The following is a 72089-nucleotide window of genomic DNA, read 5'->3' as shown; positions in this document are numbered from 1 at the left end:
TGTTACATTGCCTTCTGGGGATGGCTTGGGAAGAATATCAGGCTGTACACTGGAAATAGGCACAACAGAAAACAAGTAATGCAACTGTTCCAGATTTCTATTCTGGTGGACTTGTGAAGATTTGTGCAGGGTATGTGTCCTCAAAATAGTCTATCTTCTGCATAGAAATATTGGCTGTGCTTTTCCCACAGATGAGGAAATTGATCTAAATGACTTGTAAAGGAACAACAAGCTTCTGCTTATTTTTGCAGTGTCTAGAAAGAAAATTCACCTTCAAGTTTTGTTCACTTTAGAAATTCCCATGGACTATTCTTGAATACTCCTGTGGCTGATGTAAGATTGACATCAAGTGCCAGCACTACTAATTAAAACTCGTGGAATAATGAATGAAAGCTCTCTGAGCTCAACACCTATTCTTCAGGGCTGCATGTTCCTGCACACATTTGAGATCTCTAAGAGCCCTCCACCAAGAAAGACAGACAAGACTTGACCTTCCTCATATTTCAAAGGGGAAGAAAGACACTTAGAACAATCTTTTGGGGGACACTAACAAAGTTTTATTAAGCCTACACTATCAATTATTTAATAAGCACTTGATACACAGTTATTCCTAAAAGATCTGATCCTGCATGCTGCTGAGCACCCTAAACTCTGTTGATGTCAGCGGAAGCTTGCCTCTAGGAGCTTTGTACCACTTCACAGGATTAGGCCAGGAGTGGGGCCTACAACCGTGTTACACAAGTCAAGTGCTGTAGATGTTACTGCAATATTTATAAGATTACATCTTAAACATTACTAAAGGAACTGTTTTAGCTTTAACTTGTCAGAAAAAAGGACATGCTAACAAATACTTGCTTGACTAGAAAATGCATATTTTTGTCCTTTATCTCTGTGTTCAATTAAATTTTATTTTGGCAATTTCAGAGATTATGTATCAGGAAACATTAGCAAATGCTAAATTTCTCTGTAGAAAACTCCCTTTGTTCACAAATGTGCCACTTGAATGGAATCTGATTCAGAAAACAGTGTGACAAGATTTTTTTACACATTTAGCAGTTTGACAAACAGTTTTAGTATGTGTGTTAACCAGCTCACCTGAAAGATTCTTTTATTTTAAGTCTTAGTACAACATTAATTGACATGTCACTTTGCAGGCAGTAATTTGGAATGAAATTTTTCACTTACGCATTAGAAATGCAGATCAGTTGTCTCACTCTCTCCCCTTCTTAGTGTGTGGGTGAGAGGTATCGCCCACCAGAGACTACATTAAAGAATGTTAAAGGTGACCTGTAATGGGTTTTTTAAAAAGTGTACTTTTTTTACTTTATTATATTGAAGGCTTAAATTTTTGTGGGTGTGCTCTGCTTATTTTTATTTTAGAAATATTAGAAACGTCATCTCTTGTCTTCATGACTTTTGTAGGACCTCTTGGATGTCTTAGACATGGATCCGTTATCCCACTTCAACTGAAAAATAAACACCCCTTTCAGGCTATATCAATACATCATATAATACAGAAAAAATCCTATTTATGTATTGCCTTTAAAGGTCTCCCATAAAGACATAAGTTGAGGCTGCTTTAGACTTAAACATATCAGTATTTTGAATACCTGAGGGTGTCTGGTTTTGCATTGCACTGTAAGACTGCCTTAAATATGAGTTTCCTTAGTATCCTAAGAAATTAATTTTAGTTTATGCACAAAGAGGTTAGTAGTAAAAACACAATTCTCCTTTTTTTTTAACGCAATTTGTGAACAAGAACTGTAGGCAAATGTCTTTATGTAACACCATTTGTGCCAAAACACTTTACACACTTTTATATGTACAGGAATTTATTTACAGAAAAATGGGATGGCCAGGCATCCAAGTGAACTGTACAATAGGACAGAAGGCTAGAAAAGTTTTGGACAAGGATAGCTAACTCTTACAAATTCATGAAAACTAATGTCCAGGCAGGACAGTTCCCATCCTCAATATCCTTCAGGTTCGGGCCTAAAGATGGGTAGATCCAAAATATTTCTATTTGCTATAATCCATTGCTAGGGCCCTGAATCCCTACATATTACATGAACACACAGTATTAGTACTATTCCAAAGTTCCCTTCATAGAACTAATTAGTGTCCTAGCCACAAGAATTTACTTAATGAAGGGGAAAAGAAAAAAATCTAAATGGGGATGATCTCCATCTTTTAAAAATGCTTTGACATCATTGGAATCTTTGTAAGTGAAACGTGGTAGAAGTTGTATTTCAGTGATTTTCTTTCTCTGCCACTTTTTCTGAATTCTATTTCTTTCACTCTCCTTTTCTTTTGTCAGCTCACATTCACTTCACTTAGGAAGGAAGAATCATGTACACAACTACAAGATGGGGAATAAGTGGCTAGGTGGTAATACTGGGATATGGGGCTTATATTGGATCACAAATTGAATGAGTCAATGTAATACAGCTGTGGAAAAGATAAATACTGGGTGTATTAACAGCTGTATGTAAGGAATGGGAGATAGTTGTCCTCTTCTAGTCAGCACTGGTGAGGCCACAGCTAGAGTATTTTGTCCAATTCTGGGCACCACACTTTAGGAAAGATGTGTCCAGAGGAGGGCATGTGGGGAACACGCAGGTTCACATGGAGAATTGCAAATGGAATTTTTGTTTATTTTGGTTTGCAAGTACATCTCATTGACTTTTGGTTTTGACTGATACTTGAAGAAGGGGTAATATGACCTACAGCCAGCAGGGAAGCACCAATTCAGACACTGGTGTCTAGCCATTCTGGTTCCATACTTGCTTGGCTTCTAATGTTGCTGGAATAGTCCTGCAGTGCATTCACATTGGCAAATCCAAATAATTTCAATTTGCTATGCCTTCTATTTCTGTTATCTAATATTAAAAATCCTTCCCTGCCCCCTTCACAGGAAGAAAAAAATATTATGTGTTTAAACAAGCTCCAACATTTTGCTATATTAATTAAATTGTCTCTTTGGGCAATGATAGATTCAGCATTTCTTTGAGACTACGTTAAGCCCTGGCATTTTCAATTATGCTAGTTTTTCAGCCTGCAGCAAAACAGTATCACTCAGGCCTGTGTATATATGCCCTTCCCGTACTGGCGTCTGTACCGAGCACATATATTTCTACAGCACCTCCTGCTTTCCCAAGGAAACAGTCCAAGAGAGGTACAGCTTCACATAGTGTAGGTGAAAGTAGATAGGGGTATATCAGTCTATTGTGCGTATACTTACATCTGCTTGTGTTCTTCCACCACAATTGTAGATTTTTCCAGTGTTGGGCACATGGTATATGGTTCAGTCTATAGCCCTGGTGAGATCTTCCATGGTGCACAATTCCTCCAGGAGCTGGCAGACCAACGGACTTCCATGGTTTGTGTTTCACTGCTAACATCTGTCTGGATTGTTGGAATAGCTCCACTTCTGCATATTGGCTTTTTGACCTGCCAACTGTTATTCAGAGGTGATTTAAACATCTCCAAGTCGACCAATCCCTCTCCTCACACGCAGGAAGGCATTCTGCAACATCACCGTGCATTTTAACATCCTCGCTGAGTATTTTGAGACATGTGCACTACATTTCCAGTTGTGTAGGTGTCGGTTACGTTTTAAGCAGTTCTGTTGCAGCTAGGAAGCTTTTCCGTGATTTGAGGTTGCTAATCAGGTGGATGAACAAAGGGGAAGAAGTTTAAAGAGACAAAAAATGAGTGTATTCAGTGGCTGTGGTCTGCACTAAAGGAGATAAGAGGTTTTGGTAAGTTTTCTTCTTTTCTCTGACACACATGGAATAGAAGGAATTCACCCCACGAAAAGGGGTAACTCTTTTTGGAAGCATTCAAATGTTTGTGGAATGAATCTGTTTCAAACATGGACAGCTGGATGCACATAATATTCAATAATTTGGAGGCTTAAATCCTTCAGCAAAGTTAAGGCTTTGTTTTGGCACCTCTTCAGCCATAACTTGTTAGCAAGTTTAAAGTATGGATTGGATGAATGGACTATAAGGTGGACAGAAAGCTGGTAGATTGTCGAGGTCAATGGGTAGCGATCAACAGCTCAATGTCTAGTTGGCAGCCGGTATCAAGAAGAGTGCCACAGGGGTCGGTCCTGGGGCCGGTTTTGTTCAACATCTTTATTAATGATCTGGATGATGGGATAGATTGCACCCTCAGCAAGTTCACGGATGACACAAAGATGAGGGGAGAGAGAGAGACGCTGGAGGGTAGGGATAGGGTCCAGAGTGACCTAGACAAATTGGAGGACTGGGCCAAAAGAAATCTGATGAGGTTCAACAAGGACAAGTGCAGAGTCCTGCACTTAAGATGGAGGAGTCCCATGCACCGCTACAGGCTGGGGACTAACTGGCTACGCAGTAGTTCTGCAGAAAAGGACCTGGGGATTACAGTGGATGAGAAGCTGGATATGAGTCAGCAGTGTGCCCTTGTTGCCTAGAAGGCAAACGGCATATTGAGCCTCATTAGTAGGAGCATTGCCAGCAGATCAAGGGAAGTGATTATTCCCCTCCATTCAGCACTGGTGAGGCCACATCTGGAGTATGGCGTCCAGTTTTGGGCCCCCACTACCGAAAGGATGTGGACAAATTGGAGAGAGTCCAGCAGAGGGCAATGAAAATGATCAGGGGGCTGGGGCACATGACTTACGAGGAGAGGCTGAGGGAATTGGGCTTGTTTAGTCTATAGAAGAGAAGAGTGAGGGGGGATTTGATTGCAGCCTTCAACTACCTGAAGTGGGGTTCCAAAGAGGATGGAACTAGGCTGTTCTCAGTGGTGGCAGATGACAGAAGAAAGAGCAATAGTCTCAAGTTGCAGTGGGGGAGGTCTAGGTTGGATATTAGGAAACACTATTTCACTTGGAGGGTGGTGAAGCACTGGAATGGGTTACCTAGGGAGGTATGGAATCTCCATCCTTCAAGGTTTTTAAGGCCCAGCTTGACAAAGCCCTGGAGGGGATGCTTTAGTTGGTGTTGGTCCTGCTTTGAGCAGGGAGTTGAACTAGATGACCTCGTTATGGTCTCTTCCAACCCTAATCTTCTATGATTCTATAATAGGCCTACCTTTGTGCTGTCATAGGCCTGTACACTATGGTAAAAGTAAAATTATGATCGTATGTTGCTGTTGAAACATCTACCACTGAATAAAGGAATTGAGTTCATGCTCTGTTACAGATTCATGATTCCCTCATCTCTGTCAGAGCCCTTTAGTGATAGAAAGGTCAAGTGGTTTTCCTTTTCTCTAGGTTTCAAAAATAAATATAATCATTATTGGCTTTGTGATAGCAGAACTATTGTTCTACTCTCAGCAACAACTGTTTATACACAGTTATACTGAGCCCCTTTCTACTACTTAAACTTTCTGATATTTATTATTTTTATATTACAATTGCACCAAGGGGTTCCAATCAGCAGAGAGTCCTTCATTAGCTGCTGTAGAAACACAGTGTACCAGTCCCCATCTCAAAGATGTGACAATCTAATCATAATTCCATGGTGTGCCCCCACTTGAATAGTGTATCAAGTTCTGGTCACCCCATCTCAAAAAGGATATAGTGGAATTGGAAAAAGTTCAGAGAAGGGCAACAAAGCTGATTAAAGATACAGAATGGTTTCCATATGAGGAGACACTAAAAATATTAGGGCTGTTCAGTTTAGAAAAGAGACTAAGGTGGGGATCTAATAGAGGACTATAAAATCATGACTGGTGTGGAAAAAGTGACTAGAGAAGTGTTATTTGCCCTTTCCTACAATACAATAAACAGGGGTCACCTGATGAAATTAACAGGCATTAGGTTTAATACAAACAAGAAGTAGTACTTTTTCCACACAAAGCACAATTAATCTGTGGAACTCATGCCCATGGGATGTTGTGACAGCCAAAAGTACAACTGGCTTCAAAACCAAACAAGATAAGTTCCTGAAGGATAGGCCCATCAATGCCTATTAGCCAAAATGGTCAGAGATGCAATTCCATGCTCAGGGTGACTCTAAACTGCTCACTGCCAGAAGCAAGGAGGGAAGAAAGGGGTGGATAACTCCAAATGCCCCGTTCTGTACATTCCCTCTGAAGCTCTGATACTAGCCACTGTTGGAGACAGGATACTTGGCTAGATGGACCTTTGTTCTGACCCAGTATGGCGGTTCTTAACCTTAAGATCAGATGCAGCAAGTGGGGTGTTTTAACACACAAAACTAGAGGAAGTGACAGCAATATACACACATTTGTGAACACACTAAGTGCACAATTCATAGGAATTTAAGTTGCCATGCAAGGTGGAACAGCTTCAACAGAAGATTAAGAGAGCCCCTCCCCAGAATACCTTATAGCCCCATAGTTAAGGCACTTATCTGGGTGTTAGGACACATGTATTCAAGTCCCTGCATAGAAGCATAGAGATTTGTACCTAGGTCTCCCATATCACAAACAAGTGTGCTAACCATTCAACTATTGGGTACAAGGAAAGTACCTTCTCCTCCTTGGCTGTGTTTTGTGCAGGTTAGGCATGCTCTGAGAACTCCTACCAAACCAGGCTCTGCAGGCAAATAGGCAAGATCACACCTTGTTTGCAAATCCCCCAGGAACCCAGGCATACATTAGGCCACCAAGCAAACCAGTAACGTTGGGAGTGAGGTGGCTTTGCATACGCACACCAACAGAAATGTGGGCACCTACATTTAGGGTCAGGCAGCAGCTGAACAAGGATTTTGAGGACCTATATTTTGGACTTAGGTAGCTAAAATGGCAGTTAGGTGCCTAAATCCCTTTGTGATTCCAGCTCTTGTAGAAGAAAGGGACAAATGGACCTGAAGGTTTATGAAAGGTTGGCATTATTGGTGGAGTAAAGGGGGTGGTTGACAACATGATAAGATAGAGGGGCTATGTATGGCAGGGTTAAACTGTGACGGGTCTTAACAGGGGAGTCAGTAATTTCCATCCTGCAGCCAAGGAAATCAAAATATTGTACAGTAGAACCTCAGAGTTATGAATTACCTCAGGAATGGAGGTTATTCATAACTCTGAACAAAACGTTATGGTTGTTCTTTCAAAAGTTTACAACAGAACATTGACTTAATACAGCTTTGAAACTTAACTGTGCAGAATAAAAATGCTACTTTTAAACATCTTAATGTAAATGAAACAAGCACAAAAACAGTTTCCTTAGCTTGTCAAATCTTTTTTTTAAACTTTCCCTTTTATCTAGTAGTTTACATTCAACACAGTACTGTACAGTATTTGCTTTTTTTTTGGTCTCTGCGGCTGCCTAATTGCATACTTCTAGTTCTAAATAAGGTGTATGGTTGACTGGTCACCTGGTAACTCTGGTGTTTGTAACTCTGAGGTTCTATTGTACTAATTAACTGAACTTAAGCATGGAAACGTGGGAAGACACGCAACTAAATAATAGAGGTTGCCTTCAGCTTGAACTGTCAAACTGGGGAGAGGCAATACTCTGTAGGGAGAGTAGCTTGGGCCCATTGCCCTGCACCTTGAGTAGTCATTTACACCAGTGCAAAGTTGATTGCCCACTGGCTGTACAACATTATTTTACTTTTCTGATTTGGTAGTGTTTACCAAATGATTACACAAGATACAGAGCAACGGCAAATTGGGCCCTGCCTCAAACTGCACAGAAGACCTGATTTTTATAAAGGAGAAGGCTATCCTTTAAGCAGATACTTCAAGCTCCCCTCATCCTGTGGAAATTTGTAATTCATGAGCCAGCTGAACATAGCTCCCTGGCAGGAAACCCACTATATCCAACCCCTCCATCGACAGGACAGGAGTGGGAGGCAACTCCTAAACTCATCTCCTGTCCCCAGAACTGACTGTAGTGTTTTTGGTGCCATTTTTTTGTCCTTCTCCCACATTGTAACTGATTTTAGTTCACTCTGAATACCCCACTAGGGGTATGGGTAGTATGACACATTTAGGATAAGTTAGTGAAATGTTTCTTTGGGGCAACCTCAAATTTTACTGCTTTATTGCATAGGAAAAGGTCTGTATTTCCAGGTTCCCATCCTACTGTTGCACATATGGAGCTGAGCTTCTTTTGTAGGGGTCTGTGCATAATTGCTAATATTTAAAAAAAAAATTTAAGGGACAATATTCTAAAAAAGGTAAAGATCTGGGACTGCTAGTTTTCCAGCAACTGGTAGGGTTTTATGTGGATTCTGATTACCTGAATCACCTATCCAGGGCATTGCAAATAATAATTAATCAAACACTTATGTGGTAAGTATTATTATCCCATTTTACAGAGGAGGAAGGTGAGGGAGAAAAGTCAATGTCTGGTTTTTCAGAGGTGGATCTTCAAAACGGAGTTGTGGAGCTGTGTAAGCTTCTAGGCGGATGATGTACAATGAAGTAGAGAGATAATAGATTTAGGGATGCTACTGTGTTTCCTTATTCTAACAAAGTTCCTTGTTCAGTGTTAAAAGAAAACGACTCTTGAATCTTTACTTTGTCATGTGACAGACCCCAAAGCCTGTATCTGCCTCTCCAGCAACTTGTATGCTGGCAAGTTATTAAACTGGTGGAAGAAAGGGAAGTTCTTCTTTATAGGAGAAAGCTTTAAGGTCAACACTGAAAAGAGGGTGGTGTTATATATTTGGGACAGTGTGCCTGTGGGCCTCTCAAGGGAAGGGGAGATGTTCTCGGGGGATAGAGGGCTTGGGTTGCTGGATCAGAGCAATTATAGGACTGGAAGGGACCTTGAAAGGTCTGCTAGTCCAGTCCCCTCCATTCATGGCAGGACTAAGTATTATCTAAACCAGGGGTGGCCAGCCTGAGAAGGAGCCAGAATTTACCAATGAACATTGCCAAAGAGCCACAGTAATATGCCAGCAGCGCCCCCATCCACTACCCCCCTCCAGCCCTGAGCGCCTTCCGCCCGGCAGCCCCGCCAATCAGCGCCTCCCACTCCCTCCCCACACCTCCAACCCACCACAATCAGCTGTTTTGCAGTGCGCAGGAGGCTCTGGGGTGGAGAGGGAGGAGCGAGGGCATGGCAGGCTCGGGGGAAGGGGTGGAGTGGTGGCAGGCCCTCAGGCAGAGCAGGGGGTTGAGCAGTGAGCACCCCACAGCACACTGGAAAGTTAGCATCTGTAGCTCCAGCCTCGGCGTCATCGCCTATGCAAGGAGCCGCATATTAACCTCTGAAGAGCAGCATGCAGCTCTGGAGCCACAGGTTGGCCACCCCAATCTAGACCCTAACAGGGGGTTGTCTAACCTGCTCTTAAAAATCTCCAGTGATGGAGATTCCACAACCTCCCTAGGTAATTTATTCCAGTGCTTAACCACCCTGACAGGAAGTTTTTCCTAAACCTCTCTTACTGCAATTCCAGCCTATTGCTTCTTGTCCTATCCTCAGAGGTAAAAGAGAACAATTTTTCTCCCTCCTCCTTCTAACAACCTTTTATGTATTTGAAAACTGACCTTTCAGCTTGACTGTGAACTACAGATAACTACTCTCTGGGAATGGTTTTCCAACCAGTTATGCACCCACCTTATAGTAGCTCCATCAAGGTTGTATTTCCCTGGTTTGTTTATGAGGTCATGCAAGACAATATCAAAAGCCTTACTAAAATCAAGATATACCACATCTACCACTTCCCCCAATCCACAAGGCTTGTTATCCTGTCAAAGAAAGCTATTAGGTTCATTTGACACTACTTTTTCTTTACAAATCCATGCTGTTACTTATCACCTTATTATCTCCTAGATGTCTGCAAATTGGTTACTTAATTATTTGCTTCATTATCTTTCCAGGTACTGAAGTTAAGACGACTGATCTGTAATTCCCTGGGTTGTCCTTATTCCCCTTTTCATAGATTGGCACTATATTTGCCCTTTCCCAATCCTCTGGAATCTCACCCATCTTCCATGACTTTTTGAAGATAATTGCTAACGGCTCAGATATCTCCTCAGTCAGCTCCTTGAGTATTCTAGGGTGTATTTCATCAGGCCCTGGTGACTTGAAAACATCTAACTTTGTTTAATGGCAGGTCTACACTACTGCTTATGTTGATATAACTTATGTCACTCAGAGGTGTGAAAAAGCCACCTCCCTGAGCAACGCAAGTTACAACAACCTAAGCGCTGTCCACACGAGTGCTATGTCGGCGGGAGATGCTCTCCTGCCAACATAGCTTCCAGCTCTTGCAGAGGTGCAGTAATTATGCTGACAGGAGGGCTCTCTCCCATCAGCGTAGAGCGTCATCACCAGAAGCACTACAGCGGCGCAGCTGCATCAGTGCAGCTGTGCCAATGTAGCACTTCTAGTGTATACTATCCCTAAGTAATTTTTAAAGTATTCTTTCCCTATTTTCTGGCATTCATTAAATTATATGTCCAATTGCTACTAAAATTTTTTGTTTGTTTTCACCAAAAAGTCATTTGGCACTTCTGCCATTTCCACATTTTCTGTTATTGTTTCCCCCCCTCGTTGAGTAATAGGCCTACCGTGTCCTTAGTCTTCCTCTTGCTTCTCATGTATTTGTAGAATATTTTCTTGTTACCTTTTATATCTCTAGCTAGTTTAATCCTGTTTTGTGCCTTAGTCTTTCTAATTTTGTCCTTATGTACTTATTTGTTTATATTCATCTTTTGTAATTTGACCTAGTTTCCACTTTTTGTAAGATTCTCTTTTGAGAATCATTGAAGATCTCCTGGTTAAGCCAGGGTGGTCTCTTGCCATACTTCCTATCTTTCCTATAGTTTGCTCTTGTGCCCTTTTGTCTTTGAAAAACTGTGAACTCTTGAACTGTTTTTCCCCATAGACTTGCCTCCCAAGGAATCTTACCTACCAGTTTTCTATGTCTGCCTTCTTGAAATCCATTTTCTTTATTGTGCTGTCTTCCCTCCTACCAGTCCTTAGAACAGGGGTCGGCAACCTGCGGCACGCGTGCCAAAGGTGGCATGTAAGCCGATTTTTACTGGCACGCTTCTGCCAGTTGGGGTCCCGGCCACTGCCCCCGCCCAGCCCGCTGCCGGACTGGATGAACGGAACCCCAGCCAGCAGCGGGCTGAGCGGGGCCGGCGGCTGAGACCCCAGCTGGCAGGACCGGGCGGACAGAACCCCAGATCGGTGGCAGGCTGAGCTGCTCAGTCCACTGCCGGTCTGGGGTTCTGTCCACCAGTGTAGTGTATTAAATTTCTCCCCATAGGAATGTGCTACTTGCGGAGCACCAGGACTGGCAGCCGTAAGTAGCACACCGTAAGTAGCACATTCCTACGGGGAGAAATTTAATACAGTACACCGCGGTAGGGAAGGCTGCACCTCCCCAAACAGCCGGTCCACTTCTTGCCCCCTGACTGCCCCCCTCATAACCCCGGACCCATCCAACACCCCCCCCCCCCCCGGGCTCCTTATCCCCTGACCACCCCCTCCCAGGACCCCCTGCTCCCTGCCCCCCTCAGAACCCTCCACCCATCCAACCCCACCCCTCCTTGTCTCCTGACCACCCACCCCTAACCACCCCCCAGAGCCCCCCCGCCATCCAAGCCCCCCTGCTCCCTGACTGCCCCAACCCCTATCCACACCCCCGACAGGCCCCCCGGGACTCCCACGCCTATCCAACCACCCCTGTTCCCCATCCCTTTACCATGCTGCTCAGAGCATCAGGACTGGCCGCCGTAAGTAGTACACTGTAAGTAGCACGTTCCTATGGGGAGCAATTTAATACACTACACCTGGCCCCACGCAGCCCGCTGATGGTCTAGAGTTCTCAAAATATGTTCTCTCACCCCTTAAAAAAATTACACTACAATTAGCTTAAAAACTTGAAAACTTAAAAACTTTGTATATTACAGTAGTCATTAAAAAATGTATAATGTTAATAAATACATAGGTTTGATGAAACAAAGTAGTTGTAATTATGTGCCTGTGCTTAATTTGTGTTTTCGATGATTTACCTTCTAAAAAAAATCTTGCATGTCTCGCACCCCAGGTTAAGAACCACTGCACTAAACTGATAAGATCTGCATTTTAATTTAATTTTAAATGAAGCTTCTTAAACATTTTTAAAACCTTGTTTACTTTACATACAACAATAGTTTAGTTACATAATATAGACCTATAGAGGGAGACCTTCTAAAAACGTTAAAATGTATTACTGGCACATGAAACCTTAAATTAGAGTGAATAAATGAAGACTCAGCACACCACTTCTGAAAGGTTGCCGACCCCTGCCTTAGAATAATGAACTCTATCATTTCATGATTACTTTTACCTAAGCTGCCTTCCACTTTCAAATTCTCACTTATTTGTTAAAATCAAATATAGAACAGCTTCTTCCTGAGTGGCTTTCTCTACCTTCTGAAATAAAAAATTGTCTCCAATACATTCCAAGAACTTGGTTGGATAATCTGTGCCCTGCAGTATTATTTTGCCAACAGCTGTCTACATAGTTGAAGTCCTCCATCACCGCCAAGTTCTGTGCTTTGGATGATTTTGTTAGTCACTTATAAAAAGCCTCATCCACCTCCTCTTCCTGGGTAGGTGGTCTGTAGTAGACCCCTACCATGACATCACCCTTACTTTTTACCTTTTATCCTTACCCAGAGACTTTCAACAAGTGTCTCCTATTTCCATCTCACCCTCAGTCCAAGTGTATACATTTTTTATATGTAAGGCAACACCTCCTCTCTTTTTTCCCCCGCCTATCCTTCCTGGACAAGCTGTACCCTTCTATACCAAATATTCCAGTCATGTATATTATCCCACCAACTCTCTGGGACGTCAACTATGTCATTCATGTTTATTGACTAGCATGTCTAGTTCTTTCTGCTTATTCCCCATACTTCTTGCATTAGTATACAGACATCTAAGATACTGATTTGATTTTCCCTGCGTTCTCTCTTCTCTCCCTCTTATCCCTGCTGTAACAGCCCAGGGTCACCCCAGATTCCAGTCCTTCACCCAGGTCTCCATGTTTGTCTCACAATGGAAGAAAAGGGGAGCTGCATTGTATGTGTGGGGAAAGTAAGGAGGGGGTCATTTTGGTGGAGGGGAAGCATCTCTGTGAGGAGGGCCCTGGAAGGGCTTCTTGGGGGCTTGTTGCCATGGGCAGTGGGGAAGGAGATGGGCTTTGTTTAGGAGTCAGAGGGAAGGTATCTGGGTGGGGAGACTATGGTGAAGTAGGAATAGGCTCTCTGTGGAAAGGTGGACTCTCTGGAGGGAAACACCTGGGGGAAGGGACTCTCTGTGGGAGAAGGTCTCCCTTGGGGGTGCAGACAGAGCTCTTGCTGAGAGGTGGGATATCTGTGAGGTGAGTTTCTGGGTGGGGGAGGGTTGAGAGCGTCTCTGTGGGGTGAGGGGCCTCTAAGAGAGGGTAAAGCTGGCTGTGGGAGAAGGGGGTCTCTGTGGAGGTCAGGGCTCACTGGGCAGTGGGAGGCCTGGGGTGAGAAGAGGCTGGGGTCCCTGGGAGCGAAGGAGGAGGGGAGCAGAAGGCTGCTGTGGGGGATAGATTCACTGTGTGGCAGGAACCCCTGAGAGACCCGTGAGGGATAAGGAGTCCCTGTGGGAGGCTGGGGGTTCCTCACAGTAGAGGTGGGGCCTCGGGGGGAGCATGGGGCTCTCTCATGGAAGGGGCAGGTCTCTGTGAAGGAAGGGGAGGGTGTCTGTGCGAGCGTGGGGGTCTCAGAAGGGGGTGGGGTCCCTGTGAGATCGTGGGGATTTTTCTCACAAGGGGCAGGGTCTCTCAGCGGTGGGGGGGGGGGGGGGAATCCCCGTAGGAGCGTTGAGGGTACTCACGAAAGGCGGCTGGGTCTCTATGGGGGGGGAGCTGAGGTCACTCACGGAAGTGGGGTGGGTCCCTGGAGGAGCGTAGGGTTCTGTCAGGGAAGGCCCCTGGGGGCGCGGCGCGCTCCCTGTGGGAACGTGGGGTCACGGAAGGGAGCGAAAAGGCCCTATGGGCGCGTGGGGGTGCCTGGGGGGAAAGCGCTGCGCACTGGGACGGGAGCTCTCCGTGTGGAGACGAGGGAGGAGGGGCCTCACTTCATTCCACCAGCTTTTCGCTCGCGAGGGAGGGGGAGGGGGAGCCGCTCGCCGCAACCGCGGCGCTACCCCAGACAGTAGGCGGGGCTGGAGGCGAGGGCGCGCGCCCGCCGGGTTGGTGCCCGCGCGCCGCCGTCTCCGCAGTGAGGTCACGAGTGGGCGGTGCGTGCGCGGCTTCTGCTCCACTGTTGGGGTGTCGGGGACCCCACGATGCAGGGTGAGCAGCCGGGCGGCGGGGTGAGGGGACCTGCCACAGACGCGGAGGGCAGAGCGCCCCGGGGGTGGCGGGAGGAGGCTGGGGGGCGCAGCCGGGGGTAGGAGGAGTGTGCGCGGCGGAGGGGGGGAGGGGAGGCTATTCGTGAGGGGTCGGAGTGTCTGGGGGGAAGGGGGCAAGCCCAGGGGAGGGGAGGGTATTCGTGAGAGGGGTTGGAGTGTCTGGGGGAAGGGGGCGAACCCAGGGGATTGTGTGGAGAGGGGCTGATTATGCCTGCGGTGGAGGAGGGTCTGTGGAGGGTGGGGGTTTAGTCCATAGGCGTCGGTGGGGGTGGGAGCATTATCCCTAAACTGGGAGAGTGTCTGTGGGGGAAGGGGCTTAGTGGGGGAGGGAGGGGTGTTATTTCGTGGTTGGGTGTGCGTTCGGGGAAGGGGGGACCCCATGAGGAGCGGGGGTCATAATGTGGGGAGTCACTGAATGAAGGGAATTGTTCCTAGTTGGGAGGTGTGTGTGTGTGTGTGTCCTGGGGGTGGGGTGGTGAAGAGTTGCGTGGTGGGGTTTGTGTGAGGTGGGTTTGTATGTGTGTGGATGGGGCCGGGGAGAAGTTGTGTGTGAGGTGTGCCGTTGAGAGGTGGGACTTCGGGGGGCTACACGAGAATTGGCAGGGGGTTGGGAGAGTCAGTGGTAGGTTTGAATGCGGGATCACTTCAGTATTTGGGGTGTCTGTGGAAAGGAGGAGAAAAGGGTAAGTCCTGTGTTTGATGGAGTCCAGTCAGAGGAGAGCGTGGGTAATGGTTGAGTGAGTGATATAGACTGAGGTGGAGGTGAGTCATGGGCGGGAGGGGGAGGCGAGTCTGGGTGGAGTGTGAGAGAGACGGGATGGTGGTGAGTGTTGGGGTTATTCCAGGAAGGGTCAGTATGTCAGAGGAAAGTATGGGGGAGGGGATGTTAATCTAAGGGAGAATACAGGGCATGTGAGCTGTGGAAAAACACATAAGTACAGTTTGGCTCAGAGGAAGCAGTAGTGGTGAGTGTTGCATGGCGTCTGGTGTGGGAAAGGGTCTAGGCTGTTTCAGTTTAGTTATGTTGGATTTGTTTGGATGGCACTGAATGTAAAAAGTGTGAAGGTTGAGGTTAGGAGAAAATACTTTCATTTCATATACATATTCAAAGAAAGAGGGGCTAGTTGTCCCCTTTCCCTGTGTTAATCTTCTCCTACTTTGCAGTGCATGGAAGAGAGATGTGGTAATCCCTTTTTTTTTTTTTTTTTTTTTTGGATTCTGTCCCTGGGGTTTACAGAGCATTGAATAAGGTGAGGGAATAGGTGATTCCCCTCTGTGTCCCCTTTGCCACATGTTTGCAGCACTCTGAATGAGTTACATTGCAGCTGCCATAATAGGGTTTATGATCTTAAATCAAAGTTCTCTGCAAATTAGAGTTATTTAGGGAACATATCCCTACCTTGGTATATTGAATCTATTTCAAGATTGAGAGACTGTTTTAGATAAAGACTGTATTCTTCAAATAAATTTGAATGATGATTACTGATCTTTTCCTCTTTTTACAGGTTATATAAAAGGATTGACAGAGATTTGTATTATTAGCCCAAACAATGAATCTTGCAGATGGCCTGGATCTTATTTTCATTGTCAGTAATTTAGGGTAGGAAAACTGACACATGCTAGGATAATTTTTACTGATGCCGACCTTATAGGGATGTTTAGTTTCCATCAGCAAACCTGGATCAGCCTTTAATTCGTGGATTTATCACTGAATTACCATAATACATTTCTCCAACACTAGAGGTGTGATTTAAACTTGGCTGCACAATAAATAAAGTGACTAAGCTCTGTGTTGGATCCTGTGAGTTGAAAGGGATGTGCTGCGTAAAGTGTACACGCAACTGAAATTATCTTTTGGAAGATTTGCATTAAGACCAGCACTGCTCAGTGAGAACAAGTGAGCATTTTTGTATTTTAATACTTAAATGCAAACATATATGAAAAATCAATATGTTTTTTAAAAGAAAAACTTGCAAAAAAAGTCTGGTTTTGATCACCAAACCCCAATTTTTCTACTAGATTAATTTATTAGAATGATCTATATATAGTGGTGTAGGGGTAGGAAATTATACTCTTTTGTATGTACATTGTGCTGTCCATTTAATAAAAGAGAACTCAACAAATATTTTTAAACCCCCCAAAAAACCTCTTGTTAACCCTTCCACCCTTTAATTTTATGCTGTTACATGCAAAGTGGGTTACGTTTGTAGCTCTTGCAAGGATTTAATCTTTTAACCTCTATAAGGAGGTGGCACAACATTTGCTGGGCATGATATAATTAAAATAGTTGGAAATTGGTGTGTCTTTAAGAAAAACAAAACAAACACAACTAGGAAGATGCACATTTCAAATTTATTTATTTAAAATTCTGCAGTTCAGTGATGGAAAGTCCACAAACGGATTTCTCTGTAAGTCCAGGTTCTGACCAAAAAGAAAGTGAAGTCCAAGAAGATGGCAGTCCACCAGTAAAAAAAGTAATGACAGAAAAGCATGTAAATAGCAAAGTACAAGCTGTAGTAAATAAGATGCCAACAATAAAGAAGGAAAACGTGGATGAATATGAAGACACTCCCATGGAGTCTGATGGAGAAAATGCCAAACCAAACAGTACTACACTATCTGAGTCTTTGAATTTAAATCCTGGTTTGAAACACACATTGGCACAGTTTCATTTAAGCAGCCAGAGTTCACTGGGTGGACCAGCAGCTTTTTCAGCTCGTTATTCCCAGGAAAGCATGTCACCCACTGTCTTCGTGCCTCTTCCATCACCACAGATACTTCCTAGTCCACTGCTCATTCCTTCAGACAGTTCCACAGAGCTCACTCAGAGTATATTGGAGGGAGAATCTATTTCTTGTTTTAAAGTTGGAGGGGAAAAAAGACTCTGTTTGCCTCAAGTGTTGAATTCAGTGCTCCGAGACTTTTCACTACAGCAAATTAATACAGTGTGCGATGAACTGTATATATACTGCTCGAGGTGCACTTCCGACCAGCTTCATATCCTGAAGGTTTTGGGGATCCTTCCATTTAATGCCCCATCCTGTGGGTTGATAACACTGACTGATGCTCAAAGACTATGCAATGCTTTACTACGTCCTCGCACTTTTCCTCAAAATGGCACTCTGCTTCCTGCAAAAAACACATTGGTCCAATTGAAAGAGAGTGGCAGTGCCTTTGAAGTAGAGCATGAATGCTTGGGCAAGTGCCAGGGTTTGTTTGCACCTCAATTTTATCTTCAGCCGGATGCTCCGTGTATCCAGTGTTTGGAGTGCTACGGAATGTTTTCACCCCAGACATTTGTGATGCATTCGCATAGATCTCCTGACAAGAGGACCTGCCACTGGGGCTTTGAATCAGCCAAATGGCATTGTTATCTTCATGTTAACCAAAAATATTTAGGCACTTCAGAGGAGAGAGAACTGAAACATCTTTTGGAGGAAATGAAGGAGAAGTTTAGCATGAAAAATCAGAAAAGAATTCACTCCAAAGTAAGTTCAACTACTCTTGAAAAACTTCTGGATCAAAGATGAAATATTTATTTTTAGAAGTATGTTCATTTTTATCAATATGAGTAGGTATCAAGCCAAGTATAAGTTAAGGCCACTATAGATCTTCAGCATAGATAATACAAAGCAGTAATGAATATTCCTTTTGTGTTGGGGTTTTTTTGGTGGTAGGAAACTTGCCAAAAAACTTTTAATCTAAAAGGTAGGTTTCTTTTTCTTTAAACTGGCAAAAGCTAGGAACTTTAGAGCCATCATGGAAACACTGCACTACTTTTCTCATTTCAGTTACCGATTTTGTGTGATGTTCTATGTAGTGTGTGTTGCCATGGCTAAGCAAAGCAGGAGGGAGCCTCAGAATGGAGCATCAGCTTTAATTCTGTTTGTGTCAGTTAAAGCGAGTTTGTTAGCTTGTCAAGCACCCACTAGCATGCCATGATTTTTCAATTAATGTAATGATGCATTGATAAGATACTATTTAAAAACAGAAGGCTTTGGTAATTTTTTTTTCTTCATTAAACAGGTTATATATAATATAGATATGCCGTAAATGGTTTTTTAAGCAATCTAACAATTCTTTATGCCAGCACCTTGAGATACTATGGAGGGACTTGTAACAAAAATATGCAAATAGTATTGCTATAAGTCTATACATTGCTTCACAAACATAAAGCTAGTCTGTGCCACAAAGAGCTCATAATCTGAATAATACAAATATTAGCCAAAACATTAAACAGTCCTAGTGAAGGAATTATTAGTGCTTGAAGAAGTGGGTTGTAAGAGATTTGGAGGAGAAGTGAGGGTAAGTAATGGGTGAAGACAGGAGATTGTTTGAGGCACTGGTTTTATTGATGTTTGTGTGCAACTATTAATTTTGCTGTAGAGAGAGTTTAAACTTTGAGGTTTTGAAATGCTTCCCTCTTCCTGTTGGGATATATTGTGTTCTTTGAAGCATTTACTTGTCCATTTGCAAGCTACAGGACTAATCACGCACCCATTAAAGTGGGTGCAAGTTTTGCCATCCAATTCAAGGGAGCAGCAGCTGATCATGAACGTTACAGGTAGTTGGCACCGCTTGGAAACAAGTTCTGAGAAACCTTCAGTGTAGGGACCCAGAGGCTGCCCACTTTACAACAGTAATGTGACAGTTATTAATAAGCCAATAGAGAATTTTGACATTTTAACATTATAACATGCCTGTAACAAATCCTCCTTCCGCACATACAGTTATTACTAAGCATGCACAGATGTTCATAGTACGGTTGGTGGTGTGCTTGCTCCTAGAATGATTAACCACTGCATCACTCTATCATTGCAGTGCCACACACTGGTATAACACCTGCAAAAGTACAAATATGCTTTCTGTGCAATCCCTCTATGCCTTCTACCTCTCGGTGACGGTTTTGACAGCCTAAAGCACTGGCTCTGTCACTTCTCAAGCTGGTTATACGCAGGCCCAAAAGTAAAAAGAGCGATCTTCAGGTGGCTTCTGCTGTGTCCAGTCCATGAAACCCACCAGTTAAGAGCAGATCTGAGGGCAGCAGAGGCAGTATTCAGTTTGTGTTGTCTTTTCTTGTTCACCCCAGCAGAATTCTTCTCAGAACTCCTATTTCTTACTGCTAAAGGGGAACAAAAGAGAATGAAGCATAGTGCACCTGCAGAACAGGAAAACAATAACACAAACTCAATTTTAAAAATTAGTGAATAAAGAATTGAAAGTAATAAAATCAAGCTCCTTGAGCACTGCCACTTCCAGACCCTGAGTTGCCTCACTTCTGAACTTTTCACTCTCCAGTTTCACTCCCCTCACAATACAAGTATGCTTTGATCTCACCTATCTTAAAAAATAAAACACCCTTGATCCGACCTGTTTCACCAGTATTATTTCCCTTTTCCCCTTCACCTCCAAGCTAACTGAATTGACTGTCTACAGCTGATGTATTGACTTTCATTCAGCTCAGTTCTTGACTCTCCACAATCCAATTTCCACTCTCCATTCCACTGAAAGTGCTCTCACTAAACTCTCTAATGATCTCTTCAAGGGCACGTGTTCACTACAAGTGCTACAGTAGCACAGCCGCAGTACAGCAGGTGTGCTGCTGTAGCATAGATACTTGCTATAGCAATGGAAGGGGTAAATAAAAGGACCCTCCAAAATACATATTGGGACCAGTGCTGTTCAGCATAAATAATCTGGAAAAGGGGATGAACAATGAGGTGGCAAAATTTGCAGATAATACAAAATTATTCAAGATCGTTAAGTCAAAAGCTGACTGTGAAGAGTTACAAAGAGATCTCACTAAACTGGGTGACAAAATGGCAGATGAAATTCAATGTTGATAAATGCAAAGTAATACACTTTGGAAAAAATAATCCTAGCTATACATACAAAATGTTGAGCTCTAAATTAGCTGTTACCACTCATCAAAGAAATCTTGCAGTCATTGTTGATAGGTCCCTGAAAAGATCTGCTAAATGTGCAGTGGCAGTCAAAAAAGCTAACAATGTTAGGAAAGGGATAGATACTAAGACAGAAAATATCATAATGCTACTACATAAATCCATGGTACACCTTCACCTTATATGTTGCATGTGGTTCTGGTCCCCCATCTCAAAAAAGATATATTAGAAGTGAAAAAGTTTCAGAGACAAGCAATGAAAATTATTAGGGTGTGGAACAGTTTCAGTTTGAGGCGATAGTAAAAAGACTGGGACTGTTCATCACAGAAAAGAGACAACTAAGGGGAGATATGATAGAGGTCTATAAAATTATGAATGGTATGGAGAAAGTGATTAGGGAAGTGTTATTTACCCTTTCACATAACACAAGAATTAGTGGTCGTCCAATGAAATTAATACAATTTAAAACAAGGAAATATTTTTTCACACAGTGTACAGTCAACCTGTGGAACTCATTGACATGGGATGTTGTGAAGTCCAAAAGTATAATGGTTCAAAAAAGAATTAGATAAGTTAATGGAGGATAGGTCCATCAGTGGCTATTAACCAGGATGGTCAGAAATGCAACCCCATGCTCCGGGTGTCCTTAAACCTCCAACTACCAGAAGCATCTGGCACTGACCACTGTCAGAGACAGGACACTGGGCTAGATGGACCATTGGTCTGACCCAGTATGCTTGTTCTTCTGTTCATATGTAACTTAAACTCATCATAGCCAAAACCAAGCTGGCATCTCCCCCAAGCCATTGCCTTCCTTTCCTTTCATGAAGGCCCAAGTAGCCTAAGTGTCATCACAGCCCTATTTCTGGACCCACATATATAGGCAGTGTCTAAATCTTGCCACTTCTTATGTATCAGTTCAAAGATCTAACCCCTGTCTATCCAGGCTGCTTAAACTCTTGCTTGGTCACTGTAATCTCCTCCTCTCTGGCCTTGACTGCTGCAGTTGTCTTCTCACCCATCCCCACTTTGGTCTCCCTTTAGTTCATTCAGAATGCTGGTAGGCTCATTTCAGTAGCTCATTGCTCTGACCACCTGACCCCTACCTCTTTGCATCCCTCCATTGACTATGCTTCTGATGAAGGATTTTAAAGGTAATGACTATTTAACCCCACCTTACCAAGATCTTATGTTGCTGACCTTCACCTTTGCTCTGTCCATGATCTCTGTTTTGATTGCCTGCTAGTCTGCTTTTCCCACAAGTGCCGCCACACTGCTCATTAGGTATGGGGAAAACTCCCAGTCACAATCTGCAGAGTCAACAGTTTTTCTTCTGAATCTCTCCTTAAATCCTACCTCTGCAGTAGTACTTAAAAACAAACCAACAAAAACCAACCAACCAAAAACAAAAAACAAACCAAAAAAACCCCATACAAACCGCTGCCAGCTGATAATGGCTAAGCAGGTTATGAGCTGAAACCACTACCTATTATGCTCATTTAACAGATACCTTGTCTTCCCATACCATTACATCACCATTTGTCTTTCATTCACATGTTATGTCTTGTCTTACCTTGTGAGCTTTTTTGGGACAGAAAGGGTCTGAGTTACTTGTTTGTACAGTACCTACCACAGTGGTCTTCAGATCCCTGGCTGAGGCCCTAGATGCTACCATAATACAAATATAAATACATTTCTTCATTTTATATGCATACTTTTATTAAGTTAAGTTATTAAGGCAACGACTTTATTTGTTTTGGGTTTTTTAGAAAAGAGCCTGGAAGCATTTGTTTTATATAAAATCATTTTTATATAGCTTTTACAAACATGAGTAAAATGAGGTCAAATTTTAGGCTTACCAGCTTTGATAATGTCTTTTTATGTACAGTATATTTAAATATTCATTAACTACTTAAAATCTGTGATTTGGTTGGATGTGCTTATATGTGCATATACAGTCTATATTTAAATGGACACTTCCCTCAGTGGCTGAAAATGTTATTAATAGTTTGGTTTAGAATGGCTGGACCTGGACAGTGAGTGAGAGAAAAGGAAAATATTTTAATTATATATTTAAATGTATCTGGCAGAGGCTTTACCAAGTAGCATTTTCATTGTATTTCGAATAATTCAGTTGTGAAATAGACACCGAAGGAGAACATGTACATTAAAAAAAACTGGTCTGATAGCATAGTAATGTATAACATAATTGTATAAAAGGTCATCTATAAGTTAAAACATCTGATATAAAAGGTGGAGATAATGTAATCCAGAAATGGTAAAAGTAAAAATCATACTGTACAATAGCTACTACATAAGTAGAAAAATGAATATAAAGTATTTAAATTATCAGAATGACCTGACTAATAGACTGGAATCCAGCCTCTCGGGCCATTTGTGTGGAAGTTATGTGTTCTCTGTATTTCAAATCCTTTACATTTAAGGCAGTATTTATTGTTTTAAAAGTTTTTACCATTCTGGGACCTAGCTCCTTTGGGGCCTACATCTCCCCAGTGTCCTGTCCTGAGATCAGAAGGGGGCATTCTTGATTTTAGTTCCTAAGATTGAACTTGGTGGACTGGAGATTCTGATTGGAGGGTTGTTGGCTACGGAGCTTGCTCTCTGTCATGGTCTGCTAGAGTTCAAGTTTGACTCTACGTGGTGAAGTGCAAGGTACGCTTATCCAATCAGGTATTCTCTCAACAGCTAAGGATGTAGTTATGAGAACTTATTTTTGGGATTCCTACTGTAAAGTTGTTATATATTGGTAGATGATATGTGTGCACACTTTTTAAAAAAATTTTCTTAGGTGTTAAAATATGTGTTGCTCATGTGTGTATCAGACTCTTCTCTAGTAATATTACTGCTTTTTGCACAGTGGAGCATTGAATATTGCCAGAAATTGATAAGGAATGTTTCCCAGGCTCTATATTCTTGAAACAAAATGAACAAAAATTTCTCTTCAAATATGAAATGAGGAAGGCTTTTACAATGTCACTCCTTGGTAATATCTAAAGTATGTCAGTATTTCAAGATAACATTGTGTAGTCATTTTATTGTGGTGAATCTTTCCCTCCTCTATAAACAGAAATCTATGACTAGTAAAATCCCCTAGTGTGTGATTGGAGTAATTTGCTCTTGCTTTTTCTTTGTAGACTTCATTTTGCAATAAAGTATGTGACAACTGTGTAAAGTGAGATGAACATTTCATTGCAGCATAGGCCCTGTCCTTGCCCTCATTAGCAATCCTGGGTTCTACTTCCCTTTACTACATATAATTATAGTATGCTTCTGGCAGAAATTTGGAAAGCCAATGAAATCTTTGTATGGATTTTTAGGAGTTTTTCCATGCAGTTCAGTATGTAGACTTGGCTCGGGGATGAAGTGCACATTACTACTTTTTCCCTCTTGCTTTCTATATATAGCTAATATAGATATTGTTAAAGTTGAATTATGTGTAATACAGTACATTTCTAAAATAAATAAGCAGCATCTTTTTAATAAAGAAGTTAATATCTGTAGCTTTAAGGTATATATTTTCAGTGTAGACACCCATTCTGTCTTTTTGCATGCCATATTTCAGTCTAAGAGTTATCAGTTACTGAAATGCCATATGTGAAAAATAATCCATTTGTGTTGTGTCTCTGAGCCAATTTTAAACAAGCATTAGTGAATGTTCTATGTTTATATTTAATGCAGTTTCATCTTTACCCATAGTTGGATGGGACAAATTAGAGGTCATGCAGCTTTCCTTGCCCCGCATTGCTGCTCTTCATTGGCCTATATTTCCTTTCTCCTCTCTCTGTTCCCCTATCTGCCTTATGCTGCCCAGCTTGAAATAAAATGAGTTTATTGTATGAATGCCATTAATAATTGAATAACATTTTTACTAACTCTTTAGCAAAGCTGACTTCTTAGAAGTTGAAAGATGAGTGAAAACAATCCTAAATTGGTTTTATTTATTTATTTATTTATTTTCAGGCAGATCCTCAGCAAAGCCTAGAATTGCAGCAATGGTATCCAGTTATAAAGCATGAAGCAGACCCTGTTACTCAGTCACATTCTTTCATCCATCCCAGGTAACTGAACATCTTCTACAGAAATGTGTATGTTAAGTCTAATAGTTTTTAATGATTCAAAGATTATTTTAGTTTTAAAATGTAATTATAACTTTACTTGTTAACTGAAATTTTATGGGAATATTGCAGCATATTACACAAGGATAAGTTAAGTCTACTGGATTTTTTTAGTGTAAGGTAGTGAAGTTGTCATGCGTAGTGCTAATAAACAAATGATACATCACTTAATAGTAACTTTGTTTTGCTTAATAGAGATGTTTGAGCATTGTTGAACTGGAAAAAATTGGAAAGTGCAATCACACTGAGTCACTTTTCAAAGTAAAAATGGCTTTGTGATGGATGCTAAATTCTAACCTCTCTGTAACTTAATGTGTGTGTAGAAAGCCACACACCTCATTAATGCCATAATTGAAATATAATTTTCATGTGTAACTAGGACTAAATCTTTCCATAGTTTGTATTCTACACTGAAGCAAGGTGAAACCTCACCCTTCTGATGACATGTCTGTAAATGCTGACTACTGCAGTTGTTTAGTCGGTTCCCTGATTTCACAAACCAAGCACATTTCTTCAGTATAGCACTCACTTCGTCCCTATAGCAGCCAGAAAAACAGTGTTTTTTCTTTGAGTATGTGTTAATGTGTGCACTGTAGGTGCACATGTGCCTCATGTGTGAGATAAGATTCCTTTGAATAGTCATATTTATGGGGGCCACTCATGCACCCTGTGCCTCCTTGTGTTTCTGAGTGAGGGACATAAAGGATGGAGTGGCCATGAACCTTCCTTGGTTTCCTCTTACTGCCTGTGGTAGCGAAACGGATTTTAACAAGTGTTCAAACCGGTACTCTTGAGAGCTTCAAAACCTCTGTTTTTCACAAAAATGGGTGAAGAACTTCATCTTCTTTATCTTTTCATATTGGACATTTCCAAAAGAAAAGAAAAGAACTCCAACATCAATGCTCTTCCCCCCTGCCAGACACACCGTGTTATGGCTAGGTGAGGAGTTTTGCAGCTGCTGCCTCTTTTCATGGTAGACTAAGCTATCAGGGTTCAAACCCTGCTTGTCCTTTGATGGCCTCATCCCACTTATGGATGGACTCAGTCTATGCCTTTCCCCCTTGGAAGAGAGCCACATCCCAGACAGGTGCTCTATGTGCTGGTCTTTCCCCTCAAGGATTCACAAGTCCAGTAATACTCGGCTCAGGTTACATCTGCTAGAGCAGTCCATGCAGGTCACTTATGACCCAGAAGAGATGCTAACAGCTTCACCTGAGCCAAAGAAATAATTTGCTATCACTCCTCAAGCAGACACCATACTCTGGGGTTTCGAAGAGAAGGATACATTGAAGAAGGAGCCAACAACATTGGTACTGATAACTTCAATGATGGTGACTTGGCACCAATTACCTTGGCACCAACTCTGACAAGGCCAGAATGTGTGCCACTAACACCAAAGGGAAACTCTGAGGGGGAAAGCGGTTTGGAGTGCAAACACTGTGCCAAGCACCACATCGGATCCCCTCATAAAAAGGACTCAAAACCCTACTTCTCCAAAGGTAAAGCTTCCAAATTCCTGATGGTTCCCAAATTGGACAAGAAAAGCCAGTCAGCTGATGTAGCAAGTGGTAAAGAAGTCCTGGTGCTGGCCTCACTATTGACCTCAGCACTGGTAGCCAAACCTGTCAAGGGTTTGAGCTATACCTAAATAGAGGAACTGGAGACATCCACTGCTCCAAACAGCGACCAATGCAGGCTCTCCTAGCACTTGAATCATGCCACTCTACAGCCCCACTGTTTGAGGAAGTATACTCCATTGCCAAATCATTCTTGCTGATGTTGAATAGAGATCTCTCTCCCCTACTATTGGAGAGTGACCCTAGGGAGAGTTCTGGAGGCCACTAATTCTGGGTCCCACCTCTGGCAAGCCATGAATGGCACTGGGACAACCATCCTCAACCTGGCCAGCAACTTTATAGCATGTCACCGTGGCCATTCTGGCCATACTGGGGACCAGTGTCAGATATGTTCCGGAGCAGATGCCTCTCTCATACATTGGTGCAAAGGACATCTTACTTCCAAGTAGTATCATTAGACAGGCAATTCACTCCAGAACCAGAGGTCTGCATCCAGGAGCAGGTGACAACTGAGGGACAGCAACAATCTCACTCGCTACCTAAGGAATCATTCCTGTCGTCAGATAAAGCAGTAGCACCAGCAGTCAATTTTGAGGCTTTCTGGGACCTTTGTCCCAGATCACGGAGATCCTAGACATTGAAACCACAGTCATCCAGGGGAAGTCCCACAAACTTTTTCATATACTGAGCTCTACAACTCCATCCAGGATCGCTTACCTTTCAAAGAGGGTATAGCTGAGCTGGCAAAGGGACTTTGGCAAACACTGTCTATTTTTCGTCCCACATCTAAATGAATGGAAAAGAGATACAGGGTACCCCTGAAGGGCTTTGAATCTTTCTATGCCCACCCAAACACGGGGTACAGAGGATACACCTAAAGGTAAAGACCCTGAGAAACTGGAATGCTTCGGGTTCAAAGTATACTCTTTTGCCGCCTCACCGCAGTTCCAGGTTGCGAACTACCAGGCCCTGTTTGCAAAATAACTTCCTCACCTGGGAAAGGGTCATTCCCTTCCTAAGATCCCCCAGGAGAATAGGGAGGAACTAAAAAAAATCAGTAAACTGTCAAATGGTTGCTAGAATGTCATTGCAAGTGGCCTTGGACACAGCTGCTATCAGCATGGGGTGGGGGATCGATGGCCATGGCCATTATGATCAGGCGGTCCTCATGGCTTCTAGCATCTGGTGTACCAAAAGAGGAATAAACTACCATAGGGGACATGCCCTTTAAAGGGTTGGAGCTCTTTAGCCACAGAACTGAGAAAGTGCTCCCTTTATCTGCGGTCATTAGGGACTTAAACACTGACTCCCTCCTGAAAAACATAAATACCAGCCCCAGAAGTAGAGGACGGTCATATTCTCAATAGGTGTCCTATTCTCAAGCTTGACAGCCTGAGTACCTGCCAAGAGATGCCCATTGTCAACCTCTTTAGTCACACATCTGGCAGTCGTAGAGACAGCAGGTTTGATAGGAGTGTCGAGAATGACACTGGAGCCAATCCAGAGCTTATTGCTACCTTTGGGAACCCCTTGCCACTGGGCGTGGTATGCTATAACAGCCTAAAAATGGGTGCTAGATATCATTGCCGAAGGCTATTATATCCATTTCTATTCCTTGCCTCCACCCACCTTTCTTCCCCATCCCTCTGCAGGGACCATTCTTGTGTCCTCATTGTTTCGTCTAGGAGCCACAAAGCTAAGTTTCCTGTAACTGTGCGGCCGCACAGCAGGCTATAAAGGGCTGTGCCGGGGGGAGAGGCACCCCTCACCCAGCCCAGGCCCATTGGAACTGCTGCAGCTGGGGAGAGGAACCCCTCCCCCAGCCAGGCCCAGGCCCGCTGGAGCTGCCGGGGAGAGGAGCCCGTCCCCCAGCCCGGCCCAGGCCCTCCAGAACTGCCACAGCTGGGGAGAGGAGCCCCTCGCTTGGCCCAGCCCCGTCGGAGCGCCTCCCCTGGCCTAGCCCAGCCCAAGTCTGCCAGAGCTGCCACGGAGAGGAGCCCCTCCCCTCGTCCAGCCCAGGCCCACTGGAGCTGCCGCAGCCAGGGAGAGGAGCCCCTCCCCTAGAGCCCTCATCCTCCCACACACCAACCCCCTGCCCTAGCTCTGAGCCCCCTCCCGCACTCCAGTCCCCTCATCCCCAGCCCTACCCCAGAGCCTGCACCCCCCAGCCAGAGCCCTCACCCCCCTGCACCCCACCCTCTGCCCCAGCACTGAGCCCCCTCCCACACTCTGAACCCCCCAGCCCCACCACACATCACCTCCATATTGGTGCACATAACAAAATTTATTCCACACATAGACTGAAAAAATTAGAAGGAGCACTGCCACAGAGGTACCACTTCTAGGATATAGAAGAAGAGGTCTCTACTCCCAATATTTCCATATCCCAAAGAAGAAAAGGGGTTGATCGTTCAGGATCCAAAGTTGTAGGATTGAACAAATACATACACGGCCTCATATGCAAGATGGTAACACTTACCTCCATCATTCCATCTCTTCAGGCACAAGACTGGTTCATGGCTTTTGACTTACAGGATATGTACTTTCACATAGCCATCAACCTGGCCCACAGAAACTACTTGAGGTTCACAGTAGGGCCAGATCTCTACTAATACAACTACTGCCATTCAGACTCTCCACAGCACCAAGAATCTTCACAAAATGCCTAGCGGTGGTAGTGGCGCACCAAGAAGACAGGGCATCCATGTCTGTCCTTACCTGGACTATTAGCAGATCAGAGACAGGTCCCAGCAGGGGATGATGATAAACCTTGAATATGCACTCTGTTTGCTCAGATGAGCCTCATAGTGAAGTATTGAAAAATCATCTCTCATTCCATCACAGATGATAGAGTTCATGGGAATTATGATCAATTACAGGTAAGAGAGAATGCACCTTCTCGAGGACAGATTCCTGTTATTGCAATTACTACTACTCAAGATAAAAATCAAGCTTGGCTACAATGATACTGGCCCGCCATGGAGGGTTGGGCCATATGTCAACATGCACATACATGACGCTGCTTATTTGACTTCCTCTGTGGCTTTTGTAACTCTGGCTTATGTCAGTCTACTCTCTGGTGATATGCTGGATGGACAGGAAGATGTTGTTGCCACCTCATGTTGTTGCAGAACTAGGATACTGGCTAGAACTCAACAGTGTATGAGGAGAAGTACAATTCTCAGTCCCCTCTCTGACAAGGACTTAATCACTGATGCGTCAGGAATAGAATGGGGAGCCCACCGGAACCACGTACAAATGCAAGGGACATCGTCCCTAGCAGACATGGCATACTATGTAAATGTCTTAGACCTCTGAGCCATCAGGCTAGCCTCTGTGGTTCTTCACTTCCTGAGTGTCAGCAATAACCTGGTGGACAATAACCTGGTGGACTTGCTGAGAAGACAGTTTGTGACTAGTCATGAGTGGTTGCTGTAGAGGTCTGTCATAGAGACTAGTCCCTGGGCACTTCCCATGATAGACCTGTTCACCACCAAGGACAATGCCAAATTCTTGAGGTTTTGTTCCAGAGGTGGCATGAGTCTGGGATTGTTACCACATGCCTTCCTTTTTCATCTGGTCTTTCAATTAATCCCCTGATCCCCAGGATCTTTTCCAGAGTCAAATGAGAGAGAGCTACAATCATTCTTTTAGCTCCCTATGGGCGGAGGTAGTTGTGTCTGACAGACCTGCTACAGATGTCTGTTCAGCTACCAGGCTTCCCAGACCTAGTTTCACAACATTACAGTGAGATAATATATCCAGACATGAAGTCCCTGCATCTAACAGCCAGTTTCTGAAATCTGCAAGGCGGTCATGTGGAGTTAACGTACTGACTTTTGTCAAGCATTATGCATTGGATTAAAATGCCAAGTTCAGGAGAGAGAGACTACAAACTCTGTTGGACTGATGTAGGTGATATTCCTCATCCCACTATCCAGAGGGGTACTGTTTGCCAGTCACCTACAATGGGGTTCACACTGACACAAATTCACAGAAGAAAGAATAATTTCTTGCCCTGCATTAACTGTGGTTCTTAGAGATGATGTAGTTAGTGGGGATCCTATGGCCCTGCCCTCCATCCCCACTTTCAGAATCCCCTATTGTCACAGTCTTTGAATTTCAAGGGAACTCAGGGATGGTTGTGGCCACAACACCCCTTTTGTCCTCCTGTGGGAGCACAAGGAGGCACTTGTGCAGCCTCAGTAGATGCATTTATTTAAAAAAAAAAATCAGTCTTGCACACGTGAGGCACATGCACTTCTGCAGTGGGATCCACGCTGACTACAATATCTCAAAGAACCACAGTTGCTGTAGAGTATGTGTCCTTCTATTCCCCTGTAATTTCCCCCTTTCCCTCCCATGTGTCATTTTCCTTCAAATCTGTTGTGATGAGCCCTGCACTTACACAATAAAATCAGTCAGAGTTAGAGATGTATGTCAGTAGTATTGCCAACCCCAAATCTTCAAAAATTTAAAGTCAAGCTCCAGAAGATCATGCAATTGGCTTAAAAATCATTATTGAAAAAAAAAAGTCATGAATTTGGGGTTCTTACTTGTCTTCTGGTTTCTTAGCTTTAGGGTATGCTTGGTTCACATTTCCAGGCTTACTTTTTAAAATGAAAGCTGAGATACTCACATAATCACTTGACTCCAGGAGCTTGAGCTTTAAGACAAACATCAAGTATTGTGAGACTTGTGATAAATAGAGTCCAGCACCGATATAAAATTTGTATCTGCATCCGAGTCATGATCTGCAAAAATGGTCCGGAGATATAAGGCAGATATCTGTGGATTTGCAGGGCTCTAGCGATAAAATCACATAGTGGGCAAAACTGGTGATGCCGAACAGGACTTTAAAAAATCAAATTCATGGAAGTGCAGGTACCTTTCTCAGTGATTTTACACATTTTCTTTCAAATTATTTCTTCTGTTCCCCACCTTCTTTATTAGAGTTTCATTTATATTTTTAAGAAAAGAATACTGAAACACTGTATGACTAGTGTGTTAGCTTGCATTATTATCTAATTAAACTTTTTATTTCTGAGCGAGGCTGATTGATTTGCAGTTTTTACATTGCATGCTTTCTCTAAAATATGCAACTATGAGAAACAGTAAGGAAAATAGGTGGAAACAGAAAATATACTGTGTGGCATTGTTTTCCTTTCAAATGGCCACAGCTCCAATAGCATAGCAACATTCTGTGTGTCATAGCAGGCGGTATTTTAGTGCTTAGTACAGATTCATACTTGAATATTTTTAACAGATAATATCAATGCAGACCAGTGGCTTTCCTACTGTCTCCTGTTTAGAAACCTGTCAGAACATAAGTTCCAGTGGGAGAGTAGAATTATTAGCATCTTGTCTGTTCAGTAATCCTAAATATAAACAAAAATTTAAAAACTTCTACATTGGTTTGTCTGAGGCACAATGTTTTGAAAAACATGACCTTTAATAGTAAAAGCTTCTCTTTTGGTATCCTCCCTGACTACTATTCTGTATCGTGATGCACTGATACACCAGACCTAAGTTCCCTCTAAGCTGCACGGCCACGCAGCAGGCTATCAAGGGCCATGCAGGCACGCAGCCACAGGGGCCTGGACTGGAGAAGAGAGAGGTAGGGGGTGTGCAGGGCTGCGGTGGGGAGAGGTGTCTCTCTCCCAGCCCTGGAGCTGTCGCAACTGGGGAGAGGCACTTTTTCCCAGCCCTGGGCCGCTGCAGTAAGAGAGAACTGGGTGGAGTCCTCTCTCCCCACTACAGCCCCAGGGTAGCCTTCACCCCCCCGTACTCCAACCCTTTGCTCTAGCCCTGAGCCCCCTTCCGCACCCCAAACCCCTCATCCTCAGCCCCACCTCAGCGCCTCCACCCCCAGCCAGAGCCCTCCCCGCACCCAACTATCCAACCCAGCCCCGAGCCCCCTCCCACACTCCAAACCCCTTGGCCCCACCCCTGCCACACATCACCTCCATATTGGTGCACATAACAAAATTCATTCCACACATGGATGTAAAAAATTAGAGGGAACATTGCACAAGACCTAATCATTAAGATTGATGGGAAGAAGTTTTCTTCTGAACTGAAAATGTGAATTCTTTCTGTGAAAGAATATATTTGCTGTGTGACTGATGTACTGGTGATTAAATATAAATTTCTTTTTGGTACTGAATGAAGTAGTTTGGGAGATTCCAGCAGTGCATTGTAAATAAATCTGGCTCTCAAAAATAATGTTCAGAGAGGAAACAACCCTTTTAACATCCCACTTAGTTAACTGAGTAAGGAATATGATTAATCTCTGAGTGCAACTGCTGATTTCACCTTGGTAATCTTCTTTAACAACTTATTACAGTGACATACTGTTAATGTAAGAGTTCTAAGGTGTCTTGTAACAGTCTAGAGACTGTGAACCCAGTTTTTAAAAGAAGAATCTTTAATGGAATGTCCATATCGAACATTTGAATCCTCAGATTAATACTTGAGAAATTAAAATGGTCATTTAACATGCATAAGTGCCTTTATATTTTTAATTTTATCTTTTGTATCCAATGAGTAATTTGTACATCATGTTAAAGTAATCAACTGAAAATTGGATTCCTCCACTTGATTTGGTTCGGAAGATCCTAGATTATGTAATCACTGCATAAAGATTCAGTAGATAGCTATGCTTTCTATTATACAAGAACACTTTAAAAGGGAACATAAGAACGGCCATGCTGGGTCAGACCAAGGGTCCATCTAGCCCAGTATCCCATCTTCCAACAGTGACCAATGCCAGGCGCCCCAGAGGGACTGAACAGAACAAGTGATCTATTCCTTGTCGCCCATTCCCAACTTCTGGCAAACAGAGGCTAGGGACACCATCCCTGCTGATCCTGGCTAATAGCCAGTGATGGACCTATCCTCCATTAATTTATTTAGTTCTTTTTTGAATCCTTTTTATAGTCTTGACCTTCACAACATCCTCTGGCATTCATTTATTTTCTCTTGCAAATTTTTTATACTTATGAAACATTTAATATTTGAAATCATCTTAAATATAACTTACTGCTGCTTTAATTCACATTTGTTAAATCTTAGGTTTTTTTGTTAATTTTGCTATTCTACTCTTTCAGCCATTACCTTTACATGTGTGATAAAGTGGTTGCTCCAAATGTATCCCTTACATTGCAATGTAAAGAAGCTACAAAAACAGCAGTCAAGATTTCAGAAGTAATTAAATCTTTACCTGGACAGTCACAGAAACCATTCAATAGTGTCAAACACAAAAAAGCTGCCTCCTATCCAGAGCTCTCTCTTGAAGAGCAGGAAAAAATCGACTTAAAAACTAGCACAGAACTGCATAAAAGTGTGGGTGAGTAGATAATGAAATTTGAAACATGCTTTCATGTTCTTTCAGTTTTTATACCCAATAATATCTACTTTAGTAAAGATCAAAGGCAAGCCAATTTTGTAATTTTCATATATTACTGCATTCTTTTTCTACATTCTTATGCATTTTACATAATCTTATAGGTTGCTTTGTATTTTTGCAATCTGGAATTTCAACAAACAAATTTCCACAAGTGTTCTGCTACCTTTTTGTCTTCTAAAGATCCACCTATGTCAACTAATTGTACAAGAAGAGGGAAATCTGAACATGCCACTTCCAAAGCCGCTGCAGAATCTAACCAGGTTGAAGTAGGCAATGGTGCACAAACCTCATCCCCAACTCCTATCAAGGACATCAGTTGTGAAGATGACAAGGGAAGAATCATGGAGGAAGTAATGAAAACCTACCTTAAACAGCAAGAAAAACTGAATACTATTTTGCAAAAGAAGCAGCAGCTTCAAATGGTATGGTACCAACCTTTGATTTTATCACCAGAAAACTGTTGTTCCTTTTAACTTGTTGGTCCTAGAATCAGTGCTACTGTTACAAATAAAGCACAAGTGATACTTCATATTAGGAACCTGACATTCACTATATTGTCTTTCTAATGTACGTTATGTTAACATTTGCAGGATAAACTATAAAACCATTTTTTAATGGATTTTACCGAGTTTCAGATCTTGGTACATGTGTATTGCCAAGATCGCCACTTGGGAGAAAAAAATCCACGTGCTTCACTTTCTAATTAATTTTTGGTGCTTAGATATTTCTTTCAATGTGCATTGCATATTTTAATAGAATTCTTTAAGTATAATTGTCAAAATCCTCTTTTTAACCAAAATAATCCATAGGTACTCTATGGTGTTAATTTGTAGGTTTGGAGGTTAAATACTCAACCAGTATATGACCTTAATAATTACAGTCAGCTATTAAGCTATTCTTTATTCAAACCTTATGTTTTTTCTATCACATGCCAGGTAGTTTAAGATCTTGCTGCTGTCTAAACCATTACCGGAATAGAAACTTCCTTTGTCTAATATTGTTTCACTAGCAGTTGACATAATTTACTCTACATTTAACCATTTCAAATGAGCTGCAAGTTGCTAGCTACTTGAACAACAATTATTTGACTCAGTTTTGAATAAAATTTAAGATCACCTCTCACATACTGTCAGATCATGTCTTAGGCTTTTGACCTATTAAGTAAAATTAACAAAAGGGAAGAATTCTTAATGAATAAAACTATGCTTTGAGTTTATATCTGTGGTAGAAAAATTGAGGTGGTTTGGTCAATAGAAAAATCTCAGCCTTCTTCGAGCTATCATTGGCATTTAGGATTGACAGATAACAAAAGCTTTGACTTTTATCTTTGTGTGAGGTACAATATGGTACACTTACTTTTGAAATAATGTATCAATGCTGTATTCATTGATAGCTAAGATTTAATTCAGCAATAATAAAATGTCATTTCCAGAGTAGTGTAATATATTTTTAAAAACAGTTCAGGTACTGTACTTAAATTTCTTTTTTTTTACAGGATATTTCTGTTGTTAACTAAAATTAAACAGCATTGGCATTACAAAAATAGTTACCTAATATTCTTGCTAAAGTTGTATTCACACAATTTTTATGCTTGCACACTACATTTGTATACCAAATTTTACACTAGGCCTTACATACCTGAAAATATAATTTAATAATAAATGAGACTGAAATTCAGCCCATTGCAAAAGTTAAGGGCTTGCATGGTGCCCAAGGCTTTGTGCAGGCCCTCTGCAGTGGGGTGAATTTCATGCTTATTTAGTTTAGTATGAAATAAAGTTTTGTGTTTGTTTATACCTGAAGTTTGCATCTACATTTGCACAAGGACCTTTGCTCTACTTGAGTCCCTCTTAAACCTTGTGATAAAGTTTAGCACTGTCACTGGTGTATAGGTCCTGTTGACACTGTGGTAATCTTTACTCTGAATGAATAAATATTAGCACTGATCCTGCAACTGGTTCAGAGTGGGCAGATCCTTGTTCCTACGCAGAGTAAATTGCAAGATCTGGGCTTCAGTAATTTCACTGTGTTAACTCTCTAGTTCAGTTAGCAGGTAAATACATTCTCCCCAGCCATACTCACATCTTCATAGAATTACAGATTAAGGCCACAAAGGACCTTTATGATCACTTAGTCTGACAGAACATTGAACTTCACCCAGTAATTCCTGCCTTAAACCCAATAATTTATGACTGAACTAGACAATATCTTTTAAGAAAACATCAAATCTTGATTTAAAGTCTTTATGCAATGGAGAAAGCACACATTTGATAAGATGTTCCAGTGGTTAAGTGCTTTCATTGTTTTTTTTTTCTTAAAAGTGCATTATTTCCAGTTTTAATTTTTCTAGTTTGAACTTCTGGACACTGGATCTTGTTATGCCTTTGCCTGCTAGATTAAAGAGCCCACTAGTACCAGGAGTCTTCTCCCTTTGTGTAGGAACTTACAGACTGTGATCAAGTAGCCTCTTAACCCTTACTTCAGTAAAATAGATTGAGCTCTTTAAGAGATTGAGTCTCCATCTGTAAAGCATGTCCTCCAAACCTTAAATTATTCTTCTAGCAATTCTCTGAACTTTTTCCAGTTTTCAACGTCATCTTAAGGTGTGAACATCAAAACTGAACACACTGTTCAGCAGTAGTCCCACCCAGTCCATATAAAGAGATGACATCTTTTTATTTCTATTTGATATTCCTCTTTATACAGCCAAAAGGATTTTGTTAGACTTTTGCGAATGCATAACAATCGAAGCTCATGTCAGTTAGTTATCTACCCTGACCCCTAAGTCCTTTTCAATGTCGCTGCTTTCCAGGATTCAGTCCCCCCATCCCGTAAATATGGCCTACAGTCTTCCATCCTGGATGTAAGATCTTGCATTTGGCTGTATTAAAACTCAAGTTGTCTGTTGTGCCTAGAATACCAAGAGATCTAGAGTGTTCTGTATAAATGACGTCATTATTTCCACTCCACCAATCTTTGTGCCATTTGCAAACTTTATCAACAGTGATTTTATCTTTCTTCCAGATCTTTAACAAAAATATATACTGAATAGCGCAGTGCTAAGAATTGATCCCTGTAGAACCCTAGTAAAAACATGCCACTCATTGATGACTTCCTACTAACAATTGTGTTTTGACATCTGTCAGCCAGTTTTTAATCCATTTAATATGTGCTATATTGATTTTTATAATGCTTGTTTTTTAATTAGAATGTGTGTTAATTTTAATCTTAATTTTTTTCTTCAGCACCAAGAGTTAAAAAATAAACATTTGTCAAAAACTATTAAATAGTGTTTCAAACTCCAGTAGGGTTCAGTCACTTCTCATTAGGCAAGTCTGTCTTTTCAGGTGGATTGAACATGGGATTCAGCAAAGGATTGAGTTGCTCTAGGTCATTGTTCATCTGTTATGATTTTGTTCTAGATTTTTGTGAAATTTATTCCAGGGTTATTCATCTGTGGCTAAAAACACTGCACTTGATTGTCCTGGGCCTCTCTTTGGCCCATATACTTTCTGTTCCTTTGTGCTCCAAACCATCAACTTTTCTGTTTAGTTGGTTGTGGTTTGGCTGATCCCACAAAGGTTTTTACCACCATATGATGGCTTTTGAAATTTTGACTCTGATCCCATGCACCACAATATAGTTTTTCACTAGTCCTTCCCTCTAGTGCCACAGTTTGGTAAATGTTTGATTTTTATAATGGGCACTAGTACCAGGTACGAGACTTATTTCAGAGGTTCAGGGAAGTTTTATGGTTCAATGTCTAGGGCATCAGACTTGGAGTCAGGAGGTTTGGGTTCTGTCATCAGCTCTTTCACTGTCTCACTGTGACCTTGTGCAAGTCAGTTTACTTTTCCATATTTCAGATTTTACAGCTGTAAAATGGAGAAAAATGATAGTTATCTACCTTTGTAAAGTGCGTTGAGATCTGTGGATGAAAGATGCTATGTATTGGTATTTAAACAAAAATAAACTTTTGTGAAAGTATAAATATTATCTTCCTCTCTGGTTCCATGTAGTACTTTAGTTTTAAGTTAACCACTTCTGCCAGCTTGAAATATGATTATATTTACTGTTTAGGCTGCTTACAAGGGTTTCCCTTTTGTAGTAGCTTTTTAACTAAATATTCCAGCAAAGTTTGTCTGTTTTTCCCTTTGCAGCAGAAAAATATCTCTCCCCTTGAAAGTCTGTTGTCATCACCAGTTCGGCTCTGCTTCTTTGTTAAATTCAAATTAAGGCAAGATTAATTTAAATACAGAAGATTTCTTTCCCTTCTATTTGTGGTAGCAGAGACCTCCGCAGCTCTCCATAGCTAGCCTTAAAACCCTCTCTTCCATAGATACTTATCAGAGAAATAGTAGTACAGGGACTGAATTGAAGAAAAAGCTAAATGTAATTATCATAAGCTCTAATCACAAACTAAACTCTGCCCACTTCAGGCCCCAAAGCAAGATGCCACTTACATCAGGTTGTTCATATCTTCATAATGTGTTTCTCTCTCTTTCTTGCATGCTTTGCATGCATTTATGTCAGTTGATCGTTGTCTTTGTTTCATGTTCTTTGACCAGCAATAAAGTAGTTAATTTGCATTTTAACACTGGTATAATTAACTTTAGAATCAACACAACTGAGGTAAAATGGGACAGCTCACGCCTCTCAGAGCTGCTATTTCAGGCTGCTTGCAGACTCTAGTATATATCACTAGTTTGATTACACCTGGTTCAAAGACTTAGCTTTCATTTAAAAAACATATTAAAACTACAGAGGAAAAGAAGGCAATATCCAGAAAAAATACTGACTTACTAAGCTGCCACAAGCCAGCCCATTTTGATCTCTGCATTTTTATATAAAAGAACAAATGTAATGTTCTTATTATTTTAATTGGTTTATAAAATGAAATTGCTGCTCACATAGGTTCACTTTTGCGACCTGTGAATTTGTTTCTGGAAGCCCTGGGTGTTTGACAATACCACTTTGTTATATTGCATAATGACTACAGAATTCAACATTTCTATTTACACAGCAGCAAAGTGGACATTCTGTTTGTTTCTCCTCAGTATTTCCAGATACCCATTTAAATTAATAGAAACAATGATTTTGATTGTAGTGATTTTAGAATCACTCTGTGTATAATCGTCATCATTTCTTGACAGGAAGTGGAAATGTTAAGTAACTCTAAAGTTATGAAGGAACTAACTGAGGAGCAGCAGAATTTACAGAAAGAACTTGAATCTTTGCAAACTGAGCATGCTCAAAGAATGGAAGAATTCTATGTTGAGCAGAGAGACTTGGAGAAAAAACTGGAACAGGTGATGAAGCAAAAGTGTACCTGTGACTCCAATTTAGAAAAGGACAAAGAAGCTGAGTATGCAGCACAGGTAAGGAAAAAAACACTGCTTGAAATCTGTCTTGTGTTTTGTCTAGCACCACCTACTTAATTATGAAATTGCCAAATAGAGTTAATTGTACTAGGCTGTTGGCAGTTCAGCTCTTAAACTTTACTATGAAGAGTGTGTTACCTGTACCACTGCCAGCTTTCATCTTCTTTGGTCTTTCCTCTCTTGTTCACCTAATGGCAGCACACCTCACCATGCCTGCTGACCAGAGTTGAAGGGGACATAGGGTCCAGAAACTCTTTATCCTTCAGCATCTCTCCTTAGAGGTTATGCAGTTCTCTTCTTTTTGGGGATGCCTGCATTAAATTACCCATACCACAGTAATTTAATAAAAACAAGAATTTTTAAAAATGAGGAGAAAATGCAATTAAAACAAAAATGGTTTGCTTAATACATTTAGATTTGCACTTGTAAACTAAACAAAATAAAATATTCTTCTTTTAGTTGTAGAGGAAAAAAAGAATACTTATATTTTTTGGAAGCAACCACTTCTCTGGCCACACTTTGGTTAGACTGACAGCTTCCCTTGGTGTCAGAGTCCACTATAGGATTAGGTGAGGCTACCTCTACTTTTCATCGAAGCATTTGATTAAGAGTCCTATTGGAGAGGAAGGCCATAGTCTGGGTTCTTCATCCCATGATGTCTCCCGATTCGTTACCTCTGGAAGTTCCCCCAGCTTTCCTGTCTCCAACGCTGCTATGTCAAAAGCTGTGGTGACTTTCACTTCTTTAGACTAAATAACTTTTAAGCTATATCATTGTTCTTTTCTATAGGAGCTAGTGTCTGTCATCCTGCTGGATACATCAGGCAGCGTGGAGTCTGACTCTTTTAAATATTTTGTTTATTAATTTTGCTTGCCATGAAACTTTCATTATTTCAGGTCTCAGATCCTCTGTCATAGAGATCTAGTCATCCTAATTATTTAAAAACAAATTCTAAAACCCAAAGTCGATAAATTTTGTGGTCAACTTGTCAATAAAATTATATTATACTTCCCTTACTATACTAAAACTACTACAAGATGAAAAGCAGCCACTGGCTGAATGAAGAAGTATTTGATTTAGGATGGGTAATCCTTTCTGTTGAGCTTAATTTCATGACATTCTGCTCAGTAGGATTCCTAAACTCTGCTGTCAGAAATAATCTTTTCTGTGTGTAGTCCAATTACTAAACATCTGGTACAAGCCCCATTACTGCAGCGTATTCTGATTTATGAAGATAATTGTGTTCAGTGTGTTTTTTGTATAGTGTACATTCTTTGGAGGGCACAAATAGTAAATTATTCTCCAAAGGGTTTTTTAAAAAGTTAGATTTATGAGGCTAAACACATTTTTCACGTAAACTCCCAATTGTTTAGCTGTGTGGTTCAATGGGACAGTACAGCTCATTCAAGCGTTCTTGTCTAATTATTTCTATGTTACTAGCAATTGATTTTGGCCATACCCATCAGCATCAGTCACAGACACATCTGAGTGAAATATAATTCTTCTGAACAGTGATTTCTTCATAGGCTGGATGTAGCATTCCAGAGATCCTCAGTTCACTGTTTCTATCATAGAAAGCATCTGCAGGCTCTGCTCTCTACCTCTGAGAGCTTTAAATTGTGAGAAATACCCTTCTGCTGGGAAACCAAGAGAAAGCAGAATTCAGAGCTTACCTGGATCATTGTTCTTCCTTCTAGACCAGCCTGAGGGTGTTGTGGGTGGAAGTCCCTTCTTCCTGGCTCCCTCAGTGAGTATAGCAAAATGGTCTAGTCTAATCTGCCATTTTACCACACTTGCCACCAGTTCCCTACAAAGTACGGTGGAGTAGTTTAGCCAGTATCACTAGCCTGCCAGTGGATCCTTCCAAATGGCTGGAATCCTGCAAGAAAGTGAAATCAGAGGCTCTCTTCCTGGCTCCTGCACTGCATACATCACAGTGGCATTATGCATATTATTTCATTGCACCTGTTACCTGCTCTCCACAAAAGCACAGTAGTAGAGTCAAGGAGTCCATGCTAACAGCCTGCCACTTTCAAAGGACCATGTAATTGGCCTTGATCATGAAGAAAGAGGTCAGTACTAAAGGAGAAAGTGCCACAAATGGTTCTAAATGGCATGGTTCTAAATTCAAAGCAGCTGGGTCATCTGTGCCTGTCATACTTCAGAACAATTAGAAAATGCTTACGCCTGTGTCAGTGCCCAGCTCATAGACTCATAGATATTAAGGTCAGAAGGGAAAATTATGATCATCTAGTCTGACCTCCTGTGCAATGCAGGCCACTGAATCTCACCCACCCACTCCTGCAATAAACCTCTCACCTATGTCTGAGCTATTGAAGTCCTCAAATCATGGTTTAAAGACTTCACAGTGCAGAGAATCCTCCAGCAAGTGATCCATGCCCCACGCTGCAGAGGAAGGCGAAAAACCCTCAGGGCCTCTTCCAATCTGCCCTGGAGGAAAATTCCTTCCCAACCCCAAATATGGCAATCAGCTGAACCTTGAGCATGTGGGCAAGATTCACCAGCCAGATACCCATGAAAGAATTCTCTGTAGTAACTCAGATCCCACCCCATCTAACATTCCATCACAGGCCATTGGGCCTATTTACCATGAATAGTTAAAGATCAATTAATTGCCAAAATCATGTTATCCCATTGTACCATCTCCTCCATAAACTTACCGAGTTTAATCTTGAAGTTCTCCAGATTTCATAAGGCCCTTTTGTTAGAGATAAATTATTGGATTATCTATATACATGAGTCAGATAGGGAGCAGGAGTATAACTGTCATCACTGCTTAAAGTACCCTTCTGATCAAGCTGGCCGAGCTCCCTCAAAAAAAGCCAACAACATCAGCAGGCTTCTCCAGTTCCCACTTCTGTCCTAAAAAGAGTTTTGTGGAAGGAGAGGAATGGAGGGGAGGAAAAATCTAGACTAAGACACCTGAATCCATGATCATTCCTTTGGGGGGGAAAGGAGTTTGAATGTAAGAGACACTCTAAACAAAACCCAAAGCAATGTTATATTTATATTACAGTTCTATAGTAAATGGCTTCAATGTCTGATTAATTTCTCTCATTTCTGCTCTTTGTTTTTACTGCATTAGGCTTAATGTCTCTTTTCAAAAATGCGTCCATATCTGCTGTCCCCACCACCTTCTTAAAAAAAGAATGGGGAGACTCAGGGATAAATTAGTTCAGTTCAGTCTTGGGAGATATTTCTTTATCTTCTTTCACATCACCCATTGTACATGGAACACTATTCCTTAGCAGAATGGGGGTGGGGGAGGCCTTCAAAGGTCACCAATTACTAAGTCTTTGGAAAATTGAAAAGAACGCAAAAATGTCATGTTTTTGTCAAAATGTTCCAACCAGCTCTAACAGATTACCTCCTCAAGCTATCAGTTCAACAAAATCTTCATCAGTGTCATTGCCAGAAATGAACAAAGAATTCTATGAGAGAACTTGTAGCTTGGCATTACTGTATCATTTGCATAACTGGTCATCAGGTTCTTCAGTTTACCTTCAATATTAAGTAATGCAATATACTGAACATATTGAATTGACTGTTAAGGAGAGAAGTGTGTGCGTGCTCATGGCGACCAAGTTAACTGGGGGTATGAGTTTCCAGCATGGTAGACATGTGACATTGAAATGAAAGTATATAATCCCAAGAGTATAGTGTATGCACTAATCAGTTTGCCAAGAATGATTTGGTATTATTGGGGTCATTGTCTTTGCAACAATAGGTGACTTCATGTAGCAAATTAATTTAAATTCTCTATCACTCTAGTGAGTTTGAACTGTAACTATGAATGTCTTGGCTTTGGGGTATTTTACATTATATTTTTCACTTAGCATGGCTTTCTTTGTGAAGTAAGCACACTGATTTTATATTATTCAAAATATTTGTGCTATATGTATGCTCATGTTTTAACTTATACATTTTTATGTAGGTAATTTAAATAGTCATCTTCTCTTTAGTTTGCACAGTTCTCTTTGGTTTGAACTAAAGGTAATCATAGCTGACCATACCATCATGTCTTATTCTGGTGACATCCTTAGTTATAGAGGCACATTAAAATTAATGCTTACGGAATAAAGTAGCATTTTGTCAGGCAAGACAATTAAATGGAGAGAACAAAAACAATGGGATACAATATGGGATATGAAAAGCATCTGGTACTGACCACTGGCAGAGACTTAATATCTGATTACATGTACTAATGATATGATGTGGTATGACAGTTCATATACTAATATGAAAACATATCTAAATATACACAATGTGGGGATCTACTTGTATTGTACCAGGGTGGGTATGCATGTATAGTACTACATTGTTGCCAATAGTGTACTAGTACATGGCATCTTTTTGAAAAAGATTCTTTATTTTAAAAAAGTCTTTGTGACCTGATCTGAGACACATTGTTCATCTGAAATATTTTTATCTGATACTTACAACATTAATCAGCTGGTTCATTAAATGAATACCTGGCCTTTACAAATATATATGTAAAAATTGCTCTCTCCTTTCTTTTTAATTATTTGTGCAGTTGGCAGAACTGAGACAGAGACTGGATCATGCAGAGGCAGATAGACAAGAGCTCCAAGATGAACTGAGACAAGAACGAGAAGCAAGAGAAAAGTTAGAGATGATGATTAAGGAATTGAAGCTTCAGATTTTGAAATCTTCAAAGAATGGAAAAGGAAAATAGAAGTTGGTAGCGGGAAACTCAGTTGTACCCTTCAACCCCGGTTTTTTGTAGTTGAATTGTGCGCAATTTATCTGTATGATAAGACAAGGTATTTCTAGTTCCCAAACTGAAAACCAAGGTGATGATATATATCTTGATATACATTTTTAGATTTTCTTAACTAATGAAAATCTGCATTTATTTGTACTGGTGTTTTTTCTCAGACAGCTATTAACAATATGAAACCTTTTGTTTAAGAACAGTCAGTTTCTGCCTATATTTCTAATGCAGTCTTGAGGACTCTGCACCTTTTGAAAGCAGCATTGTATGTTTAAAATATACTGTGGTCATTTTTATTTTGCTATCTATTGGATATCCAGTTATAGAAATGTATTTTTTTTAATTATGATTTTTTCTAAACTTAAAATAGAAAAGCAGAATTTAGGTTACAGTAAGGAATTCAGTGACAATAAGGGCAGCTTTTCATTTGTAAATTAATGCTGCATGTTTACATGTTGATAAAAGGAGATTTGACCATCAGAAATATAATAGCCAGAGGTTTTTTTCCATAATTTCATCTGTAAGAATTTTCAAACTGTTGTTTTTAATAGTTGCTATTAAATGTCCATTATCAAGATGAAAGAATTTCAAAATCTAAGTTGTGGTATTCTGTTGGCATTTTGGAGGATGACAACATTATGCATTTCAGTGTGAAAAGGAACAACTGAAATGGAATCCTGTGTATTTTAAAGTTTAAAAATCTCCTTCCCTCTGCTCCCATCCCATCCCATCTCTCTCTCTCTCTTTCTCTCTCCCCCCCCATCCTTTTCAGGTAACAACTATTGAAGAAAGTCTTTAAAAAAAATTGGGGGCTGTATTGTAGAAACCCTGAACATTTGGATTATTAACATTGTTTTGAAAATATTAATGCTCTGGAGAATAACAATTGTTATCATTCATATATGTTAGTTACTTTGATATCCAAAAGTCTCTCTTCTCTACAGATTTCTTTTGGTATGTAGAAACAGGCCTTATTGACATTTAGGTAATTAGTAAAAAGTTTTAAAAAAAATCAAATTTTGAGCTATGACACTTTGAAAGTCATTTTGATACTTTGTGTGGTTAAATAACATGGCAAATATTACCATAATCTTCAAAAATACTGCATGTTCAACCCATAATATTTAAAAATGGATAGAAGTACAGAATCCCTATATTGGTATACTTGACATTAATGTTGAAAAATCCTGGTCACAAAGGATTGGATTTAGAATCCCTTATTATTAGAATCCTGACATATTAAATGCATTATTACAAAATTGGGTGAAAGAATACAGTCTTTTACTTCTTTCCAAAAAATTTGAAGGATCTCTAGTGACAGACTTTAGTTGTTGTTGATTAGAAATACTTTTAGTAGTTCCGTGTTCCATAATCTGAGTCCACTGTTAACTGAAATAGTTTTGCTATAGTTTTGTGTCTTTGTTGTTCTCTCCACAGTTAAATTAGTGTTAGATAAAATCATGAGTAAAAATGTCTGCTTCCATTTTTGTTCTGAATTAGCTAAAATTAAAAACTTTGCATGCATTTTAATTTTTTCACAAATGTAGCAAATATTGTACAAAGAAAGATTAAGTTGGCATATGTGCCATATACTGCTTGTTCAAGTTTGGAGAGATAAAATTAAGAATATGTGTTTTAGAATTTTAATAAATTCTTAATGTCCCATCTACACTGAGGATTAAAGCAGGTTAAATGAAGCAATTTGAAACATCGTGTCCCTTGCTATTATGGATTACAGAGCACAAAATTTTCACTCTGGCATCTTGGGATCATTCTTTTAAAAATAGGTATACCTATCTACTCTGGGCAAGCCAAACTATTTAAAGGGGACTATAGGGTGGAGACAAAAGTGCCTGATTGCTCCTTATATGCTTTTGTATTCAAAGTCATGTCTATTTGCTTTAAAGACCCCCCCCCAAAAAAAGTCTTACTACTATATACATAGTCAATACAGCTATGAGAGAGTGAGCTGTGTTCTAGTCTAGTTTACATACCAAAAAAACTGCTGACCACATTCCAACTGCAAAATCCTTATTATTAGATGTTGGAGCCTGAAAGAACACAGCTTGGCTCTCCGGTCTCAGGCTGTGAGTGCTAGTTAACAGCTGGGAAAAATACCCTGTTTTCTGGTAAACTGAAAATGTTTGATCTGAATGTCATTGAGGCAGTAAAGAATCCCATTATGCCATTTCTACTTACTTTTCAGAGTGTATCTTGCACTTCAAACCATGTTGGCTCACATAGTTTAATCATCAGTGTAGATAGGACCTAAAGGGGTTGTTTAATATTCTTATACTATCTGATTTACCACAGTATTTCATGTATTGTTGAATGGGTAGAGTCCTCACTGGATAATTACAGTAGTAGTAGTATATCAATTTTCACTTTTAGACTCTTGTCCACACTAGGTGATTTCTGCAAAATTTCCCATTGTTGTTGCCACTATTTCAACTTACCAGTCGTAACAACCGTGGGAGTCCAGTGCTACTGTAGACAGGGCTCCATGGATCTGCCAGTGTTGTAATCACATGCTATCTAACTCTGTTCAAAACCCGTCTAAATGATACAGTGTTTAAAATGCTAGTGGCTACAATCTATACTAGTATTCCCATTACTGGAACCAGAGGTGGAGCTGTGGTAAATTTTAGCAAAACAATTCCCATTGCAGATATGGCCTCTTAATTATAAAATAATTGGCTCAAAATGCCACTTAAAATTGATTAAAATCTTTTAAAAGGTAACTTTGTAAATATACCATTTAATTCTAAAATTACAATAAGTTTTAAATTACTGTAATCCTCCTACATTGAGTAAAGAAATAACCATTTTAGGTTCTTTGCATAACACAATTCCACATGTGTAGACTTAATTTTATACAGATTTTAGGTAATAAAATATATACAAATGTGCCATAGGTTTTGTGTCCATAGTAATAGAAAGATAGTTTTCTAGTAAACTGTAAATACTGTATAAGTTCTAGAATAAATAGTTTTATGTTGAGCTGTTTTACTGACTTAGAGTAGTTATGAAAAATTGCTTATTTGACAATGTATGCAGAGACTTGGAATGCCCATTTAGAGAGACTGCTGGCAAAAGTTAATCTGTCAATATGAACTTGGTTTCTTAATCTTATGATGCTCATTTTATATATTAATAGTGAAATTTGTTTTGATTCTAGTTTCTGTATGTTGGTCTTTTACACAGGAAGTTTGTTTTCCAGATTTTCCTAATATTAATTTTTTAGAAAAAGACTAAAATATTCTTAATTTTAAAAGTTTCATTAATGAACACTTAGAAGCAAAGTTGCCTAGAGCACTTTTGGAAGAAAATAATTAGTATTCAACATAAATACCTAGTTTATTAATATACATTTTAATTTAAAGGAAAACTTTCATATATTAGGTGCACTCGACTCTGCAAGAGAAATGTAATGACTTTAGAAGAGTAGTAAATCTTTTGTAATGTTGGAAGCTGTAAAATCACCCAGATTCACAAATGCAATCATTTAACACTAGATAAAGAGAGGTTAGCAAAATCTTGACATTAATTCAAAGAAGCTTTGCTTTAGTTTTTGTTATCCTTTAACTTTAGTATCTGGCTAAATATAGTAGTTGTTTTACATTCTTGAAGTAATTTTATTCTATATTTAATATATTAATAGCTTAGGTGTAAAATTATTTGTATATAGTAAAGGTAAAATGCAGTTAGTGAAGTAGGCAAAGTTAGAGGGCGTATAAAGCTACTGGTATGTTGGCCTGTCAGGCACTGCACAGGCCCACCTTTTGGAAGTCACGAACAACTTTTTATTCATACATTCTTGGTTTTAGTTTGAAAAAAGCATTAAATTAAATTTGAAAAATTAATTTTTCAATTAACTATAATGATGGGATAAGAAATTTTAGAAACATTTTTGTAGGATTAGTTGTAAAGTTGGCCTTGAAATACTTTCATAGTCAGCTTCCTAAAATTTACTTCTTGTTAGTAGGGTATATATTTTGACTAGTCAGTAAAAATATTGACTTTGTATTTTTTCCCCTGCACTTAATCCATGTAATTAATCCACATGACAGAACTTTTTATAGTATGGTAAAGTTAACAAAATACTTAAGTACACCTACCTGTAATTCTGTGCTTGCAGTGGTTAAGTAATTTTATCTAAGCTGTCAACAGTAAAATATCTTAGTACAAAAAGCTGCAGATTTCAGTAATGTTACATTTGTTTGTTGCATTTGTAGTATGAGAGGCAGTTACACATTTTCCTTACTGGAATGTTGGTTCTAGTATTTTATATTGGTTACATTTCTCCTTAAGTTCAAAAGGACAGTCAGTTTTCTGCCTAGTAGCCACTTTTGTGAAAGTAAAAGTCACCAACTTACCAACTGCATGGTACATTTAATGATATGTCTCCATTATTATTAAGGATAGAATTTTTGTTTTCTGCTGAGTTACTGTTCTAGTTGGAAAACGCTTGAAAAATTGGTGGGTTGAGACATTTCTTCATCAAGCACAGCAGATCAAAAGGTTTTAAAAAGAAAGCAAAACACTTGAAAATCAGCTAAATGTAATAAAAATCTATAAAATATTTTTCTTCAAATGTAGATACCTCACTTGAAAACAAGGAAAGCACAGTTGTACTGTATTTAAAATAATTCTAGGAAATATAAAAGTTTGTCTAAAAATGTTTTGCTGCAGTTATGTTGCCTTCCAGGGTTATAAGGTCTGTGATTGACCAAATCTATTTTTGTGTTTTCATGCTCACTATTGGAAGTATTTATTGATGCTGACATGGCAGTATAATTAATCTTTCAATTACAAAGAATAACTGATAAAACATTGTAGAATATATCTCTAATTAAGGCAACAAGTGGAATAACTATTCTGAAATTAGTAAAAAGCCTGAGATAAAATGATCAGTGCATTCAACAATTTTTAATTTTCTGCCAATGATGTACAGTTTTATGGTTAGCATTGCTGTGGTTGCATTACATGACATGCAAAGCTGTCCTCTACCTCACGTGAGATTAACCAATATTTTATATGGTTTTAGTAAAACAAGATGCATCTATCTGGTCACTTAGTTTACAAATTTTGAATTATATTTATTGAAACATGACATACTGTGCTCTTAGCTTATACCTCAATTGTATTTTGTGCTGTTTTCCATTTTCATGCCTTGTAAATATTCTGTATAGATTGTGCATTCAAATACAAATAAAGAACTGTACTGTCAAAACACTTGTTTTCATGGTATTTATTTACAATGCTGTGTGAACTTAACCTTTGTGGAAGGCCTTTCTGAGTATTACAGTTCTACACAGGACACTGGAACATTCATGGCTTGTTTTCAAAAAACACCTAACCTTCCTGCTACAAAATACGTAGGTTGGGGGGTGGGGGTGGGTAATGCTAGGGCTGAAATCCAGGTCCCCATTAAAAGAATAGCAAAATTCCCATTGACTATAGTAGGACCAGGATTCCAAAAACTTTTGCATTCCTAAAACTTGTAGGTCCACTTTTCCGTAACTGTCGCTGCCCTTAGCATCAGTACATTACTTGGGAATTATGGAACCAAGATTCTATATACCTGGAAATACTGGTATTTGTATTTATGTAAATGAAACCTCCTTTGTGTGCTTGGCAGATTCTCTCAGGAAAACAGGCCTTTCCCCTATCTAGCTACTGTAAAAATACAGTATAGTCTCTCTTTGGGAAAGTGAAAACACCAGAAAAATTGTTTTAAAAGAAAATTCCACCCCTTTCTTTGCAGCCTGAAAGTGCATAAGGTAAGCACATGTCACCATATGAAATATGTTGGTGACAATGGAATTTAAAATCACAGTTGGCATTTCTGAATCTTCTGATGCTGGGGAGCCATTATGCTGAGTAATTATTTATATCCCTGTTAATGTGGGAGTTGTAGATCAATTTTCAAAATGCTTTAAAAATAAAAATGTGTAAATCCTTTCTATTTTAAAACCACTATTAAAATTATTTTTAATTTCAAGATCATGTCTGATTATAATTGTCAAGGTTCCTCCACCACTCTGAACTTTAGGATACAGATGTGGGGACCTGCATGAAAACCTCCTAAGCTTACTTTTACCAGCTTAGGTTAAAACTTCCCCAAGGTACAAATTAATTTTATCCTTTGTCCTTGGAATAACCACTGCCACCACCAAACTCTAACTGGGTTTACTGGGAAACGTAGTTTGGACAAGTCTTACCCCCCAAAATCCTCCCAACCCTTGCACCCCACTTCCTGGGAAAGGTTTGGTAAAAATCCTCACCAATTTGCATAGGTGACCACAGACCCAAACCCTTGGATCTGAGAACAATGAAAAAGCATTCAGTTTTCTTACAAGAAGACTTTTAATAGATATAGAAGTAAAGGAATCACCCCTGTAAAATCGGGATGGTAGATACCTTACAGGGTAATTAGATTCAAACCATAGAGAATCCCTCTAGGCAAAACCTTAAGTGACAAAAAAGACACACAGACAGAAATAGTCATTCTATTCAGCACAATGCTTTTCTCAGCCATTTAAAGAAATCATAATCTAACGCATACCTAGCTAGATTACTTACTAAAAGTTCTAAAACTCCATTCCTGGTCTATCCCCAGCAAAAGCAGCATATAGACAGACCCAGACCCTTTGTTTCTCTCCCTCCTCCCAGCTTTTGAAAGTATCTTGTCTCCTCATTGGTCATTTTGGTCAGGTGCCAGCGAGCTTACCTTTAGCTTCTTAACCCTTTACAGGTGAGAGGATTTTTCCTCTGGCCAGGAGGGATTTTAAAGGGGTTTACCCTTCCCTTTATATTTATGACAATAATCTAACATGTTTTCATAAATCAGTGTCCTGAATGTCATTTTTCTGTCCCCAACCATCAGAAAGCTCAAATACCGGTAGTAAACTTTAACATGTTGGGACCTGTTCCTGCAAATCCTCTGTGCCAAGTTCTCCTATTAAAGCGGAACGTATTCCTATTGTAACATTTAGGGCCTGATTCACAGCCTGTTGAAATCAGTGGGACTCTTTCTGTTGACTTTAATGGACTTTGGGTCAGGCCTTTTTATATACTCCTGCAGTGACTAAGTTTAAAACAAAGATTCTAGTAAAATGATTTTACTTTTTTTTTTTTTAGTTTAAATAAAAATTGTGTGTTTTCAGTTGACAAACTGGAGAATTTCTAGGTGATTTTTCTCTCTTGCCGAGGAAATGTTAAAATATTTATGCTGTATATTATTTTTGTTCTTGTGAGAGGAAAAATGTCTTGTGATTATGGGACTGGACTAGATCTTGGCAGATCTTGGTTCTGCTCTTGACCATCACAAAATTTTAGTGTGGTTGTGGGCAAGTCTCTTAATTTTTGATTGTAAAACAGGGGTGCTTTCTTATCTCACAGGGATAAAATCATTAAGGTTTGTCAGGAACTCTGACATCAGAGTAGAAAAAGTGAATCAGTAGCTGTAATTAGATTAATGCAACCAACAGAGTAAACCTGCTCGCACATACAGCTTTGTGGTTTTGCATCTTGTGAGCAGTCAATATACCTGTTGCATGCTTTTTCTAGGTGTCCAGATTAATCAGCAGTCATTAATTCTGAAAAGTTTTAGGAAAATTACATGGAGAAACAATCCAGGAGTGAATCGCTTGAATGATTTAAAAATTCAGACTGCCATCAAAACTGATACAAATATGTTAAACTAATTGCAACTAGAAAAGGAGTACTTGTGGCACCTTAGAGACTAACCAATTTATTTGAGCATAAGCTTTCGTGAGCTACAGCTCACTTCATCGGATCACTTGTCAGAGCAAACACTGAATGCTGATCCAGGGAGCTCTCCTAAATAATAAGGCATAAAGTTTAGAAGCTTTAAAGCATTTACGCTATTGTTGCCTAAGTAATAAATATTGACATTAATGGCAGCTGCTTTTAAGTTGGCAAATTCATTTACTTTTTAATATTAAAATTACTTATTCACTCATGTCAGTCAAAATATTGTCCTGAAGAATATATATTAAATGCACTATGACAGATCATTCTTTGTTGTTTGTGGTTTGTTGTTTTATTGATTCTGGTGTCACAATCTTGGTACAAGAATCTGGGTGTTGCTCTGACCATGACAAGATATTGAAACTTTAAACAGATTTTTCAAAGATGCCTAAGGTATTTGAACACCTTATTCCTGTTAAAATTAATGGGAAATGGACATCTGTATTCTCTGGCAGATTTGAACATTTGTGTTATTGTTTTTGTGCTGTGTGCAAGAGGTATTTGCCCTAGCCACCATGCAAAAATGTGAATGGTTGCCCTGTTTGAGATTAAATGTATAGCCAAAATGTAGGGAAATGCTTCTTGCTTTGTGTTGAAAAACCCAAATACACTCAGAATTTCTTAGGACAATGTACGTTGGTATGATATAGGGCATTTGTTTGGTTTTTAAACTCCAAAGCCAGTCAACCTTCAACCAAGTCAATTTTCATCAATGTTTCAATAGTAATGCTCAGTATGTTTCTGTTGTATTCCTTGGTTAATTATGAGCTCAAATAATATCTTGACATTTCCATAGATGTTAGAGATGCTCTCCGGTTAAAAACACATTTTTAAAAGGTGAATTTCCTTACCTGTATTACTAATAGCAACTTAGTACTATGCTGTGGCTGCCCTTGAGCAGTTGCAGAGTGATTTGGGGAGGGAGCTCAGGGCAGTTTTTCCCACACCCATGCAGGAAGTAATTAGAATATGGACACAGTATTTTTTGGAGCAGTATGTCTTTTGGCTAGCCAATGTATCTTCCTTTGAAGGAATGTTTTGCAGGATTGCATGGAATTTTCCTGCTTCCATGTCCCTTTGCATGGCTTTCTCCACGTAAGAGATCATTCTGTCCTCTGAAAGGACTCCTGTTATCTTGCATCATGCCCTTCTATCAGTGGAAATAAATGAAGGGATGTTAATAGCTGCAGAAGATTGTCTTGTCAAAAGCTTTAGAGAGCTGCATATGGTAAACTGCCGCTGCTTCTCATAAAAGCAGATTTGTGCTCCATGCAATAAGGGACCATGTTACAGCTCTGGAATAGTATCTGACCTGGGTTCTACCCTGGCTGTGCCAATGACTTGCTATGTGACTGTGGGCAAGTCACTTCACCTCTCTGTGACTCTTTTCCCTCCCATCCTTTGTCTGTCTTTGTCTAATTAGATTGTAAATTCTTCCGAGATGGACTGTCTCTTACTATGCATTTATACAGTGCCTAGCACAATGAGACACAGATCTCAGCTGGGGACTCTAGGTCATAATACACATAATAAAGTGTTTCAATGCCAGAGCCTTATCTATGTGAAAGCTACTTAAAAACGGGAAGTATGTTATCCTTTCTTTATGATCTAAAAAGAAATTAGAAGCATATCCTATCGAAAATGTCTTTGGCATCTCCTACCTTTTAACACACTTTAGGAGAATTTAAAGACAGCCCGGGGAAACTAAATAGGAAAGGCAAAAACCAGGAGAAATTAATCCTGTTAGCTATTGAGTCAGAAACTGGTGTTGGTCACTGAAGCTTCCACATTGCCAGCCCTTCTCAGCAAGGTGACCACTAGCAACAGTAGTCTCAGAAATGGCAGCTACTCATACCAGGAAGACTCTAGTATATAGGAAGGCTACATATAAACGAAGGACCTTATCCTGCAAATATTTACTAACGTGCAGTTACTGTCATGAGTACTCATGGGACTACTCACTGAAGCTTTTGCAGGATCAGGGTATAAAGCTGTATTTTTTTATTGTCTGCAATTCTGGGCTGCTTATCTCCTAATGTGACTTTCCATTTTTTAGAGTTCACCCACTTTCATAACAGATCAAGGCAACCTATGCATGTTTTAATAGAAGTCTATAGTTTTCAGGTTAATTTTCCTGTAGTTTCACAAGTCCCATCTAATAAAGAGACCACCACCACAGAAGGATTTGTTTTAGAAGGTGTGTTCTTCTTGTGCTCTGACTCCTTGGACTACAATTTTTTCCCCAAATCCTTAATTTTTTATGAAATCTACAACAAATTCTGGACAGCATACAAACAAGAATTCATACTTAGCCATGTCAAACCAAACAACGCAGGAATCCATATGCAACAGCGTTGTTAATTTAAACATACCACAAAAATATGTATTTTTACTAAGTCCCCCCTGCTTTGAGCAGGGGGTTGGACTAGATGACCTTCTGGGGTCCCTTCCAACCCTGATATTCTATGATTCTATGATTCATTCTGAACCTTATATTATTGTTTATATAGTACCCACAATGTGCTAGCAGCTGCTTTACAGACAAAGGCCCTGACCCAGTGAGCTTTAAATCTAAATAACATACAAAGAGGAGCTGGGATGCAATAAAAAGTAAAGTGATTGACAGGGGAAGCTTAGCATGTGTCTTGTTAGTTCTTGTGCTTTTGCGTAGTTTATTTGCTGAGATGTAAGGCTAAAAGAACTTTTAGAAAAAGACTTGAAGTTCTAATATTTTTCAAAGCTGAAAAATAACTATGTCTGACAGGGAAAACATTTCATTTTAATTCTGTCTGAAACAATTATTAAATTCATGTTTTCTCTCTGTTCGTACTTATTTCTAAGATTTGAAAAATGAAGATTTTGGAGGTGAAATTCTTGTTAGAAATTGACTAGTTCATCTCTTTTTAAAGCCACGGGGCATGACTTCTCACAGGCTTGCAAACACTTTAACAAACTATGTGCCAAGGAAGACCTGCTCCAAACAATCTGAATTCATTAGATTTCTCCACTGGAATGACAGCCCATGGCTGCTATTTATTATCAGTATCTAAATGGTAGGGATCAGCTCCCAATGCTTTCCTTTAACAGCTCTAAACACAAATTAAGAGGAGAAAGCATTTGATGTAATCTTACTTCAGGTTAGATTCTTCCCTTACACAGTGCAATGGTAAAAAAATTCCACTAGTGGTCTCCACAGGCACATTTTATGTGTACAGACTCAAAGCTTTGCAATTAAACTCAAATCTTCTCTTTGACAAATTCCAAACATTGGCTACTGCAGCACTATGCAGTTCTGCTAGAACTCTGCTGGCATTGGAAATACTTTATGCTTTTTTGCAAATAAGTATAAGAATAGGAAGATCTCCTGTCTCTCTCAACCTTTCTTGACCTGGTTCAGACTAAGAAGGAAAAGTGAATTTTTTCTTCTTTGACATTAAAAAAATGTATTGCTCCTCTCTTTACAGAATAAATAACCTGAAATCTACAAACCTAAGTAATTATGAGTGAAAAATCAGTTACTCTGGGTCTCACGATTCAGAAGTGGAAATAATAAGATGCTGGAAAGTAGATCAGTGAGACATTTTGAGTCTGAATTACAAAGTACTTTGAGAACTGGGGCACAGCAGAGGTAGTGCAGGAACTTGTCTGTCCTTTCTTTCCATCGACAGAGAAGGCATCAGAAAAGATCCCAAGGAAACATGACTGATCTTCACTAGGCTGCTTACTACAGACACTTCTGTTTTGGTAAGAGGATCAATTTCTTCTTTCCAGTAACTTTATCTGCCAGTTTTATTCCCTCCCTCCCTCCCTCCCCAGCCCATTCCAACGGGAGTGTCTTAGTGTGATGACCTGTAGTCAGCCCCACAATGTTGCTTAACCTCCACTTTCATCTGCACTTCCAATAGTCCAACTATTTGATATTTTTTTAAATTAAAGCTCTGGCCTTTCCTTTTATTAGTTCAGTTAGCCAGAGAGAGAGAGAGAATGTATTTATAAATATACAAAGCCACACTCAACTCTGTTACATTCTGACGGGTTTAGTTCTCTGACAGTAACATAGGACCCCCAAGGCAAGGTAATAGAAATGGGGTAAGTCTACACTTCTGAAGCCTTCTCTTCTCCCTGCTCTCTGATTGGCTAGTTTGTCTTTCAGCTCCTTCTTGATTAGCTGGAAGAAGTAGGGCTCCCTGTGTTACTCCTCCCATCTCTGTCAGTGGGGCTGGCAGGAGTTCTGACCACTCCCAGAGGCTGAGCTGATCAGAGGCATCCCTGCCACTAGAGCACCACTCAGGATCTGCTTACACCAAACTCCAGTCCTATCTGCTGACAGTTTAGGGCAGGTCCCAGCACTTGTTTTCTTCAGCACCAAGGCTGCTCCAGCTTACAGAGCCCAGTCATCTCCTTTACTCTTTACTTTTTGTGCTTTTCCTTTCAGCTGCCTGGCTTGACAGCTTAACATGGTTGCCACCTGCTTGCACCTAGTTGGATTTGTCTCTAGTTTTGTTGGCTGGATTGGTGTGATCGTGGCAACAGCCACCAATGAGTGGGTCGTCACTTGTGGCTACACCATCACCACTTGTAGGAAGATGGACGAGCTGGGATCCAAAGGGCTGTGGGCAGATTGTGTCATGGCAACAGGGCTCTATCACTGCAAGCCACTAGTGGACATCCTCATATTGCCAGGTATGGGCTCCTCGCTGTCTCCCTTTTGGTACAGAGATGAAGGGAGAAGTGCTGCTCCTCTTGCAACAAGTCCTGCTCCAGAGTCAGACCATGGCAAAACTCCAACTGATTTCAACAGCGCAGGATCTCACCCACTAATTATAATACACATAGAATTCAAAATTCTACTAGATTGATACTATCCTATATTTACAGCTAATATTAAAGATAGATTATGGCTAATATTTTAATTATGTCTTAGGTATGATTCTATTTTATTACACTGTCAATGATCCATTTTATTTTTTATTCTTATTTGCTGTCATTCTTGATACACTAATTCTTTCTCTCTCGTGGTCTACAACTGAGTCTTCTGGGTGCTACTGTCATACAAAGAATACATTATAATAATAGGATATGGCCTGGAGTTTTGAATTATACAATTATTTCTATTAACTTTAGGTTTTGACTTCAGATAATAATAAAGTTCTTTAAATAAATAACTAAGCTGGTCTTACAAATATTATAGATCTACTGTATTAAAATATTGATGAGTATAATTAATTTTTAATACTAGATTATTAACAGTTGATTTTAATTTAGAAGACTTAGTCTTGATATTCAAATGCTTTCTGCTCCTATTAAGACTATACAATATAGAACTTTTAATTATACAGTTATTCCTATTTGCTATATTGAATTATTGTTGATATTTGCTAATTGTGTAATTTGCTAAACTAGTTTCACACTAAAGTCCAAGTTAAACATGATGCGTCACTAAGTTTGAATATGTCCTTTTGTGCTAACTAACCAAACTTCTGGACCTCAGCATATGGATTCTTTGTACAATCTTGGCATCTGTGAATAGTTTAGCTAGCTGGTAGCATTATCCGTTTCCATCACCGTCAGTTTTGTAACACTTTTTTATTGTTCTGTGCCTTTGGCCTCCTCCCTGCAATTCAGGAGGGGTAGGAGGAGGTCTGCCAGCCACTTTTCAGTGAATTGTTTTTCTTTATTTGTTCACATTTTTACCAGGAGCTCTGAAGAGAGTTTCAGTGAAGGTGGAAAAGCCCTGGATTTGTTTCAGATGTTGTCAGTCAGTCAGTGTTGCAGAGCACTAAGTTTTGCTGATCACAGGGTTTCTTGCAGTGTCCACTACCACAGTAACTAATTAGACTCCGCTCATATTTCTGTTTATTTTCCTGTGCCTTAGTTTTTAGTAAATTTTCCTTCTTGTTTGTTTATTAGTATAGTGCCACACTGCCCACAATATACTTGCTGCTGTAGAAGGCACTGAGAAAACCCCTGCCTGGAAGAAAAAAAGTTGTGCTATTAAACTTTCATTAATAGGTATATAAATCTTTTAGCAGCAGAAAACAATGCCCCTCTTCAACAAAAATAACATATCACAGGCCAAAATACTTCTTGCAGTAACTTCTTTAATACCAGTGGGTATACATCAGGGACTAATGTATCCTGATTTGTCTAATAGCTGAAATCCACACAGTACCTCTTACTGAATGAGTTAGAAGGATTTAAAATGAATGCGTATGTATGTTTAACTGGGACCGATTCTACTGAAACAACACAGGGCTTTTCAGTCTCGTTTACCATACACCTTTTAAAGAGTTTGTTTTCAAGCAGATGTTCAAATGTACACAGAGTCTACATGTCCAAGAAGAGGAAAATGCTTGAACCCTGGTTTCTCATCTGCATGATAATTAATTCTGTGACTCTTGATTCAAGGCACTGTTTGCAGATATATTGTGTGGTATCATCAGAGTTCCTGAACTCATGAATCCTCTCTCCTATGGCAGTGCTGTCATTTCCTTCTGTTGGACAGGATGGGAATGGGAGCTGGGTGTATGTGTGCATTTCCCCTAGAACCTCCCTATCCCATTAAGACTGTGTCCGGAGCAGATAGGAGACTTCCAAACAATAGGAACAAACTTTGTACCAAAGCCAAACATGTGACCCTTTTAACAAAAGCAAATTTTAACATTATTATTATGTATGTAATTACTTTGTTAGTTATAATAGGAGTGCATGGCATTTCACAGACAAATATAAATGACAAGTGCCTTGTCCTGGGACACTGACAGTCACCAGCTCTATGATCTCCTGCTGTCTTGTGTTGAGCTGTTGTTGCATAGGTTAACAGAAACTCAGTAGAGGACATGGTTTACCTGCCTGCTGAAGTGGGAGGGAGTTCAGCCTATTAAACCCCTGAATCCTGTGATGTCCATATTGGCCTGAGGGATTCGTGGAATTTCCTATTTGTTAGAACTGGTGCCCATCTCTCAATCCCCCATCTAGCCTGGCTAACCAAAGCCTCTGGAAATTTGCCTCCACTGTGTGTGGGGGCTTCAACAGCACTGGAATATTATACAATGAAGTACAGAGTGGAGCTATCTACTGAAGTTCCATTGATTTGGTGGGGGGGTCGGTGCCATGGGTCAGCTGGGTACTGCCCGTCCTCACTGCTGGAAGTCCAAACCCCCTAGATACCTCCTAGGAGAGGCTACCATAGGGTTATGAGAAAGAAGTTTGATGTTACAGAGTTGATCATTTCCTTACTTTATGCTCCCTTCAGGATCGATTGGGTTTTGTCCCATATCTCAGCTGTGTCGGGGTGGTTTTATATCCCTGAGTTATAAGAATGTAAATGACCCAGATTGCTCTCATTTTGCAGACCACCAGGATGGGCTTTGTGGTGTGGACCATGGACCACTGTCTGAGAACTTCCATTTTAAATTTCTGCTGTTAACCAGGTTCATTTCTGTGTTAGGGATTGGGAACCTAGGAAAATTCCTCCCATGCCAAATTCTTCCCTTGCTGTCCTCTCCTCTGCTCCCCAGCTCCATAGCTTCTTGGTGCTTAGGTAGTTAGTACTATAGGAGTGTTTGGCTGAATATCTCCTCCTGTTGTTTTTGTTTATTAATCAAGACTCTGCTTCCTTTCCTTGTCAACAGGCTATGTCCAGGCATGCCGAGCACTGATGATTGCTGCCACAGTGCTGGGCCTCCCTGCTGTTTTCTTGCTGCTGACTGTTCTACCCTGTATTCGGATGGGTCATGAACCTGGAGCTGCCAAGTACCGGCGTTCCCAGCTGGGAGGAGTCCTGCTCATTCTCTTGGGTAAGGTGCACATCTGACCCCTGGACATACTTCCCGTCTTTTGATTTAAGGATAACATGCTGTACAAACTGAGTAGGCAGGAGATTACCTGATCCATCGCTCAGAAGACATGGCTGTCTGGGCTTGGCCTAACCACAGCCTGGACAAGTGGACTAACTACATAGTCTGTTGGAGAAAACAAATGCATAAACATGAGGAGGAGAACAAATAAAAGAAGCAATGAATGATGGCGGGGGGAGGAGAAGGGTTTCTAAACCCTACTGTGTATTGTCTTAAGGAGTCCTTTGGCATCTTGCTCCAAGTAAAGCACCCAGCACGAGTCTACGGTAGGGTGATCAGTAGTGACAGACACACAGCTGCCCATGGGTGATTGATTTGGCTAGCTAGCCTGCAGTAGTGTTACTATGTTTGCGGGGTAAGGCAGGGGAGAGCGGGAACATGAATTAGATTCCCATTGCCAGGGGTGCTGGAACTGGCGGTGCTGCCGCATCCCCGGCTTCAAGTAGTAATAACAAACGCATGGTTTACATCATCAGTACCCCCACTATAAAAAATTGTTACAGCGCCCCTGCCCATTGCCCCAAAGTTGCCTAGAGAAAAAGATCAGCCCCCAAATTCTCCTTGTCTTAGCTCTGTGCCTGTGAAGTGTCACAGGTGGAATCACATAAAAATAAGTTGAGTGTAAGGCTGAGGAAAGCAGGATTAAGAAGGTACAAGTCTTGCAGGCATACTGGCTTCAAAAACAGGACAGGGTATAAAGTTGAGGGCAAGGACATGTGCATGCATACACTCAGCAGTTCTTCCCTATGTGGCCCGTCAGTCTTGCCCTTTCCCCCTTGACTCTGAGTTCATCTCACAATTTCTTCCCTTTCTCCGTAACTGAGTGGGAGATTGTTTTGACCAGAATCAGACTGTGAAGCTCATTGTCCCAAGTGTGACACCTGTGTATTCTTGAGGCCTCGTCATCTCGACAACAGCCTTGGTGTCTTGTTTTTATCAGTTTGTTTAGCAGGGGAGGAGGGGCGAGGGAAAGTGGCCTCTTTGTGCAAGCTCTGCCTCGTCCTTGGCTTTCTCAGCGTGGCAGCCAGCACTGACATCATGCAGTTGTTGGTTTTTTTTATTTTGTTAAAGTGAACACTGGGTGTAGTTGCCACAGCAGAGGTAGTCAGTGCTGGGGCTTGGGAACTGATGAGCGGCTGCAGCGCATGCCAGGGCTGGGGACTGGAGCACAAGGGTTAGTCAGTTAAAGAGGAGTGAGCACAGCCGAAGAGCTCCAGTCTCCCCCGTCCCCCCCCCCACCCCCAGTTATGAGTTTAGCCTTTAATTTGCTGTTCATTCTGCAAATAGTTCCAGCAACTAAACACCTATAAAAACACCATGTGACTTAATGTTTTTGAAGAGCATCCTGGAGAAGTCCTTTTGAAGTCCTTGGAAGAGGGGCAGCTCCTCTCATCTCTGACCTGAAGGGAATCCCTTCCATAACTAGACTGAGTCTCCATGCCTGCTCAGTCCTTGGGCTCTCTCCTGACAATTCCAACAAGGGTATGATGGTAGGTTTTGCCCCTGTGTGGCGCACTGGGAACTGGGCTGAGTCCCCAGACTCATTTAACAGGCCACTGGTCAGAGGATAATACTGTAATGTATAGTGAGACTGATTCCATGCCTGTGATGCTGGGGCCTATAGCAGTGCATCTGGATTTTAAAAGGATATTGTCACAAATGGTGTCCCTAAAATCAGATATATAGGCCCTGTGTGGGTTTGCAGGTTTGCCAGACCATCCCTATTGTAGGCAGTCAAAATAGAGGGCTAATGTAACGTGTGAACTCATCACTGACCACAGTCTAAAACCTGGAGCACCAAAATAGCCAACCTTGGCAGAGGGGGATCCTGGTGGAGGGGTGAAATAAGAGGGGGGAAATAGTCCTGGCTTGTGTGTCCCAGCTCTGTGTAGTGCAGCGGTTGGCGGATCTGAGTAGAGATGGATCCGCTAGCCCCACCATAAAATTGGGACGAGAGAGGTCTGAATAATGGATCTTTCAGTTCACCACCAATTCCAAATAGTCAGCACAAAAATTTGTTTGGGGTCAAGCAGATGTTTCCTTGACCTGAAACAAAATGTTTTGTTTAGCTTTTGAACGTTTTCTAATGTTTTTAGATTTAAAAAAATAAATTCAAGGAAAATCTCAAAACAAAAAGTCATTTTGTATTGAAAAATCAAAACAGTTCATTTTGAAAATGCTAAAACCAAAACATTTCCATTTTTTCAGATTTTTTTTTTTTGACCAAAACAATTTAGCCAAATTGACACAAATTTGTGAAATGTTTCAGTGTCACCAGTCTGCATTTTTCACCTAAAAAAGTTTAGGTTGAAAAATTTAGCCTCACTCTCATTGGGACACAGGAGACCAAGCAGCGCTGGATGTGAATTAGTAGGTTCCAGAAATCCTGTGCCTGCATCAGGACCCTCTGGAGCTGCAGATGATGAAAAAGGGTCTGGCTCATAATTCTTTTCTTCTCGAGATTTCAGTTACTTTCTCATTATTTGTGAGGAGTTTGTTCCAGCTGAGTAGCTTATGGCAGCTGACTGAGAGGTAGGATTTCACTCAGAGAGCAGGAGACCGACAAATGGGTAACAAATTACAATGACAATGTTGTGTTAGCCTATGATGCAAAGAACTGAAATTTCCTATTGTAAACAGTGCTGTGCCCTGTGCTTATAGGTAGGCTTCTTGGGCCCAGATCACTACTTACTGACACAGGTTTTACATTGGTGTAATTCCTTTTGAGTCATACTAATATAAATGAGAGGAGAACCTGGCTCCTTAAGTCCAGAGAAAAGCAAAATACATAGCCATAGAAGCACCCACCGCTATACCACACTCTCGGTCACAGTAAGTAATGGTATGTCTATGCTGCAGCTGTGGGGGGGGGGGGGGGGTGCTGCCAGCCAGTGTAGACAGACACAGACCAATTCTGCTTGAGCTAGTGCACTAACAATAACAGTGTGGATTTTGCAGCATGGGTAATAGCACGGGCTAGCCACCTGAAAACAGACCCAGGGCGTGGGGCGGGCTTGTAGTCTGGTGACTAGCTCCTGTGCTGCATTGTCCACACTGCCATTTTTAAGCATGCTAGCTTGAGCTGAACTAGCATGTGTTATCTACCCTGTCTGGGACGTACACTCCCAGCTGCAGTGTAGACATACTGTACGTTTCCAACCTAGCAACTCCTTTGAGAAAAGAAAGTGTTAATGTTAAAATGACATGGACCAGTTAATACTCCTTAGGCATGATTCTGATCGCTCACTGATTTTTCTCCATTGTGACCAATGGAATAACTCCTTATACACACTCGTGTGCATGAGATCAGAATCAGTCCCACTGTCTGTAAGGGCTCAGTCCTGCAAGGTGTTGACTACCCATGTCAATGGGAGTGGAGTGTGTTCAGGAGGATCAAGCCCTGAAGTGCCTAGCAGATGTTTGGTGCTGTATAAATAAAAATAAACAAATTCCCTAACCCATGTTACCAATAATACTATGGCGGATTAAAACCGAACATATTTGCTTTCTCATGTTGTCTGCTCTAACCCCTTTGGCCCTAGTGTAGCACCTTCCACTACAACCTTGCTTACGCTGTGCATTTCACTCAGTTCCACCAATGAAAATATATTACTGTAGTCAGTTTTGCTTTTTATTCTAATCAGTTTCAAATCACTTTCACTTTCTGGCTCTCCTGCAGTAGCACAGTGCTGCAGTGTTTAAAGTGTGTGGGCATTGCAGGGAAATGTTTAAAATAAAACTGCTTCAGTTAGATTACAAAAATCACGAATGCATCATAAGCTTTTTAAAATAAATTTTTACACTACCTAAATTTTCTTGGTCAAATTTGGCCAGGTGTGGTGTCCTTGGAATGTGAATACTGGACACAAGTACATGACTTTGGTACCACTGCAGCTTAATGATTTGTCCTCTGGAAAACAAATATGGTGTTGCCAGCCCATAGCATTCAATAGTCATGAGTCAGGCCCCAAAAATCATGAGATTGAGTTAAAATGGTTGTTTTTATTTGCTGTCGGATTATCGAACCTTTGTGGTTCGCGTTTTCAATACGGGGGCAGGGATAGCTTGGTGGTTTGAGCATGGGCCTGCTAAACCCAGGGTTGTGAATTCAATCCTTGAGGGGGCCATTTAGGGATCTGGGGCAAAAATTGCGGATTGGTCCTGCTTTGAGCAGGGGGTTGGACTAGATGACCTCCTGAGGTCCCGTCCAACCCTGAGATTCTAGGATTCAAGCTTTTTTGAACAACCATGAGGACTAAAAACTTGCTTTTTTCTTAAATGAAGGCTGAAAATATCTCACTTAGTCACATGACTCCTGGAAGAAAGGCTTTAAGAATAATACCAAATTTGGTGAAATTTGAGCAGAAATCACAAGAGTTGCCAACACTGTAAATATCCCTATTAATTTAAGAAATTGATGTGCGTTTAGCACTGAAATTGTTAAAAAGAAAAACAGAGGTCGTGATGCACATTATGGAATTTAAAATAACGACTGAAAACTTGCCAGGAAAATAGTGGGCTCAGATATTCCATTGATTTAATGTCCACTGAAAATAGCAAGGCTGAAGTAAGAACAATTGTACATGTGCACACCGCTCTATCTTGTGTGCTGATGTATATTTTTATGTCTGCTTTAATCCCGTCTGTACTAGGGAATCGATCTGTTGCTGCAAACAGCTGTCAGAAGTGGTTCCCTCTGATTCAGTGCTGAAAACAGTTCAACTGTTAGTGTTGATGGAACAAAAAACAGACTAGCAGCCAAACCGTTGGTACTTGTTTTATGGGGATCCATTGCTGATAACAAAAGGTCAATTTCCTAGTGTAGATTGGGTGGGGTCTGAAATAAAGGATGGTAAAAAAAACCCAAATACCTACTATTCTGATTTTGAAAATTAAGATAACTGGAAACCGCATTGGTTATTTTATACATTGAATAATGGAAAGTCTGTCAAAGATTAAATTGGGGTCAGCCAGTTCTCTCATAATAGCCCCATTCTTGGAAGTCTGATAGTTTTGAATGTTATAAAGTCACATTTAAAATAAAATTATCGCAGTCAAGAAGGAAAGATTGCCTTTTATTTTTTAATCTCAAATTTCTGCTAATCCTCACACACTCTAAAGGAAAACTCCAGATTGTTTCCCCTTTGGGAATCCAGAATCATTTCATTTCGTTTTAAAAGAAGTGTTTAATATAAAAAGAAACCCCAACATTCTATTAAAGAATTGGGAAGCTGCCATTTGGGTAGAATGAGGATCATAGAAACTCACGCTGGATAACACTGAATAGGAGAGAACAGGAGACATTGAGGCAGATTTCAGGGAAATTTCCATGTGCAGTGACATTCTCCCTAAGTATAACACTGCCTTAATATACACTGTCTTTACTTACTTCTTCTGCGGATACTTTCCAGTGCTTTTATAGTAAAGCAGATAGTGGGGACTCACTCCCCTTGACAATATGTCAAGCTAGATTCACGCTACTCTATCCTCCACACCAGCCCCCAACCCCCTTTTATGCTCCCTATTTAGGTGAATGTACCACCCAATTAAACTAAGTTTATAATGCAGAAGATTAAGAGTTTCAGTGCAGCGGTCTGAACCCCTGCAAGCACATGGCCAATCGACACATTAATGGCATGGTTGGGATTTAGTGTGGAGGACATGACAATATGAATTTATAGTAGTATGATGGAGCAATGTCAATGCCCAGTCTCATTTGTGAGGGGTCATGGGCTGGCTTAGTAAAAATCCTAGGCAGTATTAGCAGGAAAAGAGAAGTAGGGGCAGTTTATATTCAGACAGCTTGTAGAGAAACCTATTTCACTAAACCCTTAATCCTGCCTAAAAATTACCTACAAAAACTCCTGCTTTTTCCTTTCATTGCTATACAGAGCAAGTTTTCTTGAATCCTACTCTGTCACTTCCAGAGTAAAATCAGAGCCCGCTGACTTGTAGAAATATTGAAATTGTGGCATGTTCTTTCCCAATATTTTTGGGGGGATTTACATTGAAATATTACCCATGCAAAGTATTGGGAATCCAGCAGAGTTTGAGCACATCCCTCATCAGGATCAACAGACTCATTTAGAACTGGTGGCAGCTGGTGACAACCAAATGTGGGGAGGTGAAACTGACCCATAGAGTGTCTTTGATTGGCTTGTGTTGCACAGAGTTTCCCAACATTGTCAACATCAAAATAAGGTGGTTTACACATAGTTTATCCACATATACAAGAGATGTTATTGTTTCAATGACCCTGAGAGCTCTTCTCATATCAGAGCAAGTGTTTTCTTCTGTCCTGTGTTGTGGGGGAGAGGTCTGGAAGGATAAGGCTCTTATAGTCTATGGACATAAATATATTTTTTTTACCCAGTGCCGACAGAAAAGAAAAGATGATTGTACCCTTTGTGGGCAACAAAGAAGCTTTTTACATGAGCCATCAGATGGCTTTGCAGATTCTCAGTTGATACATTCATGTTTGAAAACATTAGAAGCTCATGGATTTTCTTGTTTGTAAGAATCAGATAAAGCTGACCTACATTCAGGACAAATTCAAATCCTCCCCACCCCCCTAAATGTCCTTTAAAATCCCCTTGGTCTTTCTCTTTCGGGAGGCTCAAAATTATTATTGGCTTTATTAGCATCCTTCAAACGTTCCTCTCTTTTCCATAAACAAATATTTTCTCTAATAATAACGGCAGCCATTGGGGTTGCAATCTCTGCTTTCCTGGACAGAGTCTCTCACTAGTTCTCTGCTTTAACCAAACAGTTTTCCTTTTTCTTTCCCCACATCTTTCCCCTTGCAACTTTAATTTTTGACACAACCTCAAGATATCTTTTAACACGGTTGGTGGAAATCTGTAACTCTGCCATAGTCTTGTTATTGTTTTGCTCTGATTCCCTGATAGCCACAAGGACGGAGTCCAGCACAGCTTGCTCTTGCAGGAAATAAAACATTGGCAGATTGATTCTTCTCAGATGTATGAGCCATAAAGAATTATTGTTTTAGGGCCCAATCCTGAGAGTGCCTAGTATCATCAACTCCTATTGCCTTCAATGGGTATTAAGAGCACTCAGTGTTTTGCAGGATCAATGATAGACCCTTAGTGAGGGTGATTATTATGAACTCATATAGCAATGAGCATGTTCAGAATGCAGGGGCATGTTTTCTCACTGCTTTCAGCAGCCATGACCATATTATGCCAAATGGTATTTTTTGACCCTGGTTGCCTATAAAGTGCTGCATTGTTTTTCAGTTGGTCATTTCTGGCTTTTAATGCCCTTAAGGGTGTGGCTTCTGGCTGTATGTGAAACTTCCTCTATAACCTGGGGACATCTATGTTCACACACCAACTGCTTCATAGCATCACAATCACGCTGTAGACTGGAAAGCCATTGTACCATTCCTGCAACTTTATGAAGAAGTTCTATAGAATTTAATTTTAAAAAACCCCTTTGGAGTAGATTTTTTTGACCATGCAGTAGAATGTAATAGATTTCAATCCTTGTTATAGAATCCTACTGGATAGTTCAAAACCCCAGAAAAAAGGATCTAATTTTCTGTTTAATTCTATAGGTTTTTAGAGTAACTTCTGTAGACCCCTGTTGGTTCTGTCCCTACTAAATTCTATAGCTCTTCTCCCACAGGGAAGTGGAATTTGCTCCACAGTTAAAATCTGTCTCCTTTCTCTGACCCCTTAAAAAAAAAAGTCTGAGCTTTTTCCCCCTTACGCTATTTTTTAATCTGAATATTGTTGTCCATCTCTCCTCTTACCTTTCTCATCTCCATTCCTTTTTTGGACTTTCTCCCTTGCAGCTGATTCCTTCTTGTTGCTGATTCTAATTTTTCTGAGAGTGTTCTTAATTTGCCTATATTATGTTTATGGTGAAGTATGTTATATGGTGCCCTGAGTGGTGAGGCACTTCCGAAATGCATATATTCCTGTCCATGTGGGACCTTTCAAGGAGGAGTATTATAATAATGAGAAAGGGGCCTGAGTCTCTGCTCACTTACTCTGGGGTGACTCGATTGACTTCCCTGAAATTGCTCCTGGTACAAACAAGAAAAGAATCAGGCCTAACCTACATAGCTTATAATTAAGGAATAGGAATAAAAGGCGAGAGTTTTGTTAGGGTTGTTTTCTTATGGGTCGGAGGCATATAGTTTTCATGTGAACTGAAGTCAGTTAAGCTATATGGATTTACACCAGCTGAGAATTTGGCTCGTAAATCGGTGGAGCTATGTTGATTTATTTCAGCTGAAGATCTGACACATACATTTTACTTGTTTGCCAATAGATATTGCTGTTATGTTTGAACTGGAGATGTGTATTCTCTGCCCTCCTATGGAATTTTCCTTATTTCTGAATACCTTCAAATCATCCATTCCAGGGATGACTTTTATCCTTGGGCCATAACTATACTTAGGCTTTGCAGAATTTCATTTTTATTTTAAATCATTTTAATGGGTATATCAATGTTTATTTTTAAACATTCTTTTCTATTTAAATTTTCACAGTAGCTGAAAAATGATGTGTTTTAAGCATTTTTCAATTTTTATTTATTTAAATGTTCACAGTTGCGGGAAATTATGGGAGGCTCAGACAATGTGTGGTCAGACAATATGAAGTGAGCTGTAGCTCACAAAAGCTTATGCTCAAATAAATTTGTTAGTCTCTAAGGTGCCACAAGTACTCCTTTTCTTTTTGCGAATACAGACTAACACGGCTGCTACTCTGAAACCAATAATTATTTAATAACAATAGAGCTTGAGATTCAAAAAGTTAAAGCTTTATAACTGTTAAAACACAAACTGTCAACATCAGATCAAAATATACAAAGTAAATATCCTTAAATCAAACTCTAATATGTTCTCAAGCAGTGTTTTTCTTACTTTTCCTCAATTTGTGTATTTATGGTGAAATTGACATTTATCGATAAATACCTAATCCTTCCAATTCTAATTATGTTGCCTTTGGAATGCATCAGATTGCACCAAATGGCAAGTGTCTTTTCGGTGTCCTTTAAGTGCCTGTGAGGATATTCCTACTTTCTCTCTTCCACTCTGCTCAGATCTCTCCTGTAAGGCTTTTATCCTCCCACGTTCAGGTTCCCTCCCCTTCTGCAGGTTACTCAGTTCAAATACTGAAGATAAGGTTCATGAGAACCCACCGTGGGCCTGAAGGACAAGGAGGGGGAGAGAGGGCATGCTACTGTTTTCTCAAGGGAAAATAGGCTACGCCTGTCATATCTAAACTCCACACATTTAATACACAGACAGGGCAAGACTCTGGTCTCTGTTATGCAAGTGCAAAATATTCCTTCTACTGTGCAATATAAAAGGACTATGAAGTATCCGCATACTCTAACTTCTGTGATGTGTTTATGAAAAGGGCACATTTAGCTTCTTTTCGAATCGGTAGGAATGATTTTTAACATCTGTTTATATCACAATCGTGTCATTTTGCATTCTGTGTGATCCTGCTCTCACTGAAGTCATTGGGAGTTTTTCCATGGACTTCATTGGGAGCTAGACCTTGGAAAGTAACTGAACTATTGAGGGTGATCTTTAAAATCTTAAATATAGCCTTAGCTTGGAGTATATAAACGGAGGGAAGCAGAGGGAGAATTAATTTGCCTACTTTGTCAATAGCCCATGGAGTCTACGCACAAATGTATTCTATGTGCACTAACTGTAAAATATTCAGGGTAGTTACTCTTTATTTGTTGATATGGATAATAGTTTAGAAAATGATACTTATTTACTAGCGATGATCCGCACCAATTGGAAACTCCCTGCATAATTCATTGCTTCATCATGTGCCTCACCCAACTGGCTGTATTTTGGGAGGATGGTTTTTATGTCAGTAGTATTGTCAAATCTGTGGAGACACTAGGGTTGGGATTGTCTGTAGCCCTGCATGTTGTGTATTCATTTACATCAGTGTAAAGTGGGTGGTGTTCTGATCTGGTAGCACTTTGCTCTGGTGTAAATGACTACATGAGCTGCTGGGCAATGAGAGTCCGGCTCCAAGTGTTTTGCTATATTGAGTTCTGGTTGGATTGTCTGTTGATATTATGAATTTTGAAGCCATTTTACCAGTCAGATGCCAATGCCTTTATTTGTTTTCTTCGGCACTAAAAGCAACAAAGTAAGGCCTCAAAGCCATTCAAAGTATACCCACTCTCCCCTGCCCTCGCCAACCCAAAAGTTAACTTGGAAGAATGGGTAGTTCACTGCTTATCTTTAGGGTTATTGGAGTCAATTGCAAGAAGTCATTGAAGTCAGAAGTCATTGACTTCTGTGGGGTCAGGATTTCATACCCACTGTTTCTTCCTCTGTTATCGTATTTTTAAACTTACTGGCAAGTGACTTTCATTAGTAACACTGAATGGTTTGCAGATAGGCTTGAAAGGGTTAAATTTGAACTGATAAATATTGGTAATTTTTCTCCTCCTCCCTACCCCCCCAAAACTGCATCATAACCTGAATTTCATTAGTACTTGTGGCACCTTAGAGACTAACAAATTTATTCTCTAAGGTGCCACAAGTACTCCTGTTCTTTTTGTGGATACAGACTAACACGGCTGCTACTCTGAAACATGAATTTCATTGTTAACCATCAAAATAGATAGAGGAAGCAGCATTAACTGAGAGGAAGAGAGAGTGCGGACCTGAAAAGGAATTTGCTATCCCATCCTGCCTAAAACTGAAATATTAAGAAGTGAATATTGTGAAGTATTGTGATCTGTAAGTTTATTGCTGAATCTGTTGCACATCTTGACATTCATTGAATGTTGATTGTTAAACAATGGTGAGTGACCCTGAGGTCTTAAGTGTCCTGTAAAAATGTGCCAATGGTTCAAGGTCTCCAGCAGTAAAAGCTACTGTGATCTGCCAGGTCCCTAAAGGATTGAAAACAGAATCCTTCCAAATTTGCGGTGAAGTGCCCATTGCCCTCCTGGAAGGGCACTCATGTCAGTGGGAGCTTAAGGGCACTTGCTGTCTCCCAGGAGGTGCCATGCAGGATCAAGACCCAGTTCTTGAGGTGCTAAGTAGCTTGCAATTTTTATTGACTTTGGTGGGAATTGCATTTGCTCAGTCTGTCTTGTGATCAGGCTAGCGGCAGAAGCCTGTGCCTCACATTTATTTAATGTATCTCACATGACTACATCTATGATTGGACTGGACTGATGTGCTGCAGTTACTGTTGTTTTTAATGTCTCCCCAGCATTGTGTGGTATCGTTGCTACTATCTGGTTCCCTGTGTCTGCTCACCGTGAGACCACAATTGTGAGTTTTGGATACTCCCTTTACACAGGCTGGATTGGATCTGCCCTTTGCCTCTTTGGTGGCTGCGTCATCGTCTGTTGCTCAGGAGATGCTCAGTCGTTTGGTGAAAACCGTTTCTACTACGCATCGGGATCCAGCTCTCCTACCCATGCTAAGAGTGCTCATGTATAAGCAACCTTGAGACTCCCCAGAGCCTTCATCATCACATGCTTTTACTGGTGGACTTGGGTGCTTTGGGTTTGTTTGTACTGTCACACACCATTGCCAAGCTCCACAGTGGAGGATTTAAAAAAAACACATCATGAGTGCCTGATATTTTAAAGCATGAAACCCCCACTTTTGCCTTAAAAGACACCTCTAGCAAATCAGACCAGGCCATGCCCCATTTATTTCTTGCTGATTATCCACCCTAACTTCTTGCATTCATGATGCTCTTGGTAGTTCCACGTTAGCTGGTGGTTGTTTAGTTATTCTTTTTTTCCAGCTCCCATGATTATGGGAGTGTGGAAGAGACACTTTCCCACTGTTAAAGTGAATCTGATAGCTTCTCTGAATGCATTACCATAGGCTTCTCCCCCACTCAAGGTCACTCCTTTGGCAAAGTTAGGATGGAAAGGGCAGGGACAGGGAGAGACTGTGCATTCCAGGCACACAAATGTTTCTCTTTTGTAAGATTGGGGATGGAGGGAAGGTTGTTTGCCTTTCTCTGTAAATACTTCTTTTGGAATTTGATCATTTTAGTAACAATGTTTTTCTAAATTCATCAGTATGAAGGAAATGAAACCCAAAGGTTCGAATTACAAGGTAAATGGTGCACTTGTATATACCTTTAAATGACATGAGGGGGCTCTAATCCCCACTATCCATGTTTTTTTTGTACAGATCGGTTACTAAAAAAATGTATTTTTACATTGATTTTTTAAAAAAAAACGTTCTTTTCTTTATTCCAATTAATTTGTGTTCTGACTTGCATCCTTAAAATGGAAGTTTTTTTAACACGCAGTATAATGTACCAGTTACAAATACAGTAAATTCCAGTGAATACTGATGATGCCTTTGTACTTTAAATGAAATATTGTACAATAAATAAAAAAGTATGTGCAAACATTGCCTTTTTCTTCCTCCCTGTGTGTCTGCAAATATCTATTCCCTGTTATGTTTTTATTCAGTTTTCCCAGTGATTCTGAAGGATTTTCTTGGTGATTCAGGGAGAGTAATTCTACTCTGTAGTTGGTCTGTACTGCTCAGTATCGTTCTGATGCTGTGTTGTAATTATCAAAACCCAAGTGTCAGACTCCCTGTGCAGGGGGTATTTATTTATAGTACCATTCATTCCTTGCATTAACATTCCAAATGATAGGTTGAGTCAGCATAATTATCAATAATCTTTTCTATGTCTGGAAAACGTAGAAATCAATATTGTTAAGGTGATACAACACACTAATGTGGACATAGTTATACCATTATAAAAGTGCTTATACGGGTATCGTTTAAAAGCTATCCCAGTAGAAGCACATTTAGAACAGAGTAAGGGCATGAACTTGGGCCCATAGAAGTCAATGTTATAGCTCTCATTGATTTAAATGGTGCAGGATTAAGCCCTACTTGCATCCTCACTGGAGGCTGAACTGATTTAACTATATTGTTAAATCACATCGTTATCTGAAATAGTTGAATCAATTCAAAAACTGTGTAGACCAAATCTTG

At 40.4% G+C, this 72089-nt stretch overlaps 2 protein-coding genes across 4 annotated transcripts; both read left to right on the top strand.

The window, feature by feature from the left end:
* Positions 1-14059: 14059 nt before the first annotated feature.
* Positions 14060-48687, top strand: SKIL (SKI like proto-oncogene). 3 transcript variants are annotated; one of them, XM_043521673.1, is made up of 8 exons: positions 14060-14234; positions 15799-16190; positions 16668-17781; positions 24178-24275; positions 33019-33257; positions 33498-33739; positions 38471-38695; positions 43254-48687. In XM_043521673.1, exons 3-8 carry the CDS (start codon positions 16675-16677, stop codon positions 43413-43415), a joined length of 2073 nt encoding a protein of 690 aa, XP_043377608.1. In that variant the 5' UTR covers positions 14060-14234; positions 15799-16190; positions 16668-16674; the 3' UTR covers positions 43416-48687. The 3 variants fall into 3 exon arrangements, with proteins under 3 accessions (XP_043377608.1, XP_043377610.1, XP_043377609.1); XM_043521675.1 differs by having other exon boundaries at positions 14079-14234; positions 15799-17781; positions 33525-33739; XM_043521674.1 differs by lacking the exon at positions 14060-14234 and adding an exon at positions 14886-15055 and having other exon boundaries at positions 15799-17781.
* A 6746-nt stretch (positions 48688-55433) lies between these two features.
* CLDN11 (claudin 11) lies at positions 55434-71302 on the top strand. Its single transcript, XM_007055490.4, has 3 exons — positions 55434-55913; positions 58865-59029; positions 70321-71302. The coding sequence occupies exons 1-3, from the start codon at positions 55688-55690 to the stop codon at positions 70551-70553; spliced, it is 624 nt and encodes a 207-aa protein (XP_007055552.1). The 5' UTR covers positions 55434-55687; the 3' UTR covers positions 70554-71302.
* Positions 71303-72089: the final 787 nt, after the last annotated feature.

This window comes from Chelonia mydas, chromosome 9 (assembly GCF_015237465.2).
Source record: "Chelonia mydas isolate rCheMyd1 chromosome 9, rCheMyd1.pri.v2, whole genome shotgun sequence".
NCBI lineage: Eukaryota > Metazoa > Chordata > Testudines > Cheloniidae > Chelonia > Chelonia mydas.
Note: the sequence above shows the minus strand (reverse complement) of the source record. Positions and strands in the feature narration are given on the sequence as shown.

Excerpts from the sequence above, each read along its gene's own strand:
- SKIL (XM_043521673.1), top strand. The coding sequence starts at position 16,675 with ATGGAAAGTCCACAAACGGATTTCTCTGTAAGTCCAGGTTCTGACCAA. Across the intron at positions 17,782-24,177 it reads AGAAAAGAATTCACTCCAAA|GCAGATCCTCAGCAAAGCCT; the intron begins GTAAGTTCAACT and ends ATTTATTTTCAG. Across the intron at positions 24,276-33,018 it reads CATTCTTTCATCCATCCCAG|CCATTACCTTTACATGTGTG; the intron begins GTAACTGAACAT and ends CTACTCTTTCAG.
- CLDN11 (XM_007055490.4), top strand. The coding sequence starts at position 55,688 with ATGGTTGCCACCTGCTTGCACCTAGTTGGATTTGTCTCTAGTTTTGTT. Across the intron at positions 55,914-58,864 it reads GGACATCCTCATATTGCCAG|GCTATGTCCAGGCATGCCGA; the intron begins GTATGGGCTCCT and ends CCTTGTCAACAG. Across the intron at positions 59,030-70,320 it reads AGTCCTGCTCATTCTCTTGG|CATTGTGTGGTATCGTTGCT; the intron begins GTAAGGTGCACA and ends ATGTCTCCCCAG.